The following is a 60,948-nucleotide window of genomic DNA, read 5'->3' as shown; positions in this document are numbered from 1 at the left end:
AGAAAGATTCAGATCAGGCACAAGGGAATACTTTCCATTAAAGTCAGCAGGCACTGGCACTGCCAGGTGAACCCGCCAATGTTTGTGGTCCTTAGGGACAGGTGTGGCATGCGCTGCTCAGAAATGACCCAGTCAGAGGTGATCCTGTGTGAGAGGACACGGACGGAGCTGATGAACTCTCCTGGTGCCTCCTCTGCCTCCCGCTTCAATGTGGCTGGAAAAAACTCCCAACAACTGGGAAAGCCCACTGGGAAACACCTTGTGTTTTCCAGCTTTCAAGGCAGCGCTGCCACCCATGTCATGCACTCCCCAAACACAACAACAGCTGGAGACTCATCAGAATCTTATCTTTAACAGCATGGAAGACCCTGGTAGCGCCATCCGGGATGGGCTTCACCTCACCGCCCTCTCCAGCCCTGCCCCCGAGAGCAGCCAGGAATGAGGCCCCGAGGCGATCGCTGGAGTGTGAGGGGGGCACAGAGCCCGGTGCGGGGGATCCAGGACCCCGGTGCAAGGGATTCATGGCGCCGGTGGGAGGGATCCATGATCCCGATGCGGGGGGAAACATAATCCAAGTATGACGGATCCCGGACCCCGGAGTGACAGATCGATGGGTGTGACGAATCCAGGACGACGGTATGAGGGAACCACGACCCCGGTGCAGGGATCCATGATCCAAGAGTGACGGAATCAGGCCTCCCCGATTCTCCGCTCCTGACTGACCAGCCCCGCGGTGCTCCCTCTAAACCGTCCCTCCTCCTCCGTCGCCGAGCCCGGAACCTTTGCGCGGGGAGGTGCGGTTTCCGGCGGGTCGGGCCGCGCGGACCGCGGTGCCCGGAAGCGGCTGCCCCTGCCCTTGCCCTCAGGCCGGCCGCGCTCCTGCGGCTCCCGGGCCGCTCCCCGTCCCTCCCGGCCCCTAGGATGTGGCGGACGCGGGCAGCGGCGGCTTGGTAAGCGGGACGGGCCCCGGCAGGCTGCAGGCGGGCCTGGCAACCGCGGGGGAGGCGGAAAGGCACAGTGGGTTGGGGTGCGTGGTGCGGGTGCGAATGCCGCAGGGCTGGGCCTGAGGCTGCTGCAGGCGGCAGCCTGGTACCCCCAAGCTAGGCAGTTTCCCATTCTCCAGCTCCCCTGGGACCTGGGGGAGGTGGTGCATGCAGAAGGGAGCTGCTTCTCCCTCATTCTCGCCCTGGGGAGCTCGGGCCGCTTTCGTGTCCAGGCGTTGTCTCTCCCAGCAGTTGCCTTGCGTCCCGCTTGTTCTCCACCGTTCTGCTACACCATTCCAGGCTGGAGCAGTGAAAGTGAATGGCGGATAGCAGCACGATGTTCCTTGGCAAATTTCGTAGTCATGGAATGGTTTGGGTTGGAAGAGGAAGGTGAAGATCATCTAGTTCCAGCTCCTATTTGGGAGCAGCAGTAGGAAAATAAGCGTTGTCTAGTGCTGAATGAGAAAGAAAATGCCACAGTGCATTTTGCTGGGTTACGTCTGCCTTGTAGTCACAGGCACAGCAGGCCACTTTTTTGTGTTTTACAGGACATTTATAATCTCCGTGTCGTGTTGCAGGTTGCAGGCCTGTAATCAGGCAGAGCTACTCATGTCTGGAAGGATAGTTTTTGTTATTGTTAAAACCAACGTTGCAGAGGCTTGAAATTTGGAACTCATTAAGTACTTCAATTAATAGTATTGTTCTGCCATCCTTTTCAATCTGACTGTAGTTTCAGTGAAAATCTCAAGGTGATTTTTTTGGTCAGTATTCATCAGGAGGTTTAGCAGCAGGAGGAGAGAAGAAATAGAAAATGAAAGTTTTGGTGTAGTGGGGTTTTTAACGAATTATAAGATTTTGGATGTACAAGTAAAGCAGTTGAGTTTGAAATATGAAATAACACTCAAAAAGAAATTGTGGATGGAGGTTTTGCCAGAAGACTGGTGGAATTCAATTTTTCATTCAGTTTAAACACACAGACTGAATGCTATAAAACACAATGATGTGTTCTAAAAGAAAAAAACAAGGTAAGAAAGTTACATAATACGACACAAAATGCCTTTAGCCCAGGTGAAGACTAATAATTAGGAGTGACTGCCATGGTCTGTGCTACCACATGGTCTCTGCTGAAAATAATAAATATCTGTGAAATGGTAATGACTGCAAAACAAAATAAAGAACAGCCCAGTCATCAGCATGCTTCATACAGGCTTATCACACCCTGATTTAAAAACCTGGCTTCAAAAGTGGCAAATAAAACATTTCAAATGTGGAGGCACTTTTGTATTGGTTCTGTTCATAGTTAATTTCTGAGCCTCTTGTAATTCCATGTCCAAGAGAAGAAACTTTTTACTCGTTTAAGGATTGTTTTGCTCCTGCTTATTAATCTATTTCTAGTTTCTAAGTTTCTTATTGCCAAGGCCCAGCCTTACAGAGATAGTGTAGTATAGCAGCAAAGGGTGTCCTTCACAACCATAGTGATTTAGGAACGAGGGCTTGCAGAGCAGTCTCTGGAGTTCCTTTATTGAGCTTTCCATTGCACTAAAGGAAATTTCTAAATGTAGATCGTCAGCAAAATTGGTCTTTAAGAGAGAAAAATGTCTGAATTCTGATTTTTATCTTATCTTCCAAAAGCTCAATTTCTGGATTAAAAGTCTTTTTTATAACAAAGTCTTTTACTTCTTTGGACATTAAGAACTACCTGTCATCTCTAGTACATTGAAAATCTTGAGGCAAAGTACTGTATAGATCATGGAGAGCATGTTATTAGAAAATGCTGTAGTATTTTCCACTAAGTATGATTCACTTGTTCTCTTTAAAATCTGTTAATTTTAAATGTTCTAGGATTATGGGATTAATAATTTGCCATGTCAGTGGTGTGAAGCAGTTTCTTTTTTTTTGTATTTGTCCCATTTGTGAGTAAATGCACTTGATAATATTGAAAACCCCAAAGAAAGCATCAAAGGACAAGCTTTCATTTCCAACTTTGAAATTTCAAGCCTGTAACTTCACACATATTTTGCATTAATAAATGATTTAATATTAACTATTCTGATATGATGGTACATCCAAAAAGTTACAGAAGAAATTACTTTTTTCCGGGTAGTTGTCTTTTCCCTAAACTAATAAAATTACCTCAAACTCTTGCAGTGTGCAGATAGTGTAATTGAAAGCACGCAAATTTTATTCTAGGCCATGCGTTTGGAGGCAGGATTGATAAGGCTCCTGTGTTTTAACGTGTGCTTTTCATGGCTGAGCTCTGCTTTCAGAGTGAAGTCTTCCAGACTTTTCACTCTTAAGTCTGAATTCCTTCATGAAAGCATCAGCACACATGGTGCAGCCATCTCCAGAACTAATCTTGTCTCTGCGTGACCCAAGACAGAACCATCGTCTTGTAATCCTAGAATTCACAGCAAGTGAAAGCACCTGAAAGATGTCATTAAGCACATGCTTCAACTCCAAAGGAGAATGTGCTTTGATGATATAGGACAAATGTATTCTACAAAGGATTTTTTTTCTGTGTGTTGGGTTTTTTTAAAGATTGAAAATCCTCTACAAGCTCAATGTTCTCTAAAAGTTCATTTAGAGAATAAGACAGGCCAAACTGTTTTCTTGTATGTTGCAAGTCTTCTGTGGACTCAGCCCAAACAGTGCTTTACCACACGGATGTTACTTGCATTATTACAGTGTGAAAGTTAAATGTAATTCGTAACAGACTTCAGAATTTGTAGTTAAGGTTTTGTATCTGTAATCACTAAAAGTATTATACCCATTAACGATGTTTGCAGCTTTTTATTTTCCTCATAAGCATAGCAGTAGTAGCTGGAAATTGTGCATTCAGGGTGATGTAATAAGATTATCTGTACCCAGCTAAAATGTAATGCGAATTGCTTCTAAAGAGGTGTTTGAGTTAATGGTGTGTTGAAGAAATCAGTTAAAGCTTTTATTTCTTTCTTTTAGTGTCATCTGCCGGAGTCTAGCAAATAGCAGCTATGGAATAAAGAGAAAATCACCGCTTCAAAACCTGCATCTTGTTTCCCGAAGTACGCATCATCCCTACTATCCAAGTTCAAAGTTTCAGAGACCTCCATTAAGGATATCCCTTCAGCTGTTCTCTTCTCTGAATCGTCTTCCCCCTCACAAAACAAAACTTTTAAATGTAAAACATGGATGCCAGTCCCACAGGAACTTTTGGCTGGCCAGATTAGCCTCCAGGCTTCTCAAAGTTCGCTATCTCATCTTAGGATCTGCAGTTGGAGGTGGTTATACAGCTAAGAAGGTATTTATCTCTGGAAGCTATTTTATGCATTTTGTCTTTGTTATTACATTCTTCAAAAGAGTAGTTCTTGTTATAGCCACAAAAATACAAGGTGTCATTGCTTGGTTAACTGATGATAATAAAGGTGAGTGAATATGGGAAACATTGTTTAAAAACTACTATAGATTTTAAAAAATCAAAGTACTACTCATATCTAAAGATGGTGGCTTAGTATGTTTTATGTGTAGGTAGTAGTTGCTCATATGCTTCTCTATGTACATTTCTTTCCCTATTTCTACCATTATTTTTTTCCTTTCTTTGTTAGACATATGAGCAGTGGAAGGACATGATGCCAGATCTCGAGGAATATAAGTGGATTATTCCTGACTTTGTCTGGGAGCTTGATGAACTTGTCGACTTCGGTACCACAAAATCATGATGTTACTCTGTCTAAAGACTGGCATGTGTAAAACTTAAACATAAGAGTGTAGGTCCTCAGGACCTCACTCCAGGAGTAGCTTTTTAGCTGGAATTTGAGTGAACTTTTATTTTTGGAGTTTGATGTGTGTTTCACCAAGGCATTTGTATCAGTGTGTTTGTAAGAAGAAATTGGGCACTGTTTAGCATGGATATTCCATAGTGCATCCCTTCATTTGAGAATGTTCTTGGTCCTTTCATAAAGCTGTATATTCCCATTAGTGAGAGTTGTAGCATGATCAAGGGGACTCACACAGGTTTTGGGAGTATTATGCAGAAAGTTCTTTCTTTCTATATGAATGACTTACAAGTGAAGATATAAACAAATCAGTAAAAAATACATGTGAGTAAAAGACCAGTTGAAAATGCAGAATAGTGAACCTGCCTATCTACAAAATTATCTTGAAGATACAGAAGAAAAGAAAAGTAAAAATAGAAACTCTTGCTTTCCTGAGCCTTCAGGTTGCAGTAGAGGCTTCTGTATATTTTCAGGTGAAAGACAGAAATCTGAAAATCAAGCATTGACTTATATTTTATATGCAGGGTAGAAACGTGGTGTTCTTTTTTTTTTTTTAAATCATCTCCATGAAGATTTTACTGCCTAGAATCATAGAAGAGTTTGGATTGAGAGGGACCTTACAGATATTTAGTTTCAACCTCCATGCCATGTATGACTATTTCATAGATAAATGCAGAGATTGAAAACTGCTACAAGTGTTTTCTTGTTCTTGCTGCAAGTGGACACTACATTTTTATAGTACTTTAAAGCTAGTAATTTTACTTTAAGGATTACAAAATTGGCTTGTTTATGAAATTGAAAACTAAGCTTTTCTTAAAAAGGTTCAAGACATGAGCATAGTTACAGTTTTGTGTAATTTTAAAACATCCTCTATGAAGTATGTGAAAGAATAATGTATGAAGTGTGATAAAATGCAGCAGTAAGTTTTCAGCAATTATAAAGTACTGAGGCAACCAACTTATCAGGAAGTTCAAAGTCTAAAAAAGCAGTTGGTTTTTCAGATCTGATGGTCTTTCCCAACACTATTGGGGGGAGGTGCATGTGGAAAGAAACTTCTTCGTACTTTTAAAAAAATGTCTTTAAAGCCATATTCTGAAACAGTTGCTAGGATTTATAGCTTAAGCTATTTTTGTTCACAAAAATAATAGAAAAAATCTGTACTCACTAACTGTTACACTGTTTTCCTAGAAAAACTTCTCAAAGCCCTCCCTGATGCAGATGACCTTGCCAGACTTCTGCCTGACTTTGACAAGATCGGAGATAGCCTCGCTTCACTGAAAGGATTTCTTTCTTCTGGTGAGAGCAAATTTTCAGCTAAGTTTTTATTTCAAAAGCTGAACCTATTTCATGATGAGGGTACAGGTATGTCCTTAGACACTAGAACAAAGCAGATCCTGAAAACCTTTGTGTTTGCATTGAATATCTCTTACTGAAAGTGTTCTGGACACAGGTAAGTGTTATGCATTTTTAAAAACAAGAATTCTAGTAGCCATTGCAAAGAACTAAAATGTGAAATTGAATAGAAAACTAGAGTTCTTGTATAACTCTTAACAGATTGAAAGCTCAAGTCTTCAGTGAGTCAGAGAAGGTGGATGTATCCAGCTAGAACTTGGTGAGATTGTCACTGGGCAGTAGCAATATCAGAGCTGTTACAGGAGAAAAGAGTTGGATTATTAAGAGTGAAGATTCTTAATGTTGCAAGCATGTGAAATAGGAGATTTGTAACAAAGGGATTCTTTTGTGTTGAATGATATTTTCCATCTGGTCGTGGCCCCAGAAAAAACTTGCTTGGAGATTTAGGTTAGTTGGGGCTGTTTCAAAGGAGCAGGTAAGAGTTTTAAACCTTCAGAAAAGACACAGGGATGGTTTGTTGGTTTGTCTATTCAGTGTATCCAGGCAGTAGCAGGCTTAATGGTTTTCAGGTTTTGGCAGATTTAAAGGAGACATTTCTATCTCTGGGCTTTTTAAAACTGAGAACAATTAAATTTGATCATAATATCTGACTTGTTAATGAACACAGCTCAAAACTTCGCTCATTCTGATAATAAACTGCATGATTATATGTATTATGCCTTAGTAATTATCAAAACACATAAATTTGTATTCTTGAAAGATTTTATCTGTGAGGGGTTATATCATTGTTCTAAGTGTGTTTGAAAATATTTTCATATCTGCATAAGTGTGGTTTTGTTTCTTTAAAATACTGTCAATGGCAGAACTAATTTATTAATCTTACAAACTGAGCAAGAATCTAAGTAAGGCCCAAATTCAGCAGAGTGACAAGTAGATTACAATCTCCTATGTATTTTGGCTGTTTAAAATGTTAACACTTTAAAATTGTGTTGTTACTGATTGGTAGTGAGATGTCACCTATTACTTGTTATCATACTCCCACTGGCATAGTGGCCATTTATGATTGTGTGGTCCTCCAAATGAGACAAAGATCCCTCATCTTTATTTTGCATTTTGTTTTGTGTTTATAATTTTTATTTCCCCTCTTCTGCTGATTTTTCACAGGTTACAATTTGGTTAGTGAAGTCATAGGAGCTTCTGATCTACTTCTGTTGTTAGGTGTGTAAAAGCCCTTTTTCCTGCCCTTAACCTGCCTTTTTAAAGCAAACTGTTAAAGCACTACTATACTAAGAGGAGTGAATATCAACATAAATGCAATTATTTACAGCAACTTAATATGGATTTAAAAATACTTTCCAAATACTTTAGAAATACTTCATAGAATCACAGAATATGCTGAGTTGGAAGGGACCCATCAGGATCATAAAGTCCAACTCTGTGGATCCCCTGTTCAGGGATACCACAAAAATCCCACCATGTGCATGAGAGCATTGTCCAAAAGCTTCTTGAGCTCTGTCAGGCTTGGTGCTGTGACCGCTTCCCTGGGGAGCCTGCTCAGTGCCCAGCCACCCTGTGAGTGAAGAACCTTTTCCTGACTTAGGTCCTCCCTTGTGAGAATGAATAGATGAATGGTTGATAGATCTTCGCCACGGCCCTTAGCAGATGCTGTTTATTTCAGGCTTGTTCCAGAAGCTTCTTTCAAAAACCTGCCATTACAATAGGAAAGATTCATCTTTTCTTGTTACAGTAGCATCAGTGGATTTTGTATTATCCTTCTGTCTTTCTCAAAAATTACTTCATTTTACAATATTTTAAGAACTTCTAATAGTCTAACTGAAGCTGCCTGCTCCGTTGAGGTATAACTAATCTGAGTCATAAGCTAGATATAATATTTTCAGATGAGTTTTAAACTGATTTTCTTCTTCAGTTTCTTAAAATGAATTATTTTAATAGGAACTTCAAAGATTATTGAATTACTAATTCATAGGGGTTGAAGCTTTAATTTTCTAGTAAGTGTAGTTTGAGATTTTTTAAGTGCTTTTTGTGTCTTATTGTGAGTTTCTGCAATTATGTCCTAGGTTCTCCAGGAGAAACAGCATTCCGGGCTACTGACCAGGGATACGACAATGACAAACAGTTCAAGAAGGTAATTACTCACTTGCTGAACTGAAAATGTCTTTATAAACAGGTATTTATTTTTTGAAAGTGCATCAGTAGCCCATTGCAGAAGTTCATTTGAAGCAGCTTGAAAAGAATTTATCGTTGAAAATTAGTTCAGTATGCATTACTGCTTTTTGTATATAAAAATAGTGCAGTGATAACAAACATTTTGGTGTAAGGAAATACAAGGCAGACATAAAAATGTTTAGGAATTGCATTATTAAGAAAATTGGTTTGTAATAAGAATGTGATTTTAGGAATTGTATGTGCATTTGCCGTTGTTCAGAGCATGGTCTCCATGGCACTTGAGTTTATAACTTATTACTGAAATTGGTTTAGGCATTTATATTTATTTTTAAGCATTTCTGCTTGCAACTTCATTTCTGTTGACATTTTCACTGTTGTAATTCTTACTTAAGAATTTCTGCCTTAGTAAAGAATTTCCATTTCTTAAAGCAGTCTGGTTTTTACTTTCTTTATCTAGATAAAGCATACATCGTATTTTTGTTACTATTCTCTGGAAAATAATGTTACTGTATTTTGGTACTTAAAGTTTTAGCTTTTTTTTTCTTAAGAAGGTGAAGTTTAAATTTTTTGTTTTCATGAACTTTTCTGTTAAATTCTTAAATTGTCATGTTGCTCATTCTTTAAAGACTTTTTATTTTTCAAAATTCTTTTACAAAAATGGAAGGAAAACAATATATATCAGGGAATTTGTAAGTTATCATATAATTATTTTTACACCTGAAAGTTTCTGAACTATAACTGGGGCTTTTCCATAAACAACTTTTCTGTATATGCAGGCATGTATACATTTATCCTACATTAATTCTGCATGGCAATATATAGTGAAACCTGTACAAAGCTCACATCTTACAATTATTTCTCTCCATGTAGAACAGTGATGGATTTCTACATGAGAATTAACCTAGCTTTTTATTTCCCCTTTGTCTGTAAACTTTATATATTTTTCTCTAGAGTGATTGCTTAGCACAGGTTTCACTGTGTAAAACATAAAAAATACCTTACTATTGATTTGTGAAGAAGTGGCCATCTTAGTTTATTGTCTCTGAAAATTGAAATAACTGTCACTTTTATTGAATACCAGTAATATCATTAAAACTTGTTACTGTCCTGTGGTTGTTTGGGATGCAGTGACATCTGCATTGTAACTTTGGCTGTGGTATGGAAAATACCACCAGATTAAATCAGTATGATTTTGTCTTGCTTAATAATTACATCTGATATGAAACTCTTAATTTGCTAATTAATATGATCAGTTTGGTCAGAGTATTTCAAACTAGGCACATATGAATACCTAACAGAGCATAATCACCAAGTTATTGGCAGGCAAAATTACTATTTTCAAGACAATGGATAAGATGGCCTTTTTGCATTCAATGCTTACCACTGCCAACCAATGCTAGTTTAAGAATTGTGATTGTATGGGTACATAAAATGCTGTAGTATGGTATTAAATGTGTCTGATGAGCTGGTTTTCTTTGTTTTGTTGTGAAGAGATTTCTAATAAATCTAGAAATTATTTGTTTGGAGGAATTTTCTGAAGAATTGTTATTGGATGTGATTCTCAGACAGGTCTCTAAAAACTTTCAGTAGAATGAGTGAGAAACCAGTTGTTTTGTAAAGTAACTTTGACAGAGTGAAGGATGTCCCGAACATCAAATGAGGCTGTACTGCTTCTTCTCACCTAATGTGTTTATTTCATAATCTCTCATTTAATCCAAAAAGTACACTATTTTTCAAAGATAATTAAATTAGAATTACTGGAGTGTTCAGATAAGTAATTTAAGTATGTGGCATTTAAATCCCTTTTTACCTGGATTAAATAAGAAATTTTGTTGTGAGAGAAAGAAGAGTGAAGATAGTTATAAAAATATAGTGAAGTAAAAATACTGTATTATAAGTGAGGCACTAGTTTAGGCTTGTACTTGAAATAGCTGGGTTACCTTCTTAGAAAATTATCTTGCATTGTTGTCATATCCAAGAAAACATTCTTTAAGAAATAGTTTCCTCTTAAAGCAAACAAATTCCAAATCTTAGCCTTTAACATTAAAGAAAATGTGTATTGGTTATAGGTGTGATGGAGTTGGATTGAAAACTGTGACTCAGATCTTGATGTGGGGCTTAGGTAGTCCTTTCTCTGCTCTGGTTCTTTGGTACCATCTCTTGCCTTGAAGACCCTGCTGCTTCGTGGAGCAGTTGCAGTGTGTGGTTGTCTTGCTCAGCCTGCACAGGGTCACCTTCAGGTGGTGTAAGGGGCAGCACAATATCCCACAGCCCTTGACTACAGCTACTGCTGGAGAGTGAAAAAGAGACTTGAGTAAGGACTGTCACTTACTCGGATTTTTTTTTTTAAACATTCTTGTTTCTTTAGTTCTTCATTGGAAGTTATACAGTGAAGTTTCCATAATTCTATCTGTTTTATTAAGAGTGCTGTTATATTCCCAACTTAATTCCCAGTTTCATGTTATAGGTACTCTGGATAAAATTGTTACATTTATTCAAATTCTTAGAAATTTATCTCTTTACCTACTTTATCATTTTCACTCCTTTTTATTCCTTGTAAATTATAGAAAGAGTCATACTCAGCTGAAGTACAGTATATTAACTTCTAATATAAGATAATAGGGGGTGGGAGAAGTTTAAAGAATGCACAGTAACAATGTCAGAGTTTGTCTCTATATGTCAACTACTGTAGTTTGTTAACTCCTGTTATTCCCTACCTTTTATATTGTTTCTTTGACAATGAAAAGAATAATGTAACGATTGTAAAGAACTTGATTTTTGAAATTGCATTAATTGATCAATGTTGGCTTTTCTAGAAAACATTCTTTAAAATAAACCTAGTTTTACACTGGACAGATTGATTTTGGTGGAGGGGACACCACCCAGTGATAATGTCCAATGACAGAGAGATGTAAATATTTTTGTTTGTGTCTTGGTTTATGCCAGCTGGGGTGCTGTGTGTATAGTTCTGTGCTATTTAAGGTTCTTAATTTTTTTCTATTAATTTATTTTTTAATTTAAAACAATAATGAAGAACTAAAATAAAAATTAAATAATATTATTAAGATTATTGATTTATGTATACAAAGAAGAAAATGTTATAGCGAAGCCTTTTAAATGACATGATTTTTTATCTGAATATTTTATTAAGCTGTGTGAAAAGGAATTTTTCATACTTTGTTGTGGAATGAGAGTCACATGTACCAGATGTCTTTGAACGTAATTGCTCGTTAAATCGCTAGATTCGGTGACTTCAAACTTCCGTTACAAAATGCTGAAAGGCCTTCATGGCAGATTTTGTTCATTGTTTTCTCTTGTATTTTTTGACCCATAGTATAATGTTTAAAGGGAATGTGTTGGGTCATACTGAGAGTTTCCTTGTCTGCAAAATGGTAAAATATTATTATTGTTCATCTAATACTAAATGAGGCTTCCTTTCCTTGCTGCTGTATAGTAATGAAATCTTTTGCCTAAGTTCCTGGCACAGTTCTAGTGCATTTGCTAGTCCAGCATTAGAGGCGTTTATTAAATCTGAAAGTGGTTCAGTAAAATGCAAGTGAGATGATTTTCCTATGCTTCAAATTACACATATAACTGGTTAACAAATGTTTATATTTGGTCATTTGATTGTGTCTCTCCTTTTATCCATTCTCTTCTGTGTTGTTTATCCTTATGTGTACATGCCTGTGTGTGTATTTCATGCAACAAATGTGTAACTTGACGATGGATGTCTTGAATTCTTGCACTAAAGGTCTGTTTCAGAGTTTGTTTTGATTCCTGAAGTACATTTTTGAAAGATTTTATTTCACTGAATGGTTTCTTAGAAGATGTAATTTTTTTTAAAGAGCATTATTTAAATAGTTCATTAATACTTTTCTCTACATTCTCTGAAATAAACAGTTCATAAAGTTCCAATAGATGCTGGCATAGTATTTCTCAACCAATTTTGAAAGACAGCTCACCATTATAGGATTCTTTGGTGTGGAGGGAGAAGAGAAGAAAACTAAGCTTTATGGAAATGCTGAATGAGTAAAGGAATAACCATCAAGTTTCAGGGATTTTTGGAGTGTTCAGAAAGGGTTATGACAGCATGAAGTTAAACTGCAGTGTGTTACAAAAGGGGAGAGGGAGATTTTTCTTCTTTTTTTATGCTTGAGAAACTATTTATCTTCTGCTAGTTTGAGAAAGTTAAGTAGCAGGCAAAAATCGTCTTGCTATAAACTTTCTGTATTTTGCTGGGAATAAAAACAAAGAACAAGAAAAATGCTAAGAACTGCTGACAAAGCTGAACTGAATATTTTCATAGTATTTTAGAGCTGGGATAGTTGAATTTTTAAAAGATTTAGATGCTTAGTTAAAGTTGAATATAATTGTAAAATGTAGCTAAATGTTGGTTGTTTTGGTCTACCTGGATTTGCAAAATGCATGATTTTGCTGGCTCTATCCACTCCAGCTAGCAAGAGATCTTGCTAATGAAATTTCACTTTTGTTTGAACTGACCTGTTCATACCTGTTTTTCATCTGTCTTTGTCATGCCTTTTGGTTTAACTTTGTTCTCCTTACACCCCAAATTTTTCCTCTCCTTTTATAAACTCACGGCAGGGCCTGCTTGGGGAGCTCATTCTGTTACAACAACAAATCCAGCAGCACGAAGAGGAAGCGCGCAGAGCCGCTGGCTTCTCTTCCCAGCAGAAGCGAAAGGTGATGGCTTAAGGGACAGTATGTTCTGCATTCACTCTAATCAAATACTTCAGCCCCCTGCATTTGAGCTAGAAAAATCTAACTAATTAAATCGTGGACGCAAATAATTGGCCAACATCACTACAGATGTGTAGTCCTGTTTCAGTTTAACCAAGTTGCATTTAAAGCATGATGTTAAAAGCAAAACAGGTACTTTGTGTCACTTTGAAATTGTATTATCTCTGCCTCTATAAAAACTGTTATTTAAAGTTCATATATTAAAAATACGTTTAAGGAAAGTACATGAATTAATGTCAAATCTGTTTACTGTTCCTTGTTTATTGGAGCTCTATCTTGTAAGAGTGTAGCTATTTACAGAGAATATATCTCCAGGAACTTTCTCCCCTGCTTTATACTGTTGCCAGTCTGAAAATGACAGCAGCTCCTTAGTAATAATTTTGCACAGACAATTAAATACTGCTGATAGTAACGGCATCTACTGTATCTTCATCAAAGGTAGTCCCTTGTCTGTTTTCCATCTTAAAGCAGAATTTTTACTGATTTGTTGTGCTTGTTGAACATTTGCACTTCTCTTTAGTTATTTAATTTAAGGTCTGATCATTTTATTAATTCTATGGCTGAGATTGATTGGAAATTCTTCTCAAATTGGGATATTTTAGTTGTCTGATCTGTTGCAATCTGTAATTCTTAGCCACATTGCTTTGTTAGCCACTTTTATGCCTCCTTGAAAGCTTTCTGATTACTCGTAGTTTTCAACAGCTTTGGAATTGAGCACTGAATACAGAATTTGATCTTCTGTACATCTGAAGATAAATCCCACAGAAAGCGGAATGCACTAAATGTGAATTAAGCTTTTAGACACATTTGCATAGCTGTAATTGTCATGCTTTTTAGTCCATCAACTGAGGAAAATCAGTGTTCTCTGAAAGTATAGTAGAATTTTAATGTTTTACTTTCTTGCCATATTATTTTATATGGTTTAGAGTTACATGCTCCCTTGTCAGATTGTATCCAGTTTATTGAGAGAGCTGGAGTATGGAATAGTAGATTGAAGTTTATAATAAAATATATGAACTTGTAAAGAATTTATCGGCCTAATAAACACAATCAGGAAGAAAAACGGGCTTGATACTAAATTTGTTTCTGATTGAGATTCTACTTTGTTAGTACTTTGTTTCAGCTAATTCCACAATTCCCAAGCTGTGCAGAAACTGCAAGGACTGTCTTTGTAAATGTTATCTTGCCCTCCATGGCAGGTACTCTGTGTTTTCAGAGCATTGAAAGTCTACCTTCCTTTGCATATAGAAAGTTTTAATTTAGCATTCAATGTGCCATTTGGCATATGTGCCTTATGACAAGGAATAAGTTTTGTCTGTCACACTAACCTTTGTGCTTGAATCAAATTGAAAGAGATGGCAAACTATTTTATTTAATACCTTGATATGAGGATATGGCTCCAAGATTCCGATCATTGATCCACATTCTCCTTTGGAAGAACAAATTGTTACTGTCATTGAAAAAAGTCATTGCAGGCCATTTTGACAGGGCATAAACTAACCTTTTTTTGTTTTTTAATTGCGTTGGCTTGCTTGCCTGTCTATAAGAGAACATGATAATTGTATTTCTGTTCTTGAAAATTTTGTTGCTTAATTTTCTTGCATCTTTTTCCATTTTAATTTATTTACTCAATATTAAATCTCCTGCAGTTGTAAATTGAGTAACAGTAAAAACCATCTCACAATCAGGAGAGGGTATTAAAAACAAAAATGTAATTGTCTCCTGTTGATAAATATTTAGCAGTAAAATTGTTTAGTCTGGTACAGCTGCACTGCGCATGGCTGCTTGAATGCATTTTGTCTGGGCCATGCTATTTTCATTTAAATTATTGGAAATCATTATAGTTCTGCAGATAATCAATTTAAACTTGTAGTCTAGTTAGAGAGTATTCAAGACCAATAACTGATTTCAAAGGTACTGAATTTTCAGATGCGCATAATTATTTTATACAATATATGACTAAGGCTGTTGAAAAGCAACTGCTGTGAAAAATGTGTAACTGTATAAGGAGCTTTTGGGTGTCTTAGTGAACAGATATCTGTGTACAAGGACCCTTGATTAAAATTAAGTCTTCAGTATTCTTTTCTCATAATTATTTCTGGTGGCAACGGGGAATGACGGAGGAATCTTGATGCACAAAACATATTGAACTGGATTAAACAAATACTCATATGCCTATATAAAAATGCTTTAATAGTTGATTTTTTTGGGGAAGGGGGATAGAAATCAGAGATCAGTCTTACGTGACTGTTAGTACTTCAAATTGTTATATTAGCTTTAGCTTTTATTGGCAACTTAAAAATTTCTGGCAATATTGTGGACCACATATTCAAAATACTGTATGTACTAACATTGAAGTCACACCTGCACCAAGCACTGAGGCAAAGACATCATTCTAGAGCTGTTTGTTGTTTTTGACATAACTTACCTAACTTCCTTGTTAGAATTAATCATCTAGTGGTAGATAATTCTTTGCTTCAGATCTTGCAACTTGAGGCTGTGCAATATTTTGGCTTTCTGTGTTGACAGAAGCATCAGCCCACACAGACAGTGCCTGTGGTTGGAGGTGTCTATAGGGAAGCACTTCAGAGGTGCATCATGGCCCCACAAGTCCTTTGAGAATGGCAGAGAGCAGGAAAATGCTATCTCCTTTGAAAGTCTGCAGCACGTGGAAACACTTTGTTTTCCTTTTCTTTCCTAAATTTTCTTGCTTCTTTTGGCTCTGCACATCATTCTCTTTGCTTTCCTATTTTTATGTTCCCCTTATATCTCTGAGGTGTTGAAGGTATGTGTATATGTAAATGTTTATTTACATATACCACCTTGTGGTTGCACGCATCAAGTCTTCTGTGTTCAACTAACCCCGTTTCTGATGTACTTTTGCTACCCCTGAACTAACTAATAGCAATGAAAAGTTAATTTACAGCATTTCTCTTTGCTCTTTTTGAAAGAAAATACTTGGATAAAGATGGAAGCGTCAGCTTGAATTTCTTTCTATAAAGTGCAGACACAATTCTTGAGGCTAAACAGCTAAATCATATTGATCACGATGAATAATTATGGATTTTTCTTGTTTAGTCTGTAACAACTGTTGTGAAGTTTTAGCAATGGAATTAATTTGTATCTAAATAACAGCTGTCCTCTGCATATTAGATAATATGCTCTTTCTGATCTGAAGCTAACTTGAGTTGTAAATGTCACATGTTAAACTTAATTTAAATATTGACACTTTCAGTAATTGTTTAGGTTATAATATTTTCTAAATGGAATACTTCAGCAGTCAACCATTAGATTTTGTTGTTTGTAAATATTTACATCCCAGGAATTTGTATAGCACCATTTATGCATTTGGTCTTTGTGATATTAAAAGGGGATTGTTTTCAACAACTGTTTATTACATCTTGATGAACACATTTTAGGAACATTTGGCTAATAATGGTTCTTAGTGCTTGATCTTATTGCATTAATGCCTTGAACTTCAAAATCTCTTGTACTATAATACCCTAATTTTTCCAGTTTTTAATGTAATTTAAATAATTTTGAAATAACCCTTCAAGACTGTCCTGCCTATTTAAAATGTATGAAGTTGTCCAGCCCATTTAGAAATCTGACAAATATGAAATAAGGATCCTTATGAATATTCGTAAGTAGTGAATACTCACCTGAAAGTAGTTTCTGTAGCAAGCAGGTGTTCAGTGATTTCATCACATTAAGATGGTGCTAATTTAGAAAAGGAACATAATAAGATTCTGAGAGTTGGACCACTAAAACTACATTTAGTTCAGTGGCCAGAAAACTCAGCACCATGTGAAGCTGCTTTTCCTTAAGTCCACTTTCCCAGTGTTAAGTCTTGAAGGGTTAATTTTTACATTTGCATGTACTGAAATTCAGACAATTCTCTGATGTGAACCTCGTGTTGCAGCTGGAGCTTTCCATCAGCTTTAAATTTAAAATGCTAATTGAAGAATTTTACTTGCTGTAAAATGCATGTAAAGTCACTTTTCTTATTTGGAATGAAGCTTTCAGTTCGTGATTTGGTTACTTAAAGTTCTTAAACTAAACAAGTAACTGTAGCCATGATTATTTTGTTCATAGGTTTCTGACAAAGAGAAGATTGATCAACTTCAAGAAGAACTTCTACGCACTCAGGTGACTTTTCTGAATTATTGATGCCTTAAGTAGTGATTTATGTGCAGCAGACCCAGATTTACTAGATAAAATCACACCTGAAGTATATTTGTAAAAGTGCAGTGCTTTTTTCAGTCTCTGAGTGTATCAATGTAGAGTCCCCTGTGTTGGCACAGACCAAAGGTCAGTGTAGTCTGTTCTTCCCTGACACTGACTTACAGAATGCAAGACCTCATTCCAACCAAGTTTTAATCCCTTGTTGACTAGCGAGGCAGAACTAGTTACTCGTAAGCTAGATTTTTTCAGGGATGGTGCACATTACTCATATTTGTCAGTGTTTTGGTTTTCTTGCTCATGTTAAGGTACAATTAATCTTTTATCTGCAGGCTTCTAAATTGGTTGGCTCTTTGTAGCTATGTGGCTCAGCTACGTTGTTTTATAGGGTTTTTCCTAACCTCATTATATATTTGCTAGTTTTGAGTGCGTTTATTACTTACCTTTTTTTTAATAACATTGAAATTTGATTTGTTCTTAAAAGTACACTCAGGCCAAATATATTTCCACATTGTAGAAAAAGGTTTCCAGAGTGGATATCAAAACTACATACATCTCTCATCTTCAGTGCTATTACAATCTCCTAAAAAGGACTAAGCTGTTAGAGTTGTGTCTCGATCTGAGGTTTTATGCTGAAGAAAGGGTCTAAACTAGGCTTGCAAATTTACATTTAAGCTCCATTTTGATTGAATTACCAGTCCACTGACACTGATTTCTGTCTGATTCCATATGTGTAGCTTCTTTGAAAATGATACTTAAGATGCTTGAAGATTGGTCTGTGTGTCACGAGGTTTGAATAGTGTGGTCTTATAAAAACCTTTGAAGCAAAGGAGTTGCATTGCAAAAAAGAAGTAATTCTTAACACTCTTCTCTTGGTGACCTTGTATTCTTAATAATTAGTGATCACAAAGATTTCTGTATTTTTGAAAGACCTGCCTGAAGGACTTTAGGTTTTCCCTAGGTAAAACTTTGTTCATGTGAATCTACTATGTCCATAATTGCACAAATATATTTCTACTACTTTTTATAGCTCAAATACCAAAGAATGCTCGAGCGATTAGAGAAGGAGAACAAAGAATTAAGAAAATTGGTACTGCAAAGAGATGACAAGGGAATTCATCAGAGGAAGTTGAAGGTATTTATGTGTTACAAAACCACGTAGAAATATAATTACACCATATTTTCCATGGTGCTATTCTAAATCGCATTTGTCAATTCATATATAAACTTTTAACGGTTGTTTTAAGATACCTCTGTAATTTTTTGAGTCATTACGACTTTTATACATCTGTTATTTTTTAACTATGTGACTTTTGGAAGTGGCTTCAATTGAAAAACACGAAGGGGTTACCATGTCTAACTAAATAACTTACCTAAGTGACTGGGAAATGTGGCTTGGTTTTTTCATGTAGTTTCACTGTATTTTCGAATAATCTTGCTTCCAACTCTTCTTGCACACACAGTCTGATACCTTTGTGCTTTATAATGAGTCTTACTTAGTTTGGTAGGAGTAAGTTACAGGGTCAGGGAACATCATTTAATGACTGTATAAATCCAGTGAGACTGGCTTTTGTTTTTGTCTGCCAGCATCCTGAACATTCTAAACATGGATGTTTTCTGCTTCTCTGCATAATTTGTTAACCAATAGGGATCTTGCTCTTTCCTCTGGGAACTGAAAGATGAGTCTTACTTGTACAGAATAAGATTGATAACTCTATATCCATGTTAGTGGCTATAGTACGTATACTCTATATCCATTAACAAATCAAACTAAATAGATGTTTAATGGAAAAAACTCACTTTAGCTTAACTTGAAAGCTGCAAAGTTTGCACTGAGTTGTTCTCTTATGATGTACATAGGGAGGTCTCATTTTCCTCCTTCAGCAAGATGCCATAATATTTTATTCCAGAGGAGTCAAGGAGTGACTTTACTTGGTGTTGTATTTCATAGAACAAAGATCTGTGCTGCGGTATGGACAGATGTGGTTTCAAACCATCAGGAGAAAGTAAAAACATTTTTACACAAGTTTACAGAAGAAGTAGTGTGAAACCCAGTCTTTGTTCTCTTACTTGGCTGTGTTTTCTCTCTGTTTTTTTTTTTTAGAAGTCCTTGATTGATATGTATTCTGAAGTACTTGACATCCTGTCTGATTATGATGCCAGTTATAACACTCAAGATCACCTACCTCGAGTAAGTAGATAACAAATTCAGTGTTTTATATTGAAACACCAGTTTTATAATTAAATAGAGCATTTAATTATATTCCAGTATAATCCAGAGTTAGTGCTAGGGTATTTTCTTGTAACTCCACCTTTTTGCTTAAGACATGTCTTTCATTTTAAAAGCAGTAAGATAATTTTGAAAATAACGGATTTAACCAGGCTAAGCCTGTTTTGGCTCTTAGATGAACCCTGTCTGGATTCAGTTACTGCTGCTGTGCTCAGCTTTTCATTTTAAATGGTTGCAGTCCGTGCACCCCTTCCTCCTCAGCTTTGTCGTTGCTTCCCTGTGTGTGAGTGGAGCTGAACGAATAAGGTGCCCTGTTGATCTCCCCACAGCAGTGCTGCTGTTGGAGAGGAATTTGGGAAGGGGTTAGCCTGACTGCTGGTGTAGGAGAGAGCCAGGAATGCTTCCTGCTTGCACAACCACCTGTAGCATATAGGAAACTGCCAAGATGGAGAAATTCAGAATTCAGCACTTTCCAGGCAGAGGCAGCATCTGCCAGATGAGTAGTGTTTTGCATGCTGAAAGGATTTTGTACAAGAAGAGAAGAGCTGCCTGCCATGAGAGCAACAAGCCCTCCATCTCTTCATTAGGTGCCCTGGCAGGGTGCTTTGTGGACTGTGCTGTCTTAAGCCCAAGTCAATTCTTTTGCTTGACCACAAGTTAGTGTTTCCTTAAAGATTCCATCTGTAAATCAATGCATTTATTATCAAGCAGAATACAGTTAGTGTTGATTTATGTCTTCCTAGTCAGCTTTTGTCTACACTTCCAAAATGTTCTTCCAAAAGCCAGTGGCTGTTTAAACTTTCACTAAAGGTGGTGGTGGTTGGAGATCAAAGTGCGGGAAAAACCAGCGTGTTAGAAATGATCGCCCAAGCTCGCATATTCCCTCGGGGGTCTGGGGAGATGATGACACGTTCCCCTGTCAAGGTAAGAAACACCATCATCTCTGAATCTGCATTTGCTGTATTATTCTCCCTCTAATCATGACATTAATTGAAGCATACATGTACATAGGTTTATAAAATGGCCTCTAAGCAAAGGAGTTGTTTCAGCCAATGACAAAACCTCTGCAGGTCTGTATATGATCCATGTGTGCTGTCTGAGTAGTAGCAGTACCATTAAGTAATTTTGTGCTAAATAAGCTTTACATATAATTGTGTTTCTACAGAGGAAGGTGCACATATGCCATATATTTCTCATGTTTCTCTGTGTTAGATTTGCTATGCTTTCTCATTAAAGCTTTTAACATTTAGGTAACCCTTAGCGAAGGTCCCCACCATGTGGCTTTATTCAAAGACAGCTCTCGGGAGTTTGATCTGACCAAAGAGGAGGATGTAAGTATAATAAAGTGACTGGAAGTTAATGAGACTTCTATTAATTCTCTGAACAATTTTGTGTCTCTGTGATCTCTAAGCCCCTGTTTAATTAGAGTGAAAGATGTTTAGTGGGGCAAGACATTGTATTAGTTATTAAATTATCTCTTAATGTGGTTTTTGGCTGGCACTGAAGTGGATAAAATGTAGAGTGCTTCTTGTGCCAAGACAGTTTTTGAAGCATGAAGGGTTCTGCAGGTAATCTGTCATTTAGTGCCCTCCACATTTACCAGACTGACTACACATGCATTTGAAATAATACGTATAAACTGAGATCTTCATCCCTAAGTAAATGTGTTTTTCTGTGTAGGTAATTCTATCAGTTGTAAAGAGTTTTGCATTTGATATTTTGCTTTTCTTATAACAGCTTGCAGCTTTGAGAAATGAAATAGAAATCAGAATGAGAAATAGTGTGAAAGAAGGGTGCACTGTTAGCACTGAGGTAAGACTTGTCAAACATTTAATGGCAAATATCTGTACGTGTATATGTTTTGCAAGTATTCTTCAACTGGGAGACTGTGGTGAATCCAGTTTGCATATACTTCATATTTTGCACTATACAATGTATTTGGGATGTTAAAATCAGTTTTATGCAACAATTACTTCCATTAAAATTTGTACTTCCTATTTAAAATTACAGGTTGTTGCTGATTAAAGTATATGTGTGTGAATATGTGTTCATTTAGTTTTTTATATGTGTGTTTGTCTATGTAACTACATTCAAAGTAGGTAATGTATAAACCTCTAATTTCAATTTTACTTCACAGACCATCTCCTTAAGTGTGAAAGGTCCTGGTTTGCAGAGAATGGTATTGGTTGATTTACCTGGAGTCATTAGCGTAAGTATGCAATCATTTAAAAAATGAAGACATGTAAATGAGGTAGTGTTATTGGGGAGAACATTAGCTGTTGGAGTTTTTTTAACATGTTTGTTTTCTTTGTTTTTCTTTAACTGTTTATCTCCATATTCATATTAAAGACTGTGACGTCAGGTATGGCCCCAGATACAAAAGAAACTATCTTTAGCATCAGCAAGGCCTACATGCAGAATCCTAATGCCATCATCCTCTGTATTCAAGGTACTAAGAGTCTAAATGATTATCCATTTATATTTTTAATCATGGTTCTTATGTTACTCTGGAGTCTGTTGTGATGGTATTTTTCCTTTTCTGATATTTCGTGTAGTGTAAAAAACAGCATGCTGTGGAATGTCTTTTTATAAATTAAGACAATCTGTGGCAAAAAGCGACTTTTTCATAAGGGTTTTTTAGCATCAAAGAAAAATGGTGGTGATAAAGAAATTCAAGTTTTCTGCCAGTGTTTTTGGAGGTAGCATTCAATAATACTGAATATAATATAATGTTGAATATTTTGAGCAAGCTGGTACTTGTTCAAAACTTACCGAACTACAACAGACTGGTTTGTTACAATTCTGGGAACAAAGCAGTTTTTCCACTGTGTGTATCCAAAAATGGAACATAAGTCTAATTTTACTGGGTTAAACTTGTAACATGAAACTTACTTGGTGGCTACAGTCCCTAAAATAAACTTTGTATTTATTTCAGATGGGTCAGTGGATGCAGAACGCAGTATTGTCACAGACTTAGTCAGTCAAATGGATCCCCAAGGAAAAAGGACAATTTTTGTATTGACTAAGGTTGATCTTGCAGAGAAAAATGTGGCTAGTCCAAACAGGGTGAGTTGAAACTCTTTTTCTCATGTTGTGCTGGCTGAAGTCACACATGGTAAAATACTTGAGACGCTGTCAGAGATACTGGACCTCACCTGCCTGTTCTAGATGGTTTGGAGTGCTTATTTCTGTATTCAGTATGATTATTTTTTTTGGTGGTTGTTGTTTTAATCTCTCTCAGGCCTTGCTTTTACTGATGAGCTCTGTGACTTCAGTCTCAGTTTGCTATAATACTGATTCCTTTTGTGAAGGTGACCTGAGCAAGTTCCATTTCCCAAAAAGGCTTACGGATGTTCTGGGATAGGCATTCTTGTTGTGTTTTGTGTTCTGCTGTGTTATGTGTTATTTGATTTATGCCGTTTCTTGTTTGTTTGTTTGTTTTGTTTTCAATCTCAAAAGAACACATAGTCCCATGACAAACTGCAGTAGTCTATGCACAGATATAAGTAGATCTGACTTTAAAACTGTGCTGGAAGAAAGAATGTCTCTGTGCAAAGTTAATGATGTTTTTTTAATCCTTTATTTTCATAGATCCAGCAAATCATTGAAGGCAAACTCTTCCCAATGAAAGCTTTGGGTTATTTTGCAGTTGTTACTGGAAAAGGTAAAGGGAGCTCTGCTTATTTTGTCCTTGGTAGCCCAGGAAGCTGTCTAAATGGAACTGTTGCAGCACTCTTTTCTTTCTGCAGGAAACAGCAGTGAAAGCATTGAATCTATTAAAGAATATGAAGAGGAATTTTTTCAAAATTCAAGGCTGTTAAAGTATGTTGCTATTTTATTCATTCTATTAAAATGAGCCTGTGTTGGTAAATGCTAGCATCAGCTTTTCTTGTTGAATTTAAAAGGATTGCAATATGGAAATAGTAATTGAGATTTATTATGTTTAAATTAAGTACTTGTTGAGGTGACCAAGTTATCCTGGTTTCCTACTGTTTGCTGTAAGTCAGTGGAGACAGGCAGGCATCTTCAGGCAGCAATTGATTCCACTGCAGTTCTGGGCCACTCTTCCAAGGTTTGTGTCTCTCTCCACTGGCTCTACAAGAACTAAGTTTCAGCCTTTGTCTAAGCACTTAATGCACCTGAGAGGAGTGAATCCAGGCCAAAAATGAGTTGTAGTGCCTCTAAACATTGGTTGTCTTGGTGTGATGATGTTGTATTCAAAGGGGTAGTTTGTGTGTTCTGAGGAAAGCTCACTGAGCAGAGTTTTGATTTCACAGGCTGGTATTTCTCAGGAAAGTACGGTACGTGATCTTTGGGACTGTAGTACCTGTAGCACTGCAACCTCTAGAATAACTTATTTGGGGTGGGTTTTTTTGTTCCTGTGTGTTGTTTTGGAGCTTTTTCCCCTTGCTTTGGTGATGATCTACATTGAATATTTTAGAGGAAGAGACTAGAATTTGTGTTAGGTACACAGTTACATGTTGTTTTCTGCTCTAAGAAGCAAACCTGTATTCTAGAAAGGAGAAAATGGGGGCCCAAAAGCGTGGGTATACAGAGAAATTCTTCTAGCTGTCTTTCTTTACAGAACAAGTATGCTGAAAGCACATCAGGTAACAACAAAGAACTTAAGTCTTGCTGTGTCAGACTGCTTTTGGAAAATGGTGAGAGAGTCTGTGGAGCAGCAAGCAGATGCTTTTAAAGGTAAATGTTTTCAAAAAGCAAGGGAAATAGCAACTTGCTGTTAAACAGTTATTTCTTCTATGTGCTTGTAATACTGTTTTGCCAGCATGCTTGGGCAATTGTTTCATACATTTTATATGAGCAACATTTCCCATTAATTGATAATTTCCCCAGGTAATTTCTAAAAAAAAATCTAAAAAAGTAATTTATGTTGTGAAGTACCACTTGCTCTAAAAATGAAAGGAATAAATAAGTATGAAGAAAAAAATCAAGTTGAAGTTTTTCTGTGGGCAAAATGCAGTTCTTCCACTTAAGATTATGAAATGGCTTCCTATGTAAAGGTACCATCTGGTCAGCCAGGACAGGGCTGATGTGTGCAGAGCTGGAAGTTGAATGCCTCCACTGTGCTTTTTTAATGCATGAATTCTGCAATTTGTAGACAGAGTATCTTGGCATAGACAGAAAAAAAATTCTGCTCATTTGCAGACACGCTTAAAGTGCTTGGAGAGTTTGTCATAAGCAAGATTTGTGGCAATTTTAAGACGTGCTCAACTTTTAAGGTAGTCATGCGGTGCATTTGGACAATTAAAAAAAATAAGCCCCTGTTTTTGATTTTTGCAGCCACACGTTTCAATCTTGAGACAGAATGGAAGAACAATTACCCCCGGTTGCGAGAGCTTGACAGGGTAAATTACTGCTTTCTTTGGTGTGCTTCAAATGGCTGAAGGTTACGAATTAAAATTTATGCCTTTTGATTTCATTTGTAAAGGTTTCTTAAAGTTAACATAAAGTAGTGACATTTCAAAATGTTAGGACTGTAGATTATTGTAGGGGAAGGAAATCCTGAGTTCTGTTTCATGAAATACTGTTCTTCAAAGTTGTGATACTTCAACACTTAAGTCCTTTGCTCTTCTAGTATACGGTTACCTGACCTAACTTGCCCCCAGGGATAGGTCAGTGTTTCTTCTTTAATCGTGATAAAACTGGCAAAGAGAAGTTACATTCGCTGGTCTTTCAGACACAGAGAGTAACAAAACAATGAGGATCTCATTTTCTAATTCTTTTGTAGAGATTCTGAATATTGAAATGCCATGCCTGGACAGAGGCATGCGAGAGATGGAGGGGAAGATGTATGGTAAACTAGGGTAGCTGATGATATGCACACCCATTGTTCAGAACATGACCAGGAGGAATAATTTGAGGCTTAAAGGCCTTAAAAAAACAGTTTTGGATTTTTTTATCTTTTGTATGGAAACATGATCAAACTATACTTAATCTTATTACTTCCTTTTGCACAGAATGAACTGTTTGAGAAAGCAAAGAATGAGATTCTTGATGAAGTCATAAGTTTGACTCAGGTCACACCAAAGCACTGGTATGGTAATTTTCTATTTTTTTCATAATTTACTAGGAGAAGTCTGCCTTTAAAATAGAGTTCTAGTAAACAAAATTCTCAAATACAAGTAAACTGTTTTTCTTGCACAATGTATTGTATTCCTGCGATCTGTAGTCTTGTTTTCTGTGTTCCTAACAAGTTGAATGCACACCTATTAGTAACTTGTGTACTGGAAACCATCACATGTTACAACTCTCATTTTAGGGAGGAGATGCTTGAGAAAACTTTATGGGAAAGGGTATCTACTCATGTGATTGAGAACATATACCTGCCAGCAGCACAGACTGCAAACTCAGGGACGTTTAACACCACTGTGGACATCAAGCTGAAGCAGTGGACTGACAAGCAACTGCCTAATAAAGCAGTAGAGGTGAGAATTTAGTTATTTAAATTAAAAAAAAAAATTAAAAACTTAGTTAAAATTCAAAATGAAAGCATAACTCCAGAGAGGTAAGGTGATGTTTGAATGGCTGACTGCAGTTCTTTAACAGCTTACATGTTAGAAAAGGCTGGCAAGATCTTGATATTCAGAAGCAGACAAAGCAGAAACACTGTATTTTTCTCTTCTGGTGAATTTTGCCTATTAAAGAAAAAACCCAAACCTACTTTTGCAAGGTTAACAAACCCCTCAAGTAGGTATATTCACATTTAATAGATTTATGCAAGTTTAACAGAATTCCGCTTGCTACAATACAGTGAAGCAGAGTTTAGTGTTGCTTTTATTAGTAATGGGTACAGCAAAAGAAAAGTCAGTGTCTTACTCTTATGCTTGCATGGTTTTTTTGGAAAGTCTCCAAATTTTCATACTGGCAAGAATTGTTAAAAATGTGCATTTATCAGCTGGTACATGGTGTAATGGTCCATTTCAGGAGGAATTGTTTGCTAACTTTCCAGGTGGCATGGGAGACTTTACAAGAAGAATTTTCCCGTTTCATGACAGAAAAAAAAGGAAAAGAGCATGATGATATCTTTGATAAGCTGAAACAAGCTGTCAGAGAAGAAACTATTAAACGACATAGATGGAATGAGAGAGCAGAGGATAGCCTGGTATAATGTAGTGGGTTTTTTTGCCTTGAAATGTTTTTATTACAGTTGAATAATCAGTATTCTTGCATTCTTTTGCTGTAATCATAAGATGATTGTTTTTGTATCCATCTCACCTTTTCTATATAATGTTTTAATTCAGTGTTTCTCAATTCATTTCATTATTATCTTTTATTAGTTACTGCCCTAAATAGTATCTAATAAAACTTTTTTGGTTGGTTCAGGAAAGTCCTCCATAACCCACTGGCTGCACAAGGGCAGCCTGGTGAGAATTGTTTAGCATCAGCTTATTTGTTCTGTTCAGTCTAGCCACATAAAATAACATAATTTCATTACCATCTTTATAGATTCTGTAATCCAGAGGGATTTCATATCTTTTTCTTTAGTTTTACATTATTTATGCTAGACTGTAGAAAAAGAGTTAGAGGCACACGAAAATAATTTTGGCAGTGCTTTGAGAGGTGCCTCTTGAATATGTTGTGTGTGCCCAATATAATCTGTTCCAGCAGACATTGAAAAATGAAAAGAATACTAGAAATGGGTTTTCTACTAAATCCTGGATAAATTCTTTTACTGCATGCTAAAGTGGCATTCTGTATTGCAGCGGGTGATCCAGCACAATGCTTTAGAAGACCGGTCAATATCTGATAAGCAGCAGTGGGATGCAGCCATTCATTTTATGGAAGAGACGCTCCAAAGTCGGCTCAAAGACAGTGAGTGGTGTCATGTATTCCACTCTTCCCTTTTTAATCTAGGCCGGTGTAGACCTAGTTGACTTCACTGAAGTGTAGCCTTAGTATCAGCCCAACTGACACAGTGGTGTTTGAAATAGTACTGATACTGATAGAAACACTCATCAGAATACAGCCTCAAAAGCTCTTGTGCTCTTGCAATGAGGCAACTGAAAGATAGGCAATAGAGATCTATAGAGGCAAAAAACTGTATAAATCCACGTGTAGGAGAACAGGGTAAATTCAGGGAAAATAGTTGGTCTTTTTATGGTTTCTAGCATAATCAGTTTTGATGCAAGTTGCAGCAAGGTAAGATTTGGGGTTTTTTAAATGCATGATTTGAAACCAGGAGGGTGGTCTCGTTAGAGGGATGTTGTGGTTTTTATATACTTCTTGAAGTATCTACTGGTTGGAAGTAATTCTTAAATTTTAGTAAAATACATCAACCATGGCTTTAAGTAAGACACCTGACTTGACTCAGTATTTTATGGTTTTTTATGTTCTCCAACATAAAATGTTCATTCTTGTTCATGTACTTAATTTTGAAAGTATAAATTTGGCTGGTGGTATATTTTGCTTGATAGTTAATATCATACCTCCTTTTTCAGCTGAATCTGTTATTGAAGATATGGTGGGTCCAGACTGGAAAAAAAGATGGTTGTACTGGGTAGGCCGCACCAAAGAACAGGTAAAAGGAAGAAAATTATAAAGAATTTATAGTCCACTACCTTTAGAAAACTTTGATTATTACTCACTACCTTTTCAAAACTACCAATTCTCTTCACACTATTTAGATGACTACAAAAAAAAAATAAATCTCGTCATTGTTTTAAATACGACAGGGAATTTCATATACTTCTTCCCTGCTGCATCTACAGAGTGACTTGTAAACTGTTTTCCATTTTTCAGCTGAATTACATCTTTGCTATTATGCCATTGATATGTGTATTAAAGTTCTTGCAGTAGAAAGAATTCAGTGAAAGCAGGTGGAAGCTGGGCTATTCTCTTCTATACGTTTCATGCCTGCCTTCTAAACAGAAGTCACATTCAGTTTCCTGTCATGCTCTGTTTGGATTTAATTAGTGTGTGATAGCATTATCACTAGCATTGTAATCATAGTTATATCTTCTGATTGTCCATATTCACCATAACATCTCCTCTCAGTTGCTCATAGCTTTTGGAAATTTCTTTTTGAATTTTAATAGCACCTTTCATTCAATGCCCAGAGATGACGGGCTTTTTATATTACTTTTTCTAGATACTTGTCAAACTGATTCATACTTTAAAGAAGTAAGCAGAGTTTAAAAGGGTAGAGTAGGAAATAATTGTTTCAGGGAAAGGAGTTTTACAGGCAGCTGTTTGCAGCCAGGTGTGGGAACAAGATAGTGATTTCAACCTATATTAATTAACTTCTATGAACAGCAGCTTAAAGGTATGAATCCGTGGAGAGTTCCTGCTAGCTAACAGGCAAAAATTACAATGCTCATCAGTGTCACAGGTGATATGTGAATGTGAACCCATCTAGCAGATATTCATGGAGGGGAAAGCTATGATTTTTTTTCCCACCCTTTTATTCTTGTTCTACATTGCTGTATATAATGAAGCAGGAAAAAAATTAAATTAACAGTGAATTATCCATTAAACATGCTGTATTTGTTGATGTGTCTTTGCACAAATTCCTTTTGAAGTAACTTAAAAGTGATAGGTAGTAGTGTCAGAGGCTTTTTCTGCCCTGGCTTATTAAGCAAATAAAGTGTTTATTGAGGAGGTGCTGATGATCTGAGTCTCTAATAATAAATACCAACTAATCATTCCTGTCCTAGAATATTCGTAATGAAACAAAAAATGAACTTGAGAAATTAATCAAGTGCAATGAAGATCATCCAGCTTATCTGGCAAATGATGAGGTGACGACTGTCAGAAAGAACCTGGAAGCAAGAGGAGTAGCAGTGGATCCATGTCTGGTGAGATGCAGAATTGTAACAAGACACATGGAGGCTCCCTGTGAACATTTGAATGTTTTCTAGATAGCAAACAAGAGACTCCATGTGCATACTGAGTTTGTGATGCAGATGTTTCCAAACGAATCACTAAACGACAGCTTGCACGCAATTCACGCACTTCTGTTGGCTGGCAGGCAAAGGCTGTACAGCACTTTGGAATCTGTCAGTTTCGACTGGAATCAGAATCTGCTGAGCAGATTTTCTTGCCTACATTATAACAAAGCTTGTTAGAAATTATTGTTCAGATGTAATCAAGGCCTTTGTGAGCAAGAAACAGTAAAAACATATTGTACATCCTAAAGCTTTCAGTGTGGTCGTATGTGAAGTTTGAAGTTCATTGGTACAATGAAGAGAGAGGAATTTTTTTTTAAATACTTGGAAAAAGGCAGGATTTTTTTAGTGTCCCAAGTGTATTGTACTTTTGAAATGTTCTGGAAAATGACATATCTCATTGCAGTGAAAGACTCTTAAGGGTAATTAGACCCCTTATCTAATAAAATGTAAGATTTTAAATAAATGAGAATTCAGACATTAGTAAGTAATAGATGTAGATTTCCTTTAGCAGTGATTTATTTTCTGCAGTAACTTTGGCTACCTTTTCAACATTAATACATGCACTTCTTTTAGGTATAGAGTTATTTAAATATCTGCTACTCCTTTCCTGTACAGCACTTAGCATTTTTTATAAAGGTCATATTAGTGATCCACATCCTCTGCATGAGGAGGCTGAGTGCAAACTGAGGTTTTTTTCTAGCTAAGCAACTGATTTTCTTAATTATGTTTTATGGGTTTTCCAGAGAGGCATCTCAATGCACATATTTAATTTTGAAGAATTGAAACATAATAAGCCTAATCAAGAAAAGTTATAAATGTTTGTTTGCGTAAGACCTATTAAATATTTCTCTAAGCTTTAATCTGGTTTAATTGGTAAATTAATGGGTACAACTCAAAAATGTGTTTTCAGTGTTAATGTAAAGATTGTTTTGTAGTATATAATTTAAACGTGTTTTGGCTGCAGACAGTATTTTTAAGCATTCAGTTATGTGCATAGAAGAGTAGGTTTTTAAATTGACAGTCATCTGTAGTGTTTGCCAAGTGTAACTAACATTAATCATATCCCAGTTGCAGACAAATTTCTGAGAAATATTTAAACACATGGTACGTGATATCAATAGTGGAATTTGGAGTTACATTTTAAAATTAAATGCAGTCATTAATCTAAGCACGATAGTGAGTGTATGTATTTATTTATTTAGTCAAATTTAAATACTCTTTTCCTAGATTAAAGACACATGGCACCAAATCTATAGAAGATACTTCCTGAAGTCTGCTTTGAACCATTGCAATCTATGTCGAAGAGGCTTCTATTATTATCAGAGGCACTTTGTGGACTCAGAGGTAAACTGAAGAACAGATGTTTTTCATCTACACTGGTGCTTTGCCTTAATATTTGTATTTCAGTTGAAAAAAAATCTAAAAATACTTCAAAGTAGCCTGACCAGATAGCTGGTGATCTCAGTTACATTTTACATCAGGCTTGTAATGGATAAAATGCCATCCTGGTGGTAATTATGTAAAATGGCCACTAGGTATCAGCCATGACCTAAACGTCTGTTTCTAATTGATGTGTAATGAAAATGCACGGTTAAAAGCAGTAGTGTACAGCTGTTGATATGTTGTTGATATCCATTTCTCCTGCTTTCCCATTAATAGTTATTTGTTTTACTGATACAAAATATTCAGAAAACATCCTTATGGATTTATAGGAAAAGTATGGTCAGTAAGTGTTTAGAGTTAATGCTTGGAACCATGTGTGATCAATGGGAAAAAAATGAACAGCTACGGAGTTTCCAAACAAGTCTTTATGAATGGCTTCCCAGTTTTGTAAACCCAAGCTTGTGCAACAAATGACAGTATGCATCAGGTCACAGAAAGAATACACCATTTTATTACCATTATATTGTAAATCAAAGAGAAATCACTGGAAAGGTAGATCTCTTCACTTTGTTTGTCTTTTGTTGAGCCACGAAGCCAGAAATCTTTTGTTACTTTAGAAATACCTTTGCCTGTAAGAGATAAGAGAGAATGAGATCACAGCATGGAGAGCTGCCTCTTCATGACACTTAAACTCCTATTCACATTACTGTCTTTTTTAGGGTGTCCTAATGTGAACTTAATGCTCCCTCCTGCAGTGCCTCCCTCTTGCAGGCGTAGAAACTGTCTCTTCTGTTGTTATCGAATACAGCCCTTGGCCCAGCCCTGTCTTCAGAAGCATTTGTCATGCAGGGAGGCACAGCCTGGAGCTCAGCTGTTGTCTCTCAGTGTATTTGCTTCGAACAGTGAGCATCAGGTTACACTCCCCAGCCTGCATAAAGTGTGTGCAAATTGTTTTTCCATGGTTTCCCATGATACAGCTCTTTCTGTTGAAAATAGCAAGACGTGAAGGTGTTGCAGTTCATTAAATAAGGGTGATGTGGTTCTTGTGAAGTATTTTTGATGTGTTTCCTTGTTACCTACACCAGTAATTCTGTGGGATTTTTGTGCAAGATCTGGATATATATACATGATGTTACAGTTGCAGCTAAAAGTGTCAAGAGATTCTTGTGTGTGTAGGATGTTCACTGGACATCAGAGGTCTGACACCACAAGTTCTGTCATTCCAGCTCGAATGTAATGACATCGTCCTCTTCTGGCGAATACAGCGAATGCTGGCGATTACAGCAAATACACTGAGGCAGCAGCTCGCTAACACTGAAGGTAAGGCTCACAGTCAGTGGAAGGGTTTGAAACAAAAAATTATCTCCTTCTAGAAAACTCATCCAATAGTAATTTTGCTGAGAGAGAAAACACTCTTGGAAATTTAAAAATCTTTGTCAAAGGATGTCCTTTCATAATGGCCCAAAGAAGGGGCTTCTGTGTTCAGAAGTTTGCCTTTTCTCCTATCAGATTAGTAAGTATGGTAACATACTGCGTCTCTAACAGGCCTTCCCAAAAGTTTGTCCTTAGGTCATTGGAGTTGCAAAAGTGTTGCCACTCACTTTTTTTTGGTTGCTTTGTTGTTTTGGTTTTTTACAGTAAGGCGTTTGGAGAAGAATGTAAAGGAAGTGCTTGAAGATTTTGCTGAGGACAATGAAAAAAAGGTGATGCTCCTAACTGGCAAGAGAGTCCAGCTTGCAGAGGATCTCAGTAAGTACCCACTCTACAGTGTTTTGGAATGAGCTTGAAATGAAGCAAATTCTGACTACTGTCCTTGAGAATATTCAGTGTGATGTGGGTTGTTCATGTGTTGGCATTTATTTAATATCCTATAGAAGTTTTCTTAAATATGGTCAGATCTTACGGATTCAAAGGTGGACATGGGTAGTATAGTGTAAATGATATCATTTACACTGGATGAAATTTCACTGATATAAATATATGGCAGCAGTATATTGAAAAAGCGTGGTTAAAACAGAGTAAGATTTTAAAGGGAGATCCTCCTTCCAGAGGGTTTACAGTAGTTTAATGCTTTGGGTCATTCAAAAAGTGCTGAAGGGTTTTATAATTAATATAATAAGATTTTAAGCAGTGAAAGTTTTTAAGGTGACAGTCCAGGATGAGGCTGTCTCCTGTTGTCTACCTGCACATCGAGTAGGGTTTAGACTGACTTTTAGCTGATGGGCCGTGTCTTGTACACGTACAGTTGTCTTTTTGGCAGCATTCTGCTGTTCTGTGAGACTTCCACTTAAACCCCAGCTGTGCACCTGGTCTGGGAGGGGAAAAAACAATGTTGTGCAAAAGGGAAAAGAAAAAAAGCTAGTGGTAGATGAAGTTCCTGTAGTTACATTAATACTGCATGTTCACATCACAGGTGACCATTCTTCTTAGACCTCTATTTTGTGTTTGATGTAGAAACTAATTTTTGTCTTAAATATGACTTAGGATATTTAATTCAGAATAAATTAATATTGTGATCAGTGTTTCTTCTTTTAATTAGCAAAGTTCTGATAATTCAAGGTTCAGTGGGACAGAGAAGCCTGCAGTAGCTGTTAGTTTCCGAACTGTGAATCATATTTTCCATTTTTTACATCCAAAACGTAACATAAATGTTTTGCTTATAATAAACTCAAAATATAAGGATTTTTTTTTAATAGTGCTGGTTTGGTCACACTGAAAATACTGTAGTATTGGAGTCCTGTTATCAAAATCCCAGTATTGTATTTGTTGTCCTTTAGAAAATGTAATATTTTGGAATTGTGAGTAGGAGTTCTGGTGATCTAGGGCAAATTGCCTGGGTTTTCTTGACTGGTCTCTGAAACAGGTGCTATGACTGTATAATTTTCATGATGGGTACGTAATTCTCTCTAAACATCTTGTGTTGCTTTTCAAACCCTGTATCAACCTTCATGTAAACATTCTTTTGGAGTAGATAGAACATGTTTTACAACGTAAGGGGTTCTCCTCTTCTCTGTGTATGTTGAGGTCAAGTAAGTGGTAGCTGCATAGTAGGATGCAGACTTTTATTGAGAAAATTCTCCTTTTCAAGCAGTGCTGCTTGCTTTATTGCTTTGATGCTGGATGCTGATTTTTTGGGCTTTTTTCCTGAGCAAACACTGGTATATAGGGAACCCCGGCAATTTTGATTTATCCTCAAGTATTCCATGTTTCAAAACAAAATAAAAGAACCCTTAGATGCCCATGATGTTTAAATTAGTGTGTCTTTATTTTGCACTGAAATTGACTTAGAATTTTTGCATTGTCAACTTTGCTTCTCCCCAGCCTCAGTAATAGGCTCCCATTTCAAAGCAGTGACAACTGAGGTTGTTGTTTTGTAAACTAAGACTAGACCTGTAGGAGCAGCCTGTGTGTTCATAACCTGAGGTGTCAGTGCATTGGTATAAATGCTTCAAGTATGTCGTTTGCATTTCATAAATTACTATATAGCAAAAACATGTCACTGCACTGTATTTCTTTAAATTCAGGAGGTCACAGATCCCACATGCATTATTCTAAGGAAATAATTGTTACTCAGTACAAAACAATGTATGATGACATGTTCTGCTTTATTGTACCTGTGGGAAGGTTTTAAAACTACCACTGCTTAGCTCTGTACTCAGATCAGCTGAGTTCTTTCTGCATGCTTTTTTTGCTAAGTGGCAGTGATTTTTATGGGAATATGACAGGAAAAGGGGGTTTCTTTGCCTTTCCCTTGGTGAATAGAATGCTTTTCTATGGTGCAGAAGTTTTTTTTTTATACTCCTGAGACAGATTTTGATAGCATAGAGCATTGAACTCTCAGATGGCTATAATTTCCTTCTTGTAGCACTTAGTAAAATTCAGGACTCTACTAAAGGAAAAAATCCTGACTCCTGCGACACTCCTGTGACTCCTTGTTCATAACCTATCGGTATTTTAATTAGGAAGGGAAGCGATTTCCTGAAACACGAAGTCCAGTATCTCTATTCCATGCAGCTGTGTTTATATAACTCAGCTGATTCGAATATCTTGAGCTCCCTCTTCAAATCAGTTACTTGTTGGGGCTCACTATTGACACTGAAAATGTGTTCCAGGATGTCATTCTTCTGGTGGTTACAAATAGTCTTCTAATTTCCAGTCTAAATTTGTAAATAGGGGGCTGGGATTCACTTCCTGATTAGAAACTCTATTTGCAAATGTAAACTATTTATAGACCTGAGGTTGGGATACCTCCTCTTGATGCTGATGATATGGGAACACTGTCTCACTACTGTTACATCAGTCTTCAAGTGCTGAAGCACTGAAAGTGTTTTATTGTTTATTCAGGATACTGGTTAATGGCTGTTAGTAACATGGGTGACCCAGTCTCATTATGAGAGCTCACACAATGAGAAGGTAAAACTCACTTGAGCAGGTTTTGTTGTCTGTGTTCTATAGCCTTGAATAGAATTTTAATCCTATATAAGAATATTCCTTGACATTTATGCCCTGAATCTTGCTGCTTCTCAGTGTTCATATCTCAAGTTTTCTTCTAGGTAAAGACTGTAAACATATCTTTTAAACAAATTACTAATTTTTTAATGTACTGAAGGTTCCTTTTTCTTCAAAAATGTGCTTTAAATGTAATGTAAATGTACTCCTTAACGTAAGTATTATCATGATACTAGTACCAGTGAATGGTTACTAAATTTATGGAAATAAAGAAGCCCTAGGATTAGAGTCCTTTTGGAAGAAAGGATTATAAGGTACAAAAAGGGATAGAGGAGAATATGAACAGCTGAATTGGGAAAATTGACTTTAAAAATGTTCTAAAATGTAATCAATCTGTAAGAATACTTCTACTGAGAGATACACCTGTGGTTGATGTATCCCAGTGTCCTGACCCTGGCAGTGAGCAGGCGTGGGAACAACATAAGAATACAGTAGGGCTTGCCTGTTATGCTCTCAGAGCCGTGGTCTGTAGTTCCAAGATTTCCTAATCCTGAGGTAATATCTTTGTGATTAATAGGCATTCATGGACTTTTTTTTCCTCCTGTGAATTTCTCTAATTGCTTTTTGAACTCATGTAAACTTTGGCATCTGCAACATCCTGTGGCAATTAGTTCCAGGGTTCAACTACACATTGTGAGAAAAAGTACTTCCTTTTGTTTGTTTCTGAGCCACCTGCCAGTTTCATTTGGTTCTCCTTAGTTCTTGCACTGTGAAAAACATTCAGTAATCTTTTTCTATTCATTTTTTTTGCCATTCATGACTTCATAGATGTGTATGCTACCTGCACTTGATGTTCTTTTTTCTGACTTGAAAAGTTCTCATGGTCTAGTTGTTCTTTGCATGGACATTGTTTCCTAGTTTCAATCAGCCTTGCCACTCTTTTCCTCTTTCTTAGTTCCACTAAACCCTTTTTGAGGTAAAAGAGCAGACTTTGCACAAATTATTTGCAAAGTATCTATATTATGGATTTATACACTTGTGTTATGATGCTTTCCGAGTTTTATTCTGGTCTTTTTACAGTAATTTCTTGTAGTCTGTTTCCTCCTTTGCCTGTTACTGAACAGTGAGCTGATGCTGCAGTGGTCTATCTGCAACAACTCCAAGTTCTTGTGTGAAAAGTAACAGCTGTGATATTTTCCTTTTCTTGTCATGTTTTTAAACTATAGGTACAGTTGAGATGTGTTTATTGGTTTCTTATTATGAGGATTCAGAAACAAGAGTAATGCTATCTGTCTCTTGTCTCTCTCATGTCTAACTGGGTACTGCAGGCTTATTCAGCAATTGGTAGGAACCTGTTTTAATGCAGTTGTTCACAACCTCCCTCACAACTCTGGGGCATTATTTTTATTGAAGTTCTTCACCAAAGTTGTCTGCCATTTGAGGAACATAGCCTTGACTTGGATAGCTTCCCCAAAACCAGGACGAATTACATTTACTTTCCACTTGGCACCTGCATCTCGATTGTGCTCATTGCTGAAGGACAAAATACTTTGATTTGAAATTTATATTCCACACAACTTAGTATTTGCTTATCTACATTAGTGTCTTAAGTACGCTGTGTTCTGTAAGAAGTGAAATGGGGTAGAAGGAGCTAACAGTACAATGGTAAACATCAATATTTTAAAAGGAAAATTTCACAGAAAAGCCTCTTGGCAGGACTGCCCTGTTTGTATTGCAGGCTTTAAGGCACTGCTTCGGGCTGGAAGGAAAATCTAATGGTGGCAAGTCAGTGCCTTCAAATTCCTGCAGCCTTGTTAGACACAAGTGTGTGCAGCTCTACACAAATCTTTTTCACTTGCTCTTTTTTATTACCCTTTATTTGTACAGTACCTTTGAAAATGGATGAGTCAATATATATCCTTTAATTTTATCAGTGATCTTTTGCAGTATTTGCAAGTTTATACTGTTTTGTCCTGTATTTGCGTTTAACTTTCCAAAGTGAATGATACTAAACATTCATGCAGGCTGCCTCTGAAGTTGCTGAAGGTTTTAAATGTTAAATGTATTTTAAAATGGGGGCTTGGGTGGTTATTTATGAAATACAATTAGTCACAGCTTCCCTAGAACTGTCTTTTTAATTATGTTTTTCAGTATTTGGTAATATTTTTTTTTTCTGGGAAAAAAATAATACATAGGTGAAAGAATTCAATTTCAATATAAATAATGTATTTTCTGCTGTTTTATTTTTAACACAAATGCCAGACTAGTAATTTCAGCAGAAATACTCAGTGCCAAACTGATAGCACGTAGATAAATCTTACCTTTCTGTAGACTACTTTTTAACATGGTAGTTGTTTGAAACGTTGAGTTCCCAGTCAGACGCGTCCTAGAGCTACCTCCGTGTTTCCAGCATTTATGTGCCGCCGCGCTCAGTGTCTCCGCGGGGCCGCGGCGGTTGGGGAGCTCAGGCAGCTGCGGTGCCGGTGCCGAGCGCGCGGTGGCGCTGAGCGGCCGCGGAGGGGGCGCGGGGCGGAGCGGCGGCACCGCTCGTACCGGGGCTCCCCTCCGCCTCTCGGGGGAATATGCACTTCACTGTCCTTGTCCTCTTGTTTTCGATTCCCTCTCGGGGATTTTTTTTGTTTTTTTTGTATGGCGTGTAATTTATGAAGATCGTAAAGGATGGTCTTTTTTTTTTTCTCAGCTGCACATTTCTGGTTAGCAACTGCATGGAAAATACTAGTTTAGTACACTTTATTAAGAAAAAACTGTTAGGAACTGAATCCTTTAATCATTTCAGAAAGGAAGTGGATATTCCAGTGTCTTATCCTAAAGCTGTGTCATCTCTCCCTATTGCAGTAGCATCTAAAGCATTCTAGGTGGTGCACATAGATGTTGAATGCTTCAGGTGAATCCAAGCTTCAGGCAGGCAGCTGGAGCTTTGCCATTCACTTCACTAGAACTGAAATCTCGCAGACCCAAAAGAAATACACATGTCCTATTTCTTCTCTTTTTACTCTTTTTGTACAGCAAAACTATGAATGTTGCAAAGCCACTGGATAAACAAAATATGGTACATACAAAGCATCTTTCCTAGGTCAGCATACTATTCATCCAATATCCTGTGTCCTCACAAGCTGGAGAAGAAAACCCAGTTCTTCACCAAATTATAAGTAAAACCATGTGCATGGGAGAGTCATTGGCAGGAGGTGGGAATGCCTGTGGAAACTTGATCCTGAAACTGCTAGCTATGGATGTGAATGGATCAGCCTCCAAGTTCATTTGTCAGTAATGTTGACACCTGTACAGGTGTCGTGGGCTAGCTGAGGCTTTATTCTGCACAAAAGCTTTTTGAAACATTTGAGGAGTAAGCCCTCACATGAAGAAAAGGCAGCTTAGGGCCATTTGTTTCAATTCTGTCATACGTTTGTAAGCTGTGAAATGTAATAGTTTGCAGAACTTAATTATTTTCTTGTAAAGACTAAAACATATAAAAACTAAACAAACCAGAGTTACAGTAAAATACTTTCAAGTTTTATATCTAAAGTCATTGCTTTGAAGTCACAGCATTAAATTTTTAATTTACTTTTTGTCTTGTTGAATGTAAACCATTTGCCAACTGGGAGCATGAATGATTTAATATCATATAGGCATATAATAAACTTGCCAGTTTAATGGAGTTAGAATGCTAAGGTTGGCACTTCATATGTTAGTTGCTGACTCAGGACCTGAAGTTCCTGTGATTTGGCTAAGCTGAGTGGATTCTGTTGTGTCTGTTCTATGTAACAAACTGGTTTTAATCCAAGTGAGTCCCCTTTTTGTTATGCATTTATGCAAAGTTGGGGATAAAGTCTGTGAAGAGTACTTTGCATGTAATTACTTGCTCCGTGGTTACATTTTTTCTTTCATTGCTGTTAGCTGCAGAACAAAAATGTTGTGTAAAAATAATCCTATACTGTGATCATTACTGTGGCCTAATTAAATTTCAGTTCCTTGAGATGACTGCCAATCGTGTTTTGATTTGACCTCTATCATTCATGACATTGTTGATTACAAGTGCTCCTTAAAATCAGGCTTTGGCTTGGCTTTCTGAAGCCTTTGCTTCCCTTTGCTCTTCTATTATGAGCTTTAACTTCTTTTTAAAAGGTCACAGTGTTTCATAGGGGCAAAGCTCAGCTGTAGGGGGAAGGATCTCTCAAATAAGCAGATCATAGGTAATTTTCCCCTAGAAACTAGAGGCGGACAAAACAGCTCAAAAGGCAGTGGTTAGAAGTCCTTAAATCAGAACCAGTGTGGTTTTCAGTGTTTACAAGATACAGAAAAAAGGTATCGTTTTCAAGATATTTGAAGGTAGTGCCCAAATGTCACCCCTGCTGCCCAAAGACAGATATAGAGGAAAGAGGGAAGCATCTTAGGACATGCTAATGGAAGAGTAATTTTATTACAATCTGAAGAATTGGGGTTATTTTGTGTTCTTATTTCTTTCACAGTGCCTAAATATTGGAGTTTTAGAAGCCACTTAAGTAGAAATACAGTTACTTCATAGTTGTAAGAAAATTCCGGAAGTGTCGGCAGTCTTGCTTTCATCTCATTCTCCTTTCACCTGGTCATAACAGTGAGAAGCACTCACTCATCTCATCCTTAGCTGGCAGAATATTACACCAGGGGATGGTGTGGCCTTCTACCCAGACAGAAGCAGAGCAGCCATTTCCCTCTGGGAATCACCAAACAGATCTCCAACTTCTGCTAAGCATGTGCAGGGTAGCTGCTATCTTCACAGTCCCCTGCCAGCAGCTTCCCTGAGGACATTAATATGGCCTGTATCTTATCAGAGGCTGCTTGTCATTGAGAGAACATTTATTTCTGCCCCAGTCTCAATCAGTTACAAAATGTGGGCTGTCTGTTTCTTAATGAGTTCAAGCTTGTGCTGGTGTCACCAGTGTGCTGGTGGCAGCATGACTCCTGTGCTCCCTTTGAGCTCTGTAGAGGTCCTGGTGCTCCATGACGCAGGAAGTTGGGGACAGTGTGCTTGGAATCAGTCTGTACAGTTGTCTCCAATTTCCCCTGATTTTGAACCAAAGCAATATCTCACAACAGATTTGCAAACTTCCTGTTAGAACGCAAATTAATTGTTTTTGCACGACTATCATGTTTTTAATTCCATGTAGATAATTTAAGAAATTGACCCAAGCAAGTGTGCTTTGATATGAAAGACACTAGTTAAATGTTCAAGTTCTTTTTTTTTTTTTTCTCTTGAGTTTTGGGGCAGCAGCATGAAACTAATGAATTAAAACCAGAAGAATGTGTAGGATGGTCTGTGTGTCAAAGTGCAGATAATGTAGTTCCTGCTTAGTGTCATGGCAGAAAGTGCTTTAGAAAGCTGCGTCTTCTCAGAGAGGGAAGTAATCCTCAAGGGGGAACATAGATCACTTGTAGACATCCTGTGATGGAGTGATGGTTTACTTAACTTAAGAATCCCAGATGACCAAAGCCTGTCTGCTGTGATTTCTTAGTTATTGATGAAGAGTTAGGCACTGATGTCCAGGTCCTAAAACGGATCCTTACAAAGTTCACCACATTTGTCACTGACTAAAAGAAGCCTATCACTTAAAGTTGACATTGAAAAATAGTGATAAACTGCTACATGAATAATGACATGTTTAATGCCTGTTAATCTTACTCTAGACCCATGTCTCTTGTACTTGAGGGTCATTGTGGTGTTGTCTGCTGAATTTATATTTTTTCTAAAATTTTCTGAATTGTGCAAGGATCAAAACATCTGATTGGATGCTATTTTCTCTTTAGTACTGGTTGCTTATGAGGGTATGTATTAATCAAAATTTATCATGGAGAGATTTACTTATCATGGAGACGTTTACTATTGGTATAAATTACAGGCTTGTAAATGGACCAATATATGCTTTTGTTCTAAAGTAGTGTGGAGCTGTGAAACGTAACATTCCCATTTCCAAAGGCTGGAGAGGTCACTGTCATGTATGTTACACATTGTCAATTGTAGCAGACTTCACTTTGCCCATAGGAATGACAGCAAAGAAAAAAATAATAGAACCATTTGTTTTTTCTTCAGGATATGGTGACTTAAGTTTCTGACTATTAAAAATTATTATGATGATCTAAAAATTCATCTAATCATCATTTCATTTTCTGCCATATTCTAGAGAGACTTTAACTTAAATAGTCCTGACAGCATATTACTTCATTATCTGAGTATTCTTTTTTTTGGGTGGAGAAACAACATATATCAATTATTTTTTACGTTAAAGTCTTTACAGTGTTATAGCATTAAGGTTACAGTAGCCTTTACATAAGTAGTTTATCTTCATAGCTGTGTATGTCCTTTGTGCATAAGGAAAAGCTAATCTTTTGTTACATCACTGGATGAATCATTGGGTAGTATTTCTGGTTTGCTTCTATGCTTTTCACTATTTCCACACAAAATAATGAGCATCACCACATTCTGATTCATTCTAGTTTAACAGTTTTGATTAGAAGTTCAGTCTTCCTGTATCTGTAAGTCTGATTCAAGGTCTGAGTTTGTTTTATAAGGTTGCCTTGTCATTCTGGTACTAAGCTCCTTCCAGCTGTCCAGTAAGCAACACACCTAAGTTCTGTTGAAAGACTGAGTTATTAGAGCAGTTTTAATTAAAAAATCTGAGATGGAGACAGAGGACTGAAAGATGCCCAAGTCCTACCTTGATATTGCAGACCTTGTGACTCTCATAAACTTGCAACTTAATACAGGGTAATGATCACTGGTACATTAGGCTAACCTCAGTGACAGAGTAGAAATAGTTTGTGAACTCGCATCCCAGTTTGGTTATACTTAGTTTCCATTCTGTAGACAAGCAGGACTGATGTGTAATATAGCTCATGGAAATGTCTGTTGTATAAAGTCAGTAGTCTACATAATTGTCCGTTTTGCTTCAGCCCAGCTGCTCAGTTCTGAAATGCTCTGTCAGAGACAGAAGGATTTCATGCTTACCAGCCTGAGGAGCCCCAGGGACTGCCCCAAGAAGCACAGCCAGCTTCTGTTCTGTTCCACCAAGGAGGGGGCAAATGTGTGGCCAAAACTGTTTTGTTAAACTGAGAGCTCTTGCCAGTGAATCTGGAGCAGCTGTAGATCAAGGCATTGATTAGTGATCTACTATTTCAACAGCACAATACACAATTCCCATTTCCAGGGCTAAAGATGATTGTTAGTAATGCTAAAATATTGTTCCAGTGCTCAGTAGCTTGCAAAAATGACTGAAGTGTTTTCAGACAAGCTGTCTTCTGCTGCTGCCTGGTTATCTTTAGTGTGAAGTAAAGGTAATATTGTTTCCTACAGGGAGCTGATAGCTTTGCTCAGGTGTTCAATGAAGGGATTAATAATTAATACTTGCAACAAAGTAACTTCAGTGATGGCAGCCATGACTTGGGGGTTTTTTCTGTCTAAAATGACCTCTTAATTTTATTATGTTCCTGCATCAGGCTAAATATACAATTTGGCAGTGATCTGTTCCTGTTTTAGAGGTGGATTTGCCTACAAAATGGAAAACAAAACTGTATCTTCATACGATACTATATTTCTTGATGTTTTCTCCTGTTATAGCCATGCAAAAGGAGATCAAACTGGATGCAAATTCAAATCTCATGATAGATTGGAACACGTATAAGAAACATAACATTAAAGGACAGCTACTACAATGTAGCATCAGTTGGCATCTTCTTTCAGTCTTAACTACTGGTAACTTATGACCATGCCAGCTATGTTCTGCAAGCTTGCATTTTAAAGGCTGTATATTCTTAATGATTCATGGATTTACTGTATGAACTATTATAAATTCCATTTAAAGTTTTCAGGATTCTGCAGTGCTTTTATTACACTAATGAGCTAATTGTTTAAGAATCATTCACATGATTCATCCTGCTCAGCCTTGTTTTAAAAAAACTTGTAACTGCTGAAATTCTCTTGACAAACAATATTTATAGCAGTTTGACAGCAGGATGAAGAACAGCATTTGTCTTTGTAACAGCTTAAAGAAAAGGCCTTTCCAGCACCCAGCCATGCAGTTACAATCTTGACCTCTTTCTTTTGCTGGGAACATACATACAGCATACAAGCAGCACCTCCCATGTGTTTTCTTGACCCTTTGACTGTCCATTCACTTCCCATCTGTTTTGCAGCCTTAAAGGAACAGAGGGGGCCCTCTACTTATAAATCTGTCTTTGCAGCTGACAAATGATGTTCTGTCTCTTTAAGGGCAGCCTGGGTGGTTTTGCCTTTTTTTTTCCTCCCCCCCCCCCTTAAAACTTTAGCTTTCCTCTCAGCCTTATCCAGAGGAAAATATGGTACATGAACAAGAGGAAACTGGCAAAAAATGTGATAGGTAGTTTCAAAGGATTTTCTAAAATTCAGCAGGACATGACCTTGGAATGATCAGGGAATGATGGCAGTGTTTACACGAGGCATGAGTGAGTGTGTTGCTGCAGGTAACTGTGGCTGGGAAGTCTGCTTTCTGAGGCATTTCTTGGAGTGGCTGGGAGTGTGCTGTCTCACACCATTTTAACAAGAAGTAAAGCTTTTGCATGGCCCTCAGAAAATCAAGGAATGTGGCACAAAAGGCTGAACTCCAGAGGGATGATTCCCCCCCCTCCCCTCTTCTCCACCTGACTGTTCACAGGGGTTGTATACAGCTATGGAGTTTGTGTCTTAGGTAGCCCTAAGGTAAAAATCGTCTTTCAATAGAAAACTTCAGATTGACATCACTAGTTTTTAATTGTGTGCTTCTGGGCATTGTGATGGATTCTGACTGACAGGGCTTTCCTTTTTACTAGAGGAAAGATGATGCATTCATAGCACTAAATTCCAAATTTCTGCCTCTGTGGTTAACTTAACCATAACATAGAAGTAGCACAGCAAGCAGTGAGAATGTTTGTAGGCAAGGAAGGAATTAAGAAAGGAAGGAAGATTAAAAAAAAAATATAGGAAGGGGAGAACTCAAGTCTAAACACAATCCAGAGCAAAAGGAGTAACAACCATGAGCTTTCAAATATCAAAGCCATGTAAACATTAGTTGGAGATGGAAATCACTTTAATGTAGAACAGGAGGATTTATAATAAGGTATTAACACATTTTTTTTGTGGTCGTTTCATGCTGTAAGTGTCATCAAAGTACAAAATAAAATGGATCTCTGTCCAGAAAGATTTTAGAATTTGTTTTGTGGCTGCAGTTGAAATTTGATATCATATGTGCACATTTGTAAATGGGAAGGGAAAGCTTTTTGATTTGCTCAAAGTACTCGTGTGGTTTTATTCCTGTTCTGGCACAGGTAGACGTGAACATCTTTAAAATTCTGTGCTAAAACTATTGGTTTTATAGATGTAAATATGTATTTGAATGTCTCAAAATAAATTTAACTTCAGAACCATAAGCAAGACAGGTTTTGTGGACAAAGGCCGCATCTCTTATTAAACCAGTTAACGCAGCTGGAAAATACAAGAAAACCTTTTCTTGCCTCTAGGAGTGTGTATGAAATAAATCAGTAATGTACTTTGCTTTTGTAATTTGTGTTTAATATTATTTTAGATTATTTGGCCTTACCTTCGGAGATTTGCTTGATAACTTGCTTCAGCTGTTTCATTTTAGCACTGTTCATTGGTAGCTAAGCTTGGTTATGTCAGGCAGCAATCAGAAAGCAAACCTCCTTGTAAGACTGAATATTTCAGGGGGTTCCCTTCTGACCAGTTTATGATATTAGGAAAAGCAGACTTTTTCTGTGCCTGCGTCTTTCTGCATTCACAGTGTATCCAAATCCTCATTACAGTTCAATTAGTCTGGGTTTGAGCCTTTTAGATTTAGGATCACAGGATTAATGAAAAAAAAATGAGCGGGTAGCACTATCATTTCATATGGAGATAAGGAGAGACTGAGCATGAATGAGGATCTCAAGACATCTGAATAAAGAATTTCCTCATTCTGTCAGTGAAGTTTTATGGGATATGGAGGGAGGATTGTGGGAATATTCATGACCAGATCAAGAGGCATAATGAGTTGATGTATGAACCAGCTTATCTTTTAGGTAAACATGGGGTAAATGGGAAATAGAATAACCATTCATGGCCCCTAGGCCTGTGAATTTTACTGTTCTAAGATGGAAACAAGGGTTTAGTTACAGTTATTCTTCATTGATTTAATTTGATTTTTAATCAGTGTTTAACAGGTGCTGGAAGAATTGCATATTTGTAACTTCAGGTCTGCATTAGAGGTACCAAAGAGCACATCATCTTTCTAGAATCCAGTGTAAGCAATATGTGTATTTAAACTTAAGCAGTACCTTGTAATAAGAGCGTAGCACTTTTGCTAAAGTCCCTTTTGTGACATGGGAGCAGTATATAAAAACTTGGGTAATTCAACCAGCTGCAGAAGTAATTTGCTAGCAAACTGAATGCTTTTAATCTGTGGTTTACTTGTCCTTGGAAAAACACAGTATCAGAAGACATAGCAACAGGTCACTTTTTGTCTACCCCTAAATTTGCTTCTGCAATAAGTGGTCTGACCTGAAATCAGATGATTTTCTGTGTTTGGCATGTTGATAAACTTCCTCAAAACAGAATGTACTGTAATTTACAAGTGTGAATCACCAGTAGTTTGATCTAAGTGTCAGACAAAACCCTACAAATGTGGATACCGAGCTTGTGCATTTCATAGAGGCAAGAACTTCCCTAAAGCTGGGTAACATCTGCTCCTTGAATTGTGAGAATGAATTGTTGTTCCACAAAGTCACATGGTGCTCATGAAACTGTAGACAGTTACCCCAGAACTGCAGACTCCTCTATTGGAATTCTATCCAAGCACTTATATTTACTAGTTTATTAAGATTAGCATTGTATAAATGCATAACTCTGCCCTCAGCCTATTTCAAAAGTAAACCAATTCAGCTGACTGCTTCTCTGCTACAGAATGGACTTGCAGGAGAGTGTTACAGGTTGCCTGGGCTCTGCTGCTGCAAAAAGCTTTACTATGGCTAAAAATACAGGGCATAGCATGAATAATTGCAGCTATTTGGCACTCATTGTAACTGTTCTTTTTTAAGAATAGCCAACATATTATTTCAAAGTATTAAATTACCTCAAGACCTCATAATTATTACAGTTAAGTAATCATTTCAATTCAGTCCAAGTATAAAAACTAATAACGTGCTCATAGTATGCAGTCAATTTTAGTATGCCTGTTCTCTGAGCAAACACAGCTGATTCAGTATATTCTGGTGGAATACATATTTGCTATCTTGTTATTTTAATACGCCTTAATCAGAGAATTAGAATATATTTGTTGGCACAAACCTTTTTTTAAGGATGAAATAATAATTACAGGTTTTTGCTGATGCTATTAGTTTTCAGGGCCAGAATACTTCATTAGCAAGAAGTTGAGAAAGGAAAATATTTGCATTTAATACTGTTTTATCTGCCTCCTTTCACTAGGTCTAATGGCTTGATCAATACAAAGAACACACTTGGGAAAACATGTTGCAATTGGGAAGAAAAAGTGCCACAGAAAGCCACTGAAAGCACAACATGAAGAGATCTTCTGGGTCATGAGATCTAATCCCCAGTTATCACTGACAACTCCTGTTCATTTTGGAGGGCAGGGTCCAGGATTAATAATTTCCAAACCCAGAATCATTATAGAATATTTTGGGTTGGAAGAGACTGTAAAGGTCATCTCGTTCCAACCCCCCTGCCACAGTCAGGGACACCTTCCACTTGACCAGGTTGGTCAAAGCACCATCCAGCATGGTGTGGTCAAAAACTATGTTAATGCTGTCCAAAATAGTAGAACATTATTTCAAAGGCTGATTTTGTAAACATTCATAGAGCAACAGTATTGGAAGCAGAGCGAAGTAGTCGCCTAAATAAATGCCACAGAAATACCATTTTCCTTACACTAGAGGTTTATATACTGGGATGCAGTACCTATTCTTTTTTTTCTTTTAAAAAGATAGTAATGAAAACACTTTGCTTATGCTCAGGAAGGAAAAGTGATCATGGGACTATCTTTTTTTTTTCATTGACAGCTTTCAAAGATTCTGCTGAACTGAATCAGAATTTCTCTTTTTTTTTAACCTGGTAAAAATCAGCTACTGCTGTGTCTTAACTTCCAAGGTATAGATTTTGCCCTCACACTGACTGCAATCTTCATTTAATATCAAAATACCTTAAAAAAAAAAAATCAGCTGAAATTCAAGAAGCTTCTTTGGTGTTTCCTTTAGGACTTAGAGTGTGATTCAGCTTCACTGTACTTCTGTGTTTCTAGATAAGCACTACTGGGGAAGGGCAGGCTGAAGTGTTGAAAGTGTCAGTGGCTTACCCTTCATCACCTAGGAATTGCAAGATAAAGATAGAAGCTTGAGGTTCCTTCATACTCATGCAGGCTGTTTTCCATACTTCAAATGCTAACTCAAGTTCTCTACTTGTGTTAGAACAGGACTGCAGGAATTTGTTGAGTTATTATTATTACTATTACTCTAAAATGGATTTTGTGTTTGTTTATGGGCTTGTCATTTTGTTAGATTAAACTTTCAGTTCCTGTAGCTATGTTAGTGTTCTCTTTGGAGGTCTTTTTTTTCCACTTGTGCTTACATACCCCATTTAAAGCTGGTTGTTTTGTTTTTCTTTTTGTTTTGCTGTTACTTAGCTCAGCAAAGCAAGTTGATAACATATGGTATTGATAAAGAGAAGAAACCATTAATAAAAGGGTTTTTTTAAAATGTTCAAACCCTGTATCTTATACAAGGGAACATGTGGCTTTAATCCAATAGTATTTTTAGCTTGGAAAAAAATATTTGTCTGTGTTTATGCTCATCTAACTTATTTTTGTCTGTCCTATTGCTCTCCCCCTGTTCCTTCATATTTCTGAAGTGTGTGTTTTTCATGCCTATAATCACACACAGAAGGAGCTTCAAATGAGGATGTGGTGAGAGAGAAGCAGGAAATCTCACAGGCTTTGGATTCCAACTATGTTCTAAATCTTGCTTCATAAGCAATTTAATAAATCAAAAAGGTTATATGATGACAACTGTTGTATGGAATTGAGAAAAGAGTGGAAAAATGCCTAAACCCCTGGATTTCTTGCAATCGATTTTGCCTTTTCATTCTTAGTAACTATTTGTAGTTGTGGTCAAGTTGTGTTTTGGTAGGGAAGTAAACTCCCAGATTTAGTTTTTATAAAAAACTAGATTCTGCCCACATCCATCTGGTTACTACTGAAATGCAAGAAAATAAAATGCAAGTTTTAAACATTCTTAACATTGTAGGTGCCCTTTGGAGGAGGTGTCTTGAATACTGACATATGGTTCCCTGAAATTCTCGTGGGTGAAAGGGCATGAGGTTTCAACTCTATTTAGAATGATTAGTGGTGTTTGTTACACTTAATTTGGAGAATGAGGATATTTGGTTAAAGAAGAAAGGGGCTAGTGGGCATTATTTAAAAGCTAACAGCTCCCTGCATGGAACAAGTGTACAATAGTTCTGCTGTGCATGATCTGGTGGAAAATTCAGTTTTTTGAAGTATGTTTCCAGGATTCCTTCAGTAAATTTTTGAATTATAAAATTAGCAGGGTAATCATAACATATATCTGTAGTAGTTCTTCGAAGAGGATTGGGTTTCTTTTTTTCTGATGTAAAAAATGTTATAAACCTATGTAATTGCGAAACAAAATGCTTAGGGTAATATTGATGACAGCATTAATTTTTGTTTGTGTTTGCATGTTTTTGTTCTTGGGTTTTATGTGGGATTTATTTTTCTTTCTGTACCTGTCCTGAAGTACTTAATAGTAATAGGTATTTGAACAGTGATCCTTTTATTTCCACCAGAAAAAGTTCGGGAAATCCAGGAGAAACTTGAAGCCTTCATAGAAGCCCTCCATCAAGAAAAGTAGATTGTTCAAGCAGGTAATCATGTTTAGATCATAAAGAGATTGCTACAGTTATCTCATTGTTCTGTATAAAATTATTATCCATCTCATTTAAATGCATGTTTTCATACAGACTTTATGAAAATTCTTATTTGTTTTATTCCATTGTCTGGCTGTTGCTGCTTCTAGCTTCTAATCTGCAGAACGATACTTGCTGCTTTTATACTACAAGCAGATATTAAACTTAATAGAAAATATATTTACTGACCAGTTATTTAAGTATTGTGAATCATTACTCTCAGTTCAATATTTTTATCTGTATTAAGAGAAGAAAGCATGACTAGCTGGAATAAAAATTAACAGAGCACTTTGCTATGGAAGCATTTTGGTTATTTTGTTTTTCTTAAAGACACTGTATATTGTTAGCAAAAATGTTTGCATGCAGGTATTTTCCAAATTTCATTTCTGTTAGTTCTCAAATCCATAAACCCAAGTGCTGCATTTGTACATATTTTAAAATAATTGTCATTCTGTTTCAACAGCAACTTTACACAAGAATACAGCCTTCTCCAGGATACCTTGCACAAAGACTGAATTGAAATGGCTTTTGTGTCCCATTCTCTTTCCTATCTTTTGGGGAGCATCCTGAAATGTTGAAGGAGAAAGAAAATAATGTCTCATGGGATTGAGAAGTTCAGTTAAAATCCACCTGCTCATTTAATTTTCAAAGCTACATGCACAGAAGAATCTGATTTGTGTATCAATGAGATAGCTTGGGAGCTTGCTGAAGTTGTATATTTAAGGTCTTTTTTCCTGAAAGGGAAAAAAGCTTTCTATTTTTAGTATGTGTCTTGTATGGTAGAGCTGGATCAGATTCATAAAATGATTTTATCTGTTCTCATTTTCTTGCCTGCAGATGATCCTGAGAGTTTGACATAACGTTTTAGTCTTTGTATGTACATTAAAATGCCCTTCTAAGTAATGCCACTTGTATTTGTTATGCTCCGTGTTGAAGCATTTGCTGATCACTGTGGTACAGATTTGAAAGCACAGTATTGAGATCCTGAGAGGAAGTGGTGGATTTTGTTAAACTCTTAAACTATTGAGAGATGTCAGCCAAGCAATTCTTGTAGTTCTTTCACCTGAAAGCACAGACTGCTATTCAGTGAAACCCTAAAAGGTTTAGACTCAGGAAATAATGTCAGCAGCTGCTCCTTTTACCTGTTCTTTCCTGATATCTGTTGTTACTCTTGAATGTCAGCCGATTACATTTCATTTCCGGGATTTCACAGACTCAGATTTCCTTGTTTCCATAGGTACAGAGTAACCTGTTGGAGTATGTGTGAAATGTAAAAAGATAGAATACAATTCCAACTTGTCCAACTTCCAAATTTAAAAAAAAAGGGAAAATGTCAGTAATTTCATTTTTACTAATAGCTACTCTAAGACCAAAATCACTTCTATAAGAATGTTGTGCACAAGATCCTTCCACACCCACTTGATGTCTATCATTCAGTAAAATTAGTAAGGCACTGAAACCTGCCTTTCAGTTTTGCCATAGAAATGTTGCTTCTGATAAATTTAAGCATGATATAAGCTCTCTATCATAGGTGCCTGGTGGTTAATTACCACCACATCTCTCTACCCACGCTTTGCCACAAAGGATCTGTATACACTTCTGAGTACTTGTGTGGAAGAAGGTGTTAGGCCTGAAACAGTTTGAGTTGCAGTTGTCTGATTATGTACATTTTAAAACTGACCTAGATTTATTTTCCCTTTTGAAAAGGCAATTGATTTTGATATGTAGAAATGAAAAGAGAGGAATCTGAATGTTTTCCAACAGATATTGTTTTGGTTGCTCTCAGGGGAAACAATACAAAGTTTGGTAAGATATTCCCCAAATGTTTGGATGTAAAATATTCAGCCATGTGGACAAAAAGCTAACATAGAGATTAAAATTATGTTGAAAGGTTAAATATTTCAGGATGATCTAACTGGAGTTTTTTCCATTTTGGAGATTTTCTGATTAAAATTCCTGAAAATGTGTGTTTGAGAACCAAAAAATGAAAAAATGGCTTGTGTCAACACCATTCTCTGAAGATAACTTCAGAAATGTAAGTTTGCACAGTTTTGAAAGCAGACACCTTTGTGTATAGCAAGTGAAATAAGTCTGTACTTTGTAAACAAACCAAACGAAGAAACAAACAAAAACTTTTGCATTTACCTAGAGATCACTGTTTGAAACTTCTGTGTAATGTAAATGTTGCAAAATATCGCATCCAGTGGCCCAATGTTCATTTCTTTTAATGTGATGTTCCTATGGGTTTAGTTCCAACTTGTCTGTGCTGCTCATCTAAGACTTAGCATGATGTAATCCATGGAAACTAGGTATTTATTATTGAATAAAAATGTAACTGAAGGAATAATAAAATGTGGGTTTTGAACATGGTGCTATTGCACCTAAGAAGTCACTTTGACCTTCTTTTTCTCATTTGTTAAGTTGTGAACAAGTATAATGATTTCAGTGTATGTTAATGATACCAAGATGTCTGATTCAGAAGTGCTGTGTCAGCACCAGGTTAGTGGTGACTGTACCAAGTGTTACCTTTACTATATAAATTAATGTACCATTTATGTAATACATTTAGACAAAGATCTTGTATGGAAAATCATTATGGTGAAAGCTTCTCTCTCTGCAAGTTGAGATAATGAAGTGATACCCAGGGTATAAATGAAGACTGTTACAGGGCATTAGTTTTAGCTGCATTTAAAATAAATATGCAGACTGGGGCAATGGGTGTGAGAGTTCAAGAGCAGTCACCTTACAGACCTGTGAATTCAGGAATTTTTTTTTTTCTTTCTTTCTTTTAGATGAAGAAAAGTTTTACAAAATCAATTGAAAAAAACCCCTATTCACTGGAAACTGTGACATTGAAGGTGCAGCAGATTTGCTCCACAAAGCTTGAATTGCAGACATGGACATGTTAGGTTCAGTGTAGAATTACAGCTCTACATTTAGTTGCTTTCATGGTTAAACTAACCGAAAATCATCTTTACAAATAAGCAACAGGTAATTTATGCTGATTTTAATAGGACTTTATGTTAAGGTTAGGGGAAAAAAGGGTTACAGCAAGTTGTGCTTATCTTACTAGGAAGTTACTAAAAATGGATTACAGTGCTATTAGTTGGCTACTTTAAAATTGCTCCTTGCAAGGAGTATCTTACTAGATGAGTAGCTGGAGCATAAGAAGGATGTGCCGAATATTACAACAGTTTTGAGATAGAAAACACAATTATTTGAACTGCCTAAACTTCATGTGGTACTGAAGAATATATTATTCCAAACTGGTTTGCACAAACTGGTTCATTATATTTTTCTGTATTTTGTAGGCTACCTTCAGATTCTGCATAAAGCAGTTTATTGTAAGGAGCAATGACTAGTCTGTAATTTCAGTATCTTTTTGAGCTTAGGGAGGGGAATCACCAAATGTAAACACTGTTGTTCCATAAATGGATGTTCTTCATTTCCAAAGTATGTTAATTACTATCATGCAGATATGCTAAGGTATTTCTGGTTTTTATGAAATGAACCATTTATGAGCCAAGGTTTAAACACTAATGGCCAAGAGGTATTCCAACACTTCTTCATGGAAAAGATACAAGTGGTGTCTTTTCAAATGTCAGGAATTATTCCTTCTCAGTTGTTACTAGTAACCTCATCCTAAGTTACCAGACTATGAGAGAAATTAAAATCTTGGAAATGTTTAGAAGTGTAAAAACCAAGTGTAAAGTTAGAGGGTGAATACATCAAGTGAAGTTCTTGGTTATTTCAAATGTACTGGTTTGCTCTATTTCACCCATCAAGGCCACATTAATCTGAGTATATTTTTGAACCTAAGCTAAAGTTTTAGTGAATTTTCATGTATCTTAAATGTAGCTTAATAATTCTTAATTTTATTAATAAAGATGCAAGAGATTTCATCACTTGAGCTGTTGAAATATTGGGATCTCTAAACCTGACCCAGGACCCCTTGAGTCAGCTAGAACTCTTTGTTCTTGGTGGGGTTTGGTACTGGAGATGTCTGTGTGATGTTCTTATGTCAGGGAAGGTGTTGCCATATGAACTGTCTGTGTTCTTAAAGAGTTGCAGCGTAAGATGTTTTTTGACTGTTTGAAATGTGTTTCTGAGTCCTGAGGTGCTTCAGGGAAATCTTCCAGCAATGCTTCATTGCACAGATGGGATATACAGTGGTGAAGTTCACTCAGATACTGGGAATATCCTCACAAGAACTTAGCATTTATGGCTATCTGAAAAAACTTACCATATCCAAGGAACCTTTTTTTTTAAAATGTCAGTTTAAAGCTCTTGGATCCTGTTCTATTTTTTAATTAGTTCAGTAATCCATCTTCCCTTGCAGTAATCTTTACAGACCATGATCAATCACTTGCTAGTTTTTGTTCAGTAAGATAAATAAAATGCATTGTAAAACCCTTGCAAGATAGGTCCTACATAGTCAGATAACTCCTAAAGCTGTAGTTTCACCAGTGCTATAAGTTCTAGATGGCTGTAATCAGAGACCTTTCACAGCATATGGCTGTGAATTTTTCAGTATAAAATACTGTATAGAAAGGATGGGAAGAGGCTGAAATGGTACAGAGATTGTAATGGTTGTTTATACCGTGATGCTGGAATGGAAAGCCCATGCATATTTCTGTGTATACAGATCTTGCTTGCATCTGCCATCACCTCAGTGCTTCAGCGCATGAAACGGTGAAATTATCCAGGTTCTTGTTCTGTAAGAAGTGCTGAAACAGACATTATTTTAGTTTTGACTAGCAGTGATTCAGGAAGTAGTTCTGAAAGTAGTGGTGAAACAGTTCTAGAGGCAACCTCACAAACTGTTCTGGCACATTTCTGAAATTGACTCTTAAGTTTCTTGGGATTTGCTTTAGGTGCTGTTCCAGTGCCAATTCCAGAAATATTTCTAGTCTCCAATCTCCTGAAAAGCTGTTTACTGTGCATAGCTGCAAATACTTGTATGTTTGTGTTGCAGAACACTGATAGAAGACTTTATGTGCTGCTCTTGGGAGTCTGTCGGCTCCAAGAGGACTTACAGAGCGGTGATGGTTTCCCAGTATGACTTTAAAACAGCTTTCTGAACTATCCTTGGTAGTGACAATCAGCAAGGTGAGATTTGTTCAGGTTTTTCACCCAAAGGACAACAACAAGCTTTTTGAGGGTTAGTCATCGTGATGCAGTAACACCTTGCCTTATACCATTCCTAATACAGGAGGAGATGTGAAGTTTAAATTAAAAGGGTATTTTATAATAAGTTTTAGAACAGAAATAGCTTGAGTGTTACGTACTCTATAACATTTTAGAGACTTTTTCAGGAAACACCTGGGTAAGCATTACTGGACAGGACTGACAGCTGCCACCCTTAGAACAGCAAAGGACAAGCATGTTTGTGCTCTGTTACTACCAACTTTATGATTTGGAAGTGACATAAACTCTACCTTGGACTGAATCTGCACATTCATGTTTCATAAAGGATCGTCTCTTCCAGACTGCTGGAAAACAGTAAATTGCACAACAAAAGCCTCTTTAAACGTAGGTATTATTTCACTACGGAAATCATAACTGAAGACCATTTTCACTTCTGTTTCAAGCAACTGCCCTGTCTTTGCCAGCCCCATGAAGTAAGTATTAAGGTAACAGTATGGCCCCTGTATTTAGGAACATTTGAAACAGCATTTTGCCTCATGTCCACAAGCCAATTGCCATTAGCTTTTGATGTTTAGAGATGGAACATTCATTGCAGCCTTCCTTACAATGAGTCTGTTCTGGTTCATGTGAAAATCAACATCCTTTTTTCTGTTGCTGCCTGACAGGATGCTACAATACTATTAGCATTTGCAAAGGGTTTGCTCCATCTAATAGTGCAACCCCCAGATCACAGGCTGCTCAGTTTGTGTTTCTCTATTATGTGAAAGACACAAAGAAGCTGAAGGCTGGCAAAGGCCTGTCAAATCTTGTAATGTAGCGAGCGACCCCAGAGCTTCATTCTGCTTTATATCATTCCTTGTTCCCCATCCCACCCCTTTCCTTGAATGGGCTCTGAGGTAGGTAAATGAATTCAGTGGTATGGTAGGCGGATGATTCCTTTCTGACCTTGTTCCTGTACCATTTGTTTCCAGGCTTGTTGGAGGGAAAAGGACATATCTGAACCTTTTGTTTCAAATAATTTTCTTGCAGGTTGGGGAGTTAATGGAGACCTTGTCTGAACTCAACCCGAGCGGAAAGTGTTCTGGGTACAAGTCGTGACATGCTTGGTCCCTTGGTATTGCCAGATTAAAGGAGAAGGCAGTGAATTGGAATTCTTTCACATTTGGCATTGCTTAAACACCTGGACACCTTTTTTTTCCCCCAGTGTGCATGTGCTTATATCCTCTCTCATGCCTTGAAACATCTGTCTTAAGAGCAGTCAAGAAGCAAACAAAGAATGACCTTTGAACAGCCCCAGTGTTACATGTTTTAGTTGGGAAGGAGGTGAGGCTGAGGCAAAAGCTGAGTACTGCATACACCAAACACCAGTGGGTTTCAAAGGAGTATTTCAGACTGGTGTCTGAAATTGGTACAGCACTTCTTGAAGAGAGTCAGGTTTGTTTTAGGGATTGATCTTGGATCATGTGTTTGATGGTAAGGAAGGCAGAGCTTTCCTGCATGCCGGGACTGAATCTTGGGAGCAATGAGATTTTTCACACCAGAGTTGCTTGAACTCTTTATCCTTGAAGATACTTTTATAGAAAGAAGGCTGGAGGAATGTGGCCACCAGCAAAACATGAGGTGGGAATATCACTGTAGCTGTCCTGCAGAGTCATAAATTTGCCCTCTGCACTGTCAGTGCCATGACATTTGGGAAACTGTTCATACCTCCTGAGTAACGGATTCTGAAAGTCTCAAACAGGACACAAATTATAGAATATCCTGAGTTGGAAGGGACCCAGAAGGATCACTGAAGTACAGCTCCTGGCCCTGCAAAAAATACTGCTCCCTCCGAGTCTTAATTGTACACAGTAAGTTTGCCATGTCTGAAGTGTTCAGTTCAACAATCCGCCTCTGCTTAGCCCAGCACAAACCCACTGCGAGGCCTGTTTGAGCCCATCATTTTGTGTTGCAGGTATCCTTTACTAAAACCTTCCACAAGCCAAAACAGACATTGGGACAAATCTGTAAGAACATCGGGCCTAAGAGTTGATTCAAAAGACACAGGCATAAAGGGGATGAATGAGGATGGTCATACCCCATGTTGCCTTAAAAAACATAGATATTAATGATTTTCTGTTGGTGGACTGTAGCTTGAAAGTGCAAGCATAAGGGATGTTACCTATCACATTGATGCCTGTGCATATTAACATATTTTCTGCATACGCTTATAGACTAACAATAATGACATGTTATGGAGTAAGTAGTATTAAGCTTGAAAAGCAAACTTCCACATCCTGCACAGGTTCAGGACATCCCCAAAACAAGCTGTGCTCATGCTTCATTTGTGATTCCTCTGTGCTATGTTTGTATACCTCAGGGGGACGATGATTCATCTAACAGTTGTAATCTCAAACCCACCTAAACTGAAAGTTATTTGCATATGCAAACTATTTTGTAATTTAGGTCCAATTATGGACTAAATTTTTAATCCAAATGGAATAGCTTCTCCCCCCCACTTCCTGGATTACTTGCTAAAACACTTCATGCTTTCACAAGATTCCAGTACTGCAGATGTATAGTTTTGTGTAGGCCTTGCCTACTATCTCACGAGCAAGACCAGCAGGAATATTATCTGTATCAGGCCCTTCAAAAATACATATAAATAACTAAAAAAAATTTTTTAATCCTCCAACAATAACTAGGAAGGCAGTGTTACCCTTTTTGTTTTTATTGTATAGTACCTCTGCTCTCACCAGTGGTCAGAAGATTCGTTTTTATCTGGAATCTCTGATCGATTAGATCTTTTTGCAAGAAAGCATTTTTAAAGCTATTGAATGTTTCTTTTATGACCCAAGACTCTTTATCATTGGATAGTATTGCTGTAAGCAGAATGAGAGCTTCCCTTTTAAAAAGTCCTTTTTTCCCTCCTGTCAGTTTATGCCAAGTCCATCCCTTCAGCTGGAGGAAATAACGCATCCCTTGTCAGAAAAAATAATTTTCCGTTGCCTAGTGCCTGAAAATTGGAATTCCATAAAGCTTATGGAAGTACAGCTAGCTATAGGTTATCTGGTGATGGTTCATTTCTGGACACTGCTTTGTTGCATGTTTTTGCACATCCTGTTTGCTTTCCCTGCCAACACAACCTCCTTCCCTGTCCTCCTCTGCCCTATGAGCATGCAAATTACACCCTCACCAGGTGACACTCTCTGGCCTGTGAGGTGCTGAAAGATCAGATTCTTACAATAATCTGCCTTGAAAATATATGGTAAAATTTCTCTGTCTGCTACTGCTTGTATCCCTTTTCAGTTTTGTTTTTGCTGTCTTGGTTTTAGCTACAGGCGTGTATCACATTTTATAAATATACCTGTGTCTCAACATTTATATTGTGTATGCTTAACTATGCAAGAAAAAACATGCTGACTGCCTCAGAAATCGTGACTTGCTGACTGATGTCTGCATAGCCCAAAGCAGAATTTATCTAATCTAGTCTGAAAGACGAATGCCACTAAGTAGACGAGTAACAGAGAAGAAACAGTGGAGAGTGGTTCATGACAAGAGGCTGTTTTCATGTGGAAACAAGGGAATATTATACCACTTGCTGAAGCTTAGAGCAACTCCCAGATCCTCACTGAAATCAAACTCTGTGATGAAAAGGCCTGTAGCCTGTTGGGCCAAGAGATGGGGATTATGAGAATATTCATGACTCCTGAGAATCAGCAGGTGAGACCTAATGCACACTATTGCCCCTCACCCCTTTCCCCAGCTCATCCTTTTGGTAAACAGTACATAAAGGCTGGGTTCCCAGAGTGACTGAACTCAGTTCCTGATCCTTTTTTTTCCCCCTCTTTTTTTTTTGCCTCCATTCTTTATAAAAAAGATTGTAGTGGTTTTGCCACTTGTCCCAAGCAGAAGCACGGAATCTCCTTTTCATTTCTAAAAAGCAACTGTGTGGCCAAACCAGAAGTCTTGTGACATTACTTAAGAAAGCAGAATGGTATCTTAGCATCCAAGGCCTCTTTTAAAACTTAATGAAAAGCCTTTCTGAGAGCTTGGATAAGCTGGAGAGGAATCTCTGTGACATATGTGCATTGTCTTAGAAAAGCATGGGCTTGAGCCAACTGTGGGCCTCTGCCTTTAATATACTGGGTATTTGTCATGCCTGTTTTGGTGTGCTTGCTAGTCAGTAAACACCCCATGTGCAGAGTCCATGCAGTTGGAAGGAGCTGCAGTATGTGATTGATGCAGGACACTGTTCCAGGCCAGTGAGTGGCAGAGGATGCTCTGTGAAAGGGAGATTCCTTGGGCAAGATGGGCAAAAGTATTTTGCCAGTTTTTCTCCAGTGCAGCACAAAGGCATATTCTCTAGCAGATCTCACCAATTAAGTTTTTTGTAAAGTTGTCTCACTGTGATGTAGGTGAAGAGGGATTCTCACAAATGCTGATCCTGTCCTGATTCTAGCAGCTTTTACCTGCAGGCATGAAGTTGCATGTTCGGCCTGGTGGGGTAGCGATGACTGTCAGCTCTTTAGCTGAAGTCTAAGTGTTGTCATTCCTTTGAAGCCTGAAACAGTGCCTGCAGTAGACAGAGGAGAGGATGCTAGATCTTTGCTTTAACTCAGTGTTGTTGCTTGCTTTTTCTCTGCAGGAATGTGTCAGCCCATTCTGCTGGTTTGTGACTCTTGTACATGGATTGCAGCTATAGATCAGTGATTTGGCAGTGGGAGGTGTCACAGTGAGTGCAAGCACAGGACATTTAGTTTGCTGTCAGCCTCAGGCCTGTGCCACTTACCCAGGACTTGGTGAAACTGGAGTACTAATCCTCCCTATACATGCCCTGATATATGACAAGGGCAGGCACTTTTCCAGGCCCATCAGCCTTCCCAGCAGGGACAGATAGCCAGCTCAAGCCTTCCTGGCTGTGCTGAGGCAGGTGATTGCAGAATTATGGTTTGGTAAAAATGTACCCTCATGCCAACATTTGCTGTAGCCTAATGTTTGTAGGACATCTGTCAATGAAGCCATAGTGATTATTCTGCATTAAGGCAAAGGTAGCATTTTTTTTAAGGTTTTCAGCCTTTCCAGGAAGGATGGTTACAGCGTTTTAAATCCCCCTTGGAATGTCAGTCTGCAGGAGCTGTAGTGCCTGGCTCTGACAAAACTGTTGTTACAAACTTGCTTTCAAAGTGTCTCAGCATAAGGGTGTTTGTTGTATCCCAGTGACAACATCCAAACAATACTTCAGCAGTTTTTCTGTTAATCTGAATGTAACTAATAACACTTAGTTCTGTGGCTGGAATTTGGTCCTCAACAATTGAAACTGAGCTGCTGTCTGCTCAATATAGTTTTGCTAGTAACTGATGCATCTAGGTCAACAAACTGACAGGCATTGCTCATTTTACTGCTTGGCAAATATTGAACTAAAGTCTTCAGCACTGTAACACTGTTGACAATTGCAGGATAAAACCATTGTCCTCTTTTGTTACTATGAAGTGCATCTTCACTTCTGATTCTGGCATAACACACTTGGTAAACAACAAGGGATGTTGTGCTCTGGAGTCCCAAGTGTTTGCTCTGACAATATAAACTTACTGCGTGCTCTCTAAAACCAAACATCTGTCTCTGCCATGGTTACTTCAAACTGATATTGAAACAATCCACTCTCTTCCTGAAAACACTGGAGGGTGACAGCATGACTGCTGTTGAAGGAGCTCCTTTCTCTTTTTGAAAGCTATCGGTACCACCCTCCTTTATTTTGTTGCAGGTCTACGTTGAGGAGCCCGGACTTCAAGAGTCTGAAAAATAATACTTGACAGAAAGAAATCACTCTGGATTAGTACAGTTAACACTAACCCCACTGGAAAGGAAATGCTGTGCTGCAAGTCCACTGTTAATTCTTTCTTTTCCAGGAGAGCATGGAAGAGAAGGGACAAAAGAGTAATAAGCCAAAATGCAGCTGAAAAAATTACGTCACATGCATCCTGTTACCTGAGCAGAGCACTGCTCCTTGCCTCTTCCTTCGCTCCAAAATTAAACCTCTCCCTGACTACTGTGAAGGTCCAGGGTCATTTGTGTCCCAGCACCCATAGCTTCAATCCATGGTCTCACCCTTCTGCTTTGCCAGCATCTCGGGATCACTCGTTCACTGCTGTGAGTAACCCCTCTGGATCAGACTGGAGCCATTCAGCTGTGTGCAATCCAGTGGGGTCGTGCCCCAGAAGAATGGTGTCATTCACAGAGATTTTGTTCCCTGCTACCTTTGGCCTTTTTTCACTACCAGCTTTGTTATTTGATTCATATTTAGGCCAAGGGTGAAGATTAAAACAGATCTGCCCTTCCTTTGCTTCACATCTTCACTTTCACCTACAGTTTGTTTTGCATGTGAAGTGCATGGAATCTTTATTTAGACCTGCTTGCAAGCTATAATGATAACCTGTATCACACTGAATCCGTTTGAAGAGTGTGTAGCTGCACATATGTAGTTACGAAATTACATATGAAACATTAGCCTGGACACTGATTGGAGGTGAATCTGCAAGGAAGAGCATTTGCAGCCAGTTGGATCCTGCTGCTCTAGACTGGTGCCCACCAGCTTCCAGGATTGGTCCCCTCCACACAAGTACTAGAAAATGAATCCACAGTT

General features: G+C 37.4%; 1 protein-coding gene across 2 annotated transcripts; it reads left to right on the top strand.

The window, feature by feature from the left end:
* The first annotated feature begins 271 nt into the window (after nt 1-271).
* Nucleotides 272-53,088, top strand: OPA1 (OPA1 mitochondrial dynamin like GTPase). Of its 2 annotated transcripts, XM_082287761.1 has the most exons (31): nt 272-950; nt 3,942-4,260; nt 4,565-4,661; nt 5,924-6,031; nt 7,253-7,306; nt 8,167-8,234; nt 12,878-12,976; nt 17,129-17,182; nt 18,246-18,350; nt 19,320-19,406; nt 20,256-20,369; nt 20,696-20,776; nt 21,183-21,257; nt 21,583-21,654; nt 21,795-21,894; nt 22,381-22,511; nt 23,037-23,109; nt 23,195-23,267; nt 24,031-24,146; nt 24,747-24,811; nt 25,424-25,500; nt 25,726-25,891; nt 26,416-26,568; nt 27,170-27,278; nt 27,905-27,984; nt 29,120-29,260; nt 30,581-30,697; nt 31,963-32,056; nt 32,375-32,485; nt 49,059-49,136; nt 49,642-53,088. In XM_082287761.1, exons 1-30 carry the CDS (start codon nt 922-924, stop codon nt 49,121-49,123), a joined length of 3,033 nt encoding a protein of 1,010 aa, XP_082143887.1. In that variant the 5' UTR covers nt 272-921; the 3' UTR covers nt 49,124-49,136; nt 49,642-53,088. The 2 variants fall into 2 exon arrangements, with proteins under 2 accessions (XP_082143887.1, XP_082143888.1); XM_082287762.1 differs by lacking the exon at nt 7,253-7,306 and having other exon boundaries at nt 275-950.
* Nucleotides 53,089-60,948: the final 7,860 nt, after the last annotated feature.

This window comes from Coloeus monedula, assembly GCF_965178545.1.
Source record: "Coloeus monedula genome assembly, chromosome: 10".
Lineage (NCBI taxonomy): Eukaryota > Metazoa > Chordata > Aves > Passeriformes > Corvidae > Coloeus > Coloeus monedula.
The sequence above is the reverse complement of the archived record's forward strand: the minus strand, read 5'-3'. Positions and strand labels throughout refer to the sequence as shown.

Excerpts from the sequence above, each read along its gene's own strand:
- OPA1 (XM_082287761.1), top strand. The coding sequence starts at position 922 with ATGTGGCGGACGCGGGCAGCGGCGGCTTG. Across the intron at positions 951-3,941 it reads ACGCGGGCAGCGGCGGCTTG|TGTCATCTGCCGGAGTCTAG; the intron begins GTAAGCGGGACG and ends TCTTTCTTTTAG. Across the intron at positions 21,895-22,380 it reads CATCATCCTCTGTATTCAAG|ATGGGTCAGTGGATGCAGAA; the intron begins GTACTAAGAGTC and ends TATTTATTTCAG.